Source organism: Pinus tabuliformis, chromosome 3_1, assembly GCF_031772625.1.
Source record: "Pinus tabuliformis cultivar Carrire ecotype Pingquan chromosome 3_1, CPIR1, whole genome shotgun sequence".
NCBI classification, from domain to species: Eukaryota; Viridiplantae; Streptophyta; class Pinopsida; order Pinales; family Pinaceae; genus Pinus; species Pinus tabuliformis.
The window spans coordinates 423416702-423488790 of NC_142301.1; positions in this window are offsets into that span (position 1 = coordinate 423416702).

Consider the following 72089-nt stretch of genomic DNA (forward strand, 5'->3'; position numbering starts at 1 on the left):
AGGTTGCGATTTTTGTGGATTGATATTACATGACTCGTTGATGGATGGCTGCGACCATACCTGAGTCTTTTAGGATGGCTGCGACCATACCTTATTATCATCATGGTCTCTTCAGCTGGGTGGTTGCGTCCATACCGCAGACCTTTCTTTATATGTCTTTTGGATGGCTGCGCCCATGCCTAGACTACATGTAATCAAGCTATCAGTTGTGCATACGTGCAGGTCCTTCCTGGTGGTGTTCCAGTTCGGCAGTTTTGTAAAGCATTTCACCCCTCCCACTCTCTCGGGCTTCATGCTTTAGGGGGCATCTGTTACACAGCAATTTGTCACTGTCATCCAGTCAGTATCCCTACTGTGTCATGAAATCAAATTTATCATGCTCATGCTCTCTAAACTGGCCAAATAACCCACTTTGCCAAAGTTTTTGCTATCAGCGCGACTTTTGTCCAAATAACCGCGCTGATGGGCGCTCCATAACAGACCAAATGCGCTGCCAGCGCGGAAGTACACTTGTTTTCCGCGCTGATCGAATTTCATGAGCCAGCGCGTCTTGCCTTGTATTGAGTCGCGCTGACATGGCCTTCTCAGTTATTGAGGTGCGACGTCAGCGCGACAGTTCCTTTATAATCCGCGCTGATCCTGTTTGGGCGAATTTGTTCTAACAACCAACCTTCCAGATGACTCCAGACCTGGTTGTTGGCCTTGTGAGTGTCGCCCTCCTTTCTATGGCATGTCTGTTCGTCTTATGGGCCACCTTTCTTGGAGATGAGCTTATCCTTCCACCCTCCATGGAGACTCCTTCTCCTATATATTCTTCCACCATTACTATCAGCAGCTAGTTCTCACTTTGGGGGAATAGACTTTGACACTAAGGAATTCATAGTTTTGTGTGCTGCTAGTAGATAGTATGGTGTGCTAGAGTGTGGATTGCTAGAGAGCTAGAGAAAGGTTATGAAGTCTTAGAGCTTTGTGTGAGAGAGAGTTACTTGATTTGGGAGATCCACTTCTTGGGTGAATGCTTATGAGACTTGCTGGCTGGACCCTCTCGAGAAGGACTCAGCATCAGAACAATGGTTGTATCTTTCTCTGATTATTGATTAATAATAGATGACTACTGTTATAGTTCCATTCTCATTTGTCTATGCAATGGTTAAATGTGAATTACATCCTTTCTGACTGATGTATGGTTGCTTTTATTAGATTTCACGCTTGTGTTTGTCTTCTCTTTGTATGTGCAGGTGTCCAACCACGAGGATAGTGGAGGATCGTGACCGGCCAGAGCAAAGGAGCGAGTGTGGCATCTCTTCGTCAAACAAGAGCGTTGGAATCCAAGTAGGTGTCTTTTACCTACTTTGTTTAATTGCAATTAGGAGCTTGCAGAGTAGCATTGATTGATTGTTGCTAGACCCCTGCAGGGCTAGTAGGGATCGCCTCTATCCGTAGAGGGGATTTACCTCTCCAACAAGCATTGATGGGTCCATTTCCAGCTCCAGTTTGTCTTTACTTCCTGAAGTGGAGGCATCTGTGAAGCTCCTCTTAGCTTCCATGAGGGTGTCCTTAGTGTGCTCCAAATCAAATTCTGGTTCCTTTGTTAGAGCCTTGCGAACCCAGCTACTTTCTTCAGGCTTCTTTCCTTTGTCATCCCCTGTCGTAATACCACTCCTGAGCATGATATTTACATTAGGGTCTTCCTCGCGCGTCTCAGACCTCATCATTTATAGGTTCTGAGTTGGAGGAGGTTGGAGTGCTCCTTTATTGCACAACCTCGCTATCAATGTGGGACAATCCTCTGTCTCGTGATCAAATAGTGTACAATACAAACATGATGGCCACGTTGGATTTGTGCAATCGCAGCCATAATGTCCTGACCCTCCACAATTGTAACATATTAGCTGTCCGCAACCTCTTCCTAGTCCCCCTCCACCTTGGCCTCATCCACATCCTTGAAATCTAGTGTGTGCCATTCCTGTGCTTTGATCGAGGGCCCATGTTTCAGCTTGAACTCTGTAGGTAGGAGTTTGATCCATCATCAGTTCATAACTTTGACAGGTTCGCTCATCATGTCCTACCGACCTATAGAAATTACAGAACAACTGTTGTGAATTCTGCGTATACTTTTGTAATAGATGGTAGTTATCTATAGCATGCTTTCCTCCTATCTGAAAAATTCTACACCATAGTGTAGACGTCGGGCTTGGTCCTAATTGTGCCTTCGTTCTAAGTGGCATTGGCCCTCCCCCTAGGTAATTAGTGAATACCGAGCAATGATCCTTATCTTTCCCCTGGCCCTTGCATTTTACGTAGCATACTTCATTGCGCATCTCTGGGTGGGTTGTCCTGTCTTGTTTCAAACTCTACATCTCTAGGCGTAAGTTTTCAGCTACGCGTGAATCTGCTAAACTCCCAGGTTATGATCTTGTATCAGAGTCTCGTGCAATCTCATCATGACCTCCAATGCCTCCGCTTGCATGGTTAGCCTTTGTTGCGACAACGTGTTTCGTAGATGTGGTGTTAATGATGCTACAAACCATTCGCGGTGTTGCTCATCTGTTAATGTCATGTTCACTTCGTGGATTGTGCACTTCAGTCTTTGATCCAACTCCCATGAGGTTTTGCTTGATAGCATTATGATTTCCTTGAATCTAATGATTGACTATGCCTCTGACTTTGGCCTGCTAAATTCTTTGTTTAGTGCAGCTTGGATATCTGCGATCCCCACATTCGGATTGTCATTGGAATGCTTAATGTACTAGGTCAGTGTGTGATCCTGCAGAGCACTGACCAACTTTGCCTTCTTTATATTATCATCCGTGACACCTTGTGCTTCCCATACAACTTTTATCATGAGCCAAAATTGGTCCGGATCTTCATTCCCTACTCCCTTGAACACTGGTAGCTTTATCGTGCTTGCCATATTGACTTGTGGTGGTGGCGGAGGTGGTATTGTTGTGGGGAAAAGTATCCGACTCGGAATGACCCTATCCCGACTCTAAGGGTGATAGTTCCTTAGCAACAACTGAAAGTAAAGCTTTGATAGTTTTCCTTTATGAAAGTACAGAGAAGGAAGAAAAGATTGACCAACCGATGTCTTTCGCTTTTGTCGATCCTATCTTCTCTCTTTGCCTCTTGTTCCCAGCTCCTTGCTCCCTTTGCCGGCCCAGCTACACAAAGATCCTGCAAAAACAAGAGAGGGAAACTACAAGAAACATGTACTCATAACTGATGCATGGATTAGGATGAATCAAATATACAAATGAAAACAATACATCATTGCAATACAAGTATATAGGAGAACATCAAAGCTTTATTGATAGAAGAAAAAGGTTCTGAGAAGGTTACAACCATAAATGGCTCCAATCCAGCAGCACCTCCCCAGCAGCAAGAAATCTCCTCTTCCCCTCTATAAAAGCAATCACCCAATAGCTCTAACTATAAACCAACAGCACTTCCTTGCTTTGCACAAAATTCCAGCCTCCTTAGACCTCATAGAAGAGCTCTATATATAGGAGATTTGGAGAAAGGATGAGTCAGCTTGAGACTGACCTAAAGCTGCCTTGTGTCCTCTCCCTCTTCAGTTAAACTTCAGTTCTTGAGTCCACTTGGAGATCCTTGCTTCCACATGGAGATCAAGTACCTCTTACTCATCATAGGGCGAATTCCTTGAACCAAGTGTCAGTTTGGAAGCTTCCTGGGCAGTTGACACCTTGCAGAATAACTGTGCCACTTGGCCAATCTCGCCCAGCGCAGGTACAAGGAGGAGCAGTTGACATTTAGCGCAGTTGCTCAGTGGAGCAGCTGACATGATCCAAAAATAGCCTGTTTTTGAGTGTTTTCAGGTGGAGAACTGATGGGAAGTGCTGTGGTTTGCTGACCTTGTTCTTCTAGGGGTAAGAACAACATGTTTAGGGACTGAGGATCCCTGTAATTATTGACATTTCATGCTCCATGCTGCGAGGCACAAAAATGTCTATAACAGTTGCCCCCTAAAGTATGAGGCCGTTTATCGGGTGAAATGCTTTATCTAGAGGGTCCGAAGTTCATTCCAATGCTGAGGAGGCGCCCTGTAATACAATACAATACAATACATTATCTTTCATTTTGTTTTTCATGATCTAGCTGAGGCGGGCATTCCCATGCTCAGCTTTATAAATACATTTTGGTACATAGAACAGACGATCGTCTAATGGTAGACTGATAATTCTCTGCTGAAATTATCATCCTTTGAGTAGGATGATCATCTGCTGCAATGATGTACATGACAAATGCTTTTATATTTCCTGAATATAGATCGCAGCCCGGATGGATGAAACTAGATCCGGGGTCTTCAAACTCGTTCGATCTTCACTCTAAGTACAAGTCGATCCATGTGAGAATTGCGCTGAAGTCGAACATGGAAAGACATCGCTTGATTACCGGTCAATGATGAAAACCGTTAACAAGCGCGAGAGGAATCACCGATAATGATAATGACCCTCAAGGTACTGCAGTACAATTCACGTGGCGTGAATAAAGGACTTGGCGTCGAACGCCACGCAAAATCTTCTGGTCGAAGGTCATTGATGTATACCTGTCGCCGGAAGTGAGAAACTTGCCATTGAGGCATGCAAGCTTCAAAGTACTGATGGGGTTGTTCCTAGATCAACTTCTTGGATAATGAGCTGAAGTCGACAAGAAGCGATCCGTCAAAGGAGGGCCTTAATGAATCCCACATCAATGACACGGAACGGAGCTAATGATTTTAGTGGAGGTGAAAACAAACTGTGACATATGATTCAGGGTGGCGATCATGAATGGATGAAGGATAATGTATGGTAGTGGATGGGACACGGTTGACACTTTCAGAATGACCTCTCTTGAACATGTAACGACACTGATGCGATGGATCGGTAGCATTACCCCAAAATGTGGATGGTTTGGCGAAGACCATGGTGATGAGACCGGTGAATGAAACAACCCAACCCGATGTGGTATGGAAAAAGTGTCATGTTCAAGAGCGACTTGCTACCATTAAGCTTTGATGTTCTCCCAATTTTTCCCCAGTCATTTCTGACCAGTACCTCTTTATTTTTGTCAAGCTTGAGGAGGATAACATATGCTTGTTCTATAACCTGCCCTTCGGGCAAGCCCATCGCTATGATTTAACGAGCTTAGCGATAGGGAAACTCGTTCTCGTCTAAAGACAAGTTTGTCGCTATTTAATCATTTTAACGAGTCTAACGACAAGGAAAACTCGGTCCTTTTCATTTTTAGAGAGTCTGAAAAGGTACATAAAGTCAACTCCAAAATTCCTTTTTCGTCATCTAATCCCTTAAGTCCGAAAAAGTATAAAACAATACAGAAGGGATGAATTTTCAATTGCTTTTAACGAGCCGAACAAAACAAGCGCTCGATCTTTTTGTGCAATAATCCCTCAGGTCCAAAAAGATTAAAATCTAGAGGAGGGATAGCTCTTCCGGTCGCTTTAACGAGCTGGAAGGCCAGAACTCGGCAAACTTTTCATATTTTACGAGTCAGTGAAAAGAGCTCAAAGAAGACTCGTCTTTTGAGGAACGAGTGATTAACAGGGCAGCAGCAGATTCCAGGTACAAGTTGGAATATTCCAATCACGGCAGTGTCACAAGGATGGCTAAGTGAAATCACTCTTCGCAGATGTTCCTCAAAATGGGTAAACACACAAATGGAAGTGAACGATCGGCCAAATGACGGTGGAGGTGACGGTGCACAAACACGACCAAGGCTTTTATGGCTGATGAATTTACGATCTCAGAAGGGTATTTACCGGTTCATTTTTTCTGAATGAGCTTGAACTCTAAAGGAAAGCCTGCTCATAAACTTATGTTTATTTTTTAACGAGCATGAACTATGCGCTAAAACTGCTCGGATCTTGCGTTTATTTTTTAACGAGCATGAACTATGTGCTAAAACTGCTCGATATACCAGTCATAGAATAAGAACGCCTCCTGTGAGATAGCTATTTTTTAAGGAGCTTTATCTCACGAAGCTATGCTCCAAATTTGGCAAGTTTTTACCTTTGCCCCACAGACTTTCTTCATGCAAGGTCGAAAACGGCTAATCCTACGAGTTTAAAGGGTTAGACCTACAGGTTTAAAGGGAGGACCTAAAAATTTAAAAAATAAATAGTCGTCCCTCGCTCACATTCCAAAAGTTTGCATGCCCCCAGACATAGGATAGAATTTCGAGGCTGCCCCTCCTCTCCCCTACCTCTACTTTTCTTTGGGTGTTCACAGCTACTTGTCATCTTGCCAATCTAATGTTAACGATACTAGTCTTCTCGTTATTTTAAGGGGTCTTACGCGGTACTCAGACTTCCCGTAGGCCCGACTTTTAACGAACAGCTATTTGTGACAAGAGAAGAACACTACTCAAAGACAAAACATTGGTATTATTTGAGGGAGGCTTGCCTCTTTCTTATTATCCGAAGAGGGTTCTATTTGCTGCCGCAAATCAATCTCTTTCTTCGGCGATGTCTATCATCAGGTCACTAAAGATGGCGACCATCTGTTGCAGCAATAGAATCTCTTTCTTTGGAGGCTGCCCCTACTTATCCTTCAAAACATATGTTTTAATGGGTGAGGCTTGTCTTCAAAGATGGTTACTACTTGCTACCGCAAATGGTCCCCTTCCTTGGTATCCTGATTATCTAGACAAGGGGAGCGAGAAGCTGATTATCTCACTCACATAACTTTGACAAAAGAATACTATTCTAGAACAACCCTCTCTTCCTTCTACGGACGGGGTACGGACTAGTCGTATTCTTCTGCGGAAATTCTACCTTATACCCAGGGTTTCTTCTGCCCGAAGCAGACCAGGGTGCATGCCCCCTGGGTTCCAGTCTTTCTTTCCGAATCACTCGCACTCATCGGGAAGGAGGACTGGGGGTGGAGGCATATCTTGAGTGAACAGACCATTTAGGATTGGTATTTGACTATTTGCGATGCGAGATCCCGGAAATGAAAGTTGGTCTACGAGCTTGACCATCCTTCCTTCGTGTGGAAAACACATTACTCTAAAGAGTGAGGAGACTATCGCTCCCATGCAATAAATATAGTCACGTCCAAGGAGTAGGTTATAATCCAAGGGTCCCTGGACGACCATCACGTTCAAATTGACGGTCTTCCCTTTCAATGTAACAGGCACATTGGGGAGGATTCCTAATGGTCGACTGGTTCCTTTATCAAAACCTGAGAGATTTCTTAACTCAGGTAAAAGCGCCGGGGAACCTAGTGCTTTCCAAGCAACAAAGGAAAGGATACTCACAGACGCCCCTTCATCAATGATAGTACCAGCCATAATCATTCTATAGATCTGGACAATGATTCTGAACGGTATACTGGCTGGTAACCGGGGTCTGCCTAGTTGATTCCAATCAAAGGATACAACCAGGTTGCTTGGTGGTGGGACCGAATATACGGCCGGGTATGACTCTGATGATGTTCCTTCCTGCGATAAAGGAATGGGTCCATTGCCCTGACACTCATCAGAGTCGGTGCTGATGAAAAGAACCTGCATGGTGTCATCCTTATTCTCTTCGGTGAGGGTGTCGCATGAAGATGACTCTTCGGCGACGGTGTCATTTGAAGATGGGTCTTCAATGACAGAGTCATTGGACGATGAAACCTCTGAAGGAAGAACCGGGTCAACTGTCGTTTCGACCTTTAGACTCTCGTCTGGTCTGGATTCAGTAGGTTCATTCTCAATGACCGACACTTCAGCTGACCACTTGGGCGGGTCAGCTGGATTTTCAACTATCAAGGGATTAGGCGCGAGTTTTTGGTATCCAGGAGGAAGTCGTAACGGTGAAACCGGACGATCTTCCAAAACTCTCTTTGCCTCATCTAAGAATGGACATTTGTGGATGGCATGCTTGCCTTCACACAATACATAGGGTGATCTTGGTCTCCCTCTTCGTCCTTCACTCTCGCTAGTTGACGGACTGCAATCAACATGACTATCAGAGGTTGATGCTACCGGATTGTGCAACCTTGGGGACCAGTCCCTTAGTATCCGGGGAATACAAGGACAATCACGATGGAAATGGGTCCCTTTGCAAATGACACATGGCGATTTAGGCCCGGTCGGTGCAGTGTGTGAGTTTTTGTCAGCTGTCTTCTGCTTGCCCCCAGTCGCCTTCGCCATAGGCTCCTTCTGCTTCTTTTCTTTCTTCTTCTTTTCCTTCTTCTCCTTGGGAGGTTGACTTTTGCCAGCTCTACCTTGCGAAGATGAAGGATCAGAGGAAGTATTGTAAGAAGTGGAAGGCTGGTGGGTAGTTCTAGACTGTTCTGACTGTTGATTCGACTGCTCAGGATTAGTGGCGATCTGGACTACATTAGTTGAAAAGAGCCATACAGGTAGGCCAATTGTCAATCCTGGAAGTGACAATGTCGCCATATGAGGCGCACCAACATCTCCCCAAGAGGAGAAGGGATTTGGACTTCCGCCAAGGTTGCCTCCTTGGTTGGTGGGCTCCATACTTTTCAACTGAAAGATCAACGTGGGAATAACAGGTGATTTTGTTCCGCTTAAAATAAATTTTATTAACGACGCTTTTAGACACAAACTTGCTTTTTCATGTTTTAAGAGTCGAGAAAAAGCTAAAGATGACTCTAGTCGCCTTCGATGTATTAACGAGCCCGAAGTGACAAATGCTCGGTTGGACTTTTTCAGTTATAGAGTTTGAAAAAGGCCAAAAGAAATTGCTCTGGAGTTCTAGGCAGAGGGTGTGCCAAACTTTTCGCGAAACCACAGAATACGTTTTACGGTACGGGTGGTCGATCTTCGTGAATGCTGTGTTCACTGCATCGCGATCAGTAGGGCGGTCGACACGGCTTCCTATGGATAAAGGATGATTGCCTATAGGGGTCTCCCAATATATACGCGACGGTACGTGGGAGCACAAGTCCGTATTAGTGCCACCGACTCTCAGGAGGAATCACCCACCTTCGTAGAGATCGACAGTCACTATGTTTAACGACGCCGGAACACGTCTCTACCTAGACCTCTAGATGTTTGCGTTATGTTACAAAGCGTTGTTATGTAAATTGGATTTATTTTAATGTTGATCTTGCTTAGCAGTTTGCCTTTAAGGATCACCACGAGATGTATATATACAACTTCCTAAATGCAATCTAAGATGAGAAGCAAAACTTTTCAATCTTTCAACTTTGAAAACCTTAATCTACTGAGGGAAAAGAAAGACATCAACTTTTCTCACAGATCACAGAACACACACTAAATGCACTCTTTCCTAAATCTCATGCAAACTGTCAATAATGCACATGCACAATGCAGATATTTCTTTTCTTTTTCCTTAATGTTGATGTAAGACAAAAAGGAAACTGTTGTATAACTTTGAATCTAATTTCAAGCGAAAGTAAACAAGCTTGTCCAAAATCAAAAGACACCTTAAGATCGTCTTGTTTAAACACTGGAAATGTATAGATTCAAACCACAAAATGAAAAACAAACAAACTCAAGTAGCCATGAACAGTAATAAAACTAGCTCTTAAGATCACAAAGACACTTTTACAGTTCAGGATCTAAGAGGACACAGCTATACTGGTTTGCTTTTCACAATGGGAAACTGTAACTGAAACAAGAAATACTGAAAGAACAATCGCAGTTTCATCATACAACTGAGGCGGAATAATGTCAAGGAAAGTTGGTTTACAGCAAGTACAAATGACAAGCAATCAGCAGCAAAATAACAGTGAAAACAGGGCCAAGACTCAGTGGGAAACCTCAGGAAGACATAGCCTAACTGGTTCAGCGCAGGCTCTGGTCTGTCAAACTGACTCTCAGCGCAGTTCCCGAAGGGAGTACCTGCACTGAAATGCACACTGCCTTTGGACAGCCTGCACTGAGACACGAGAGTTGCGTTTACAAGGGTTTCCGGGTCATAAAAAGCTAAAAAATTCACTGTTTTTGTTGAAATAAAAAGCTATAGGTCAAGTACAAGCTAAGGGATGATCAAGAGGATGAAAAGCTATCACAAAGAGCACAAGAGTCTTTTGTAGATCAGCTCTTCAAATCATGAATCTGCTCAGAAAATGAGCAAGAGTAGCAGCCCCTCTACTTCACTTTTGATATAGTCAAAAGCTTTTCGATTCGGTACTCTTTGGTTCAGGAAATGAATAGCAAAGATACTACAAACACCAACAAGATACTAGGTTCCCCAGCGGAGTCGCCAGTTTGTTGTGGGGAAAAGTATCCGACTCAAAATGACCCTATCCCGACTCTAAGGGTGATAGTTCCTTAGCAACAACTGAAAGTAAAGCTTTGATAGTTTTCCTTTATGAAAGTACAGAGAAGGAAGAAAAGATTGACCAACCGATGTCTTTCGCTTTTGTCGATCCTATCTTCTCTCTTTGCCTCTTGTTCCCAGCTCCTTGCTCCCTTTGCCGGCCCAGCTACACAAAGATCCTGCAAAAACAAGAGAGGGAAACTACAAGAAACATGTACTCATAACTGATGCATGGATTAGGATGAATCAAATATACAAATGAAAACAATACATCATTGCAATACAAGTATATAGGAGAACATCAAAGCTTTATTGATAGAAGAAAAAGGTTCTGAGAAGGTTACAACCATAAATGGCTCCAATCCAGCAGCAACTCCCCAGCAGCAAGAAATCTCCTCTTCCCCTCTATAAAAGCAATCACCCAATAGCTCTAACTGTAAACCAACAACACTTCCTTGCTTTGCACAAAATTCCAGCCTCCTTAGACCTCATAGAAGAGCTCTATATATAGGAGATTTGGAGAAAGGATGAGTCAGCTTGAGACTGACCTAAAGCTGCCTTGTGTCCTCTCCCTCTTCAGTTAAACTTCAGTTCTTGAGTCCACTTGGAGATCCTTGCTTCCACATGGAGATCAAGTACCTCTTACTCATCATAGGGCGAATTCCTTGAACCAAGTGTCAGTTTGGAAGCTTCCTGGGCAGTTGACACCTTGCAGAATGACTGTGCCACTTGGCCAATCTCGCCCAGCGCAGGTAGCCTTCATTGGAGTTGACTTTCAGCGCAGGTACAAGGAGGAGCAGTTGACATTCAGCGCAGTTGCTCAGTGGAGCAGCTGACATGATCCAAAAATAGCCTGTTTTTGAGTGTTTTCAGGTGGAGAACTGATGGGAAGTGTTGTGGTTTGCTGACCTTGTTCTTCTAGGGGTAAGAACAACATGTTTAGGGACTGAGGATCCCTGTAATTATTGACATTTCATGCTCCATGCTGCGAGGCACAAAAATGTCTATAACAGGTATGGATGAAGATGTGGGTGAATATGGTGAAACTAGCAGTGGTGTGGGTGGGGGTGGTATGCGCAGAATCCTCTGCCTTATCAAATTGATCGCACTTCTTGGTGAGACCATCATGAGCTCCTCCTTGCCCCCTCGCAGAGGTGAAATCAAGGGGCTAGTTTCTAGTTCTGTACTACCTTCGTTTTTGTATATTCTCCCACTCCATGTAGCTCCAAACATGAATTTATTCACATAACCCGTTTCTCACACAATAGCATTTTAATCCAAGTGTTCAAAGATTTAATGTACTTACCTCGCGGCCCTTTGAGGAAGCGTCCTTCTACCTCGCTATAGCTGACTGAAGTATCTACTATGAACTCGGTGATGAATCCTCCTATGATTCGATCGAGCCAGTGATCAACAATGCACACGATCTTATCCTCGGATGCTTCCAATCCATCCACCAATTCTGGAGTCTACACAGTAGGTCTGTTGAGCTCACACCTTCCTCGGCTATCTGCTAGCTTTGCAATCCACTCATATAACTTAGTATGGAAATATGCGAAGAAAATTTCATGGATCTCTGTGTATAAGTAGCAGTCTAACCACTCTTCTTTTGATAGTTGCAGGTTCTTGAATTCCTGTGTCACAAACTCGTGAATCTTTCTGTCCAACCAATCTTCAATTTCTTTCTTTATCAGATTCCAGTGATACGACATCAGACATCTCTATGCAGATCCTAGTTCCGGCAATGGAACCATTTGTTGGCTTGTTGGGGCTTGACCCAGGTTCAGAGTTAATTAGCCAAACAAATCCTTATACTACTGGCCCTTTCAACAATAGTTTGCGGAGCACAGACTGCGGTCTCACCCAAAGTAGTATGGGAGGGTGCTACAACCAAGTTTTTGCACCCTTGAGATGTCTGAAAGGTACGACTAGTCCTCTATTTGTTCCTGCGCATAGTTCACTTCGCGCACTTTCCATTCCTCACAGCCTAATACACTACCTTCGTGCAACCCTAACCAGGGGCTGTGCCGTGCTTTGCGCTATTACCCGAGATCTCACTTATATTCTAGTACTAATTAATTACCTTCACCTACTTGAATGTCTTAAGTTATAATTAGCAATACAAAACATTCATACAGGTTCACACAGTAAATAAAAAGTATACTTGCAAATTATATCCAATCATGCATTAAAATAGGAAAAGATACACAAAATTATAGCAACACTGCTCTTTATTTATTCTCCCAATGGTTACAGACTCGACCTACCCTGCACCCTTAGTTGTAGGGGTCAGCGCACTCAGCTGTGGACTACTAGGCCTCTACACACTTAGTTGCAGAGCCTTCTCCTACTCTACAACCCACAGATGCACTTTACACTTTGACTCAATCACTTAGACTTCTCATGCTTCCCTTCTCTTCATTTCCTTCTACACTTAGAGCCTCACTCTATTTATACAATCCCATGGTCCACGAACCATGGGTAGGTCTATCCAGCTGACATTACATTACAAAAACTAGGGTGGACAACCCTATGACTCTATTATACTTTCGTGCCCCGCGCCCACAATTCACAAAGCTTTTACAAAAATATTCGGTGAAAACTTGGGCTTTAAGCCCCAAAACATGCCATGGGGGGATTCCATGCCCAACACCTTCTCAATGAACAACTGAGTATCTGTATATAATGGTAGATCAATTGATATCTCCTCAACTCCTTCCCCAATACTACTCTTGGAAGTTTCCTTTGATGAATCTCTCTTGGATATCATGTTAACTGTAACTGCTAGAGAGACTCTTAACAACTATTGTACCTTTGGAACAAGGAGGACACTCATGGTAAGCAAATGTGAGCTAAAATAAAAATAACTTCAAGACAAGAACAAGCAGCAAGCTGAGGTCATGATGGGAAGGATTGTGATATTTTTTCTGACAAAGGTGGTTGGATGACTGTGGGAATTTCACAATACGCAATTCCAATAGTCAGTGTCAGAGCTTGATGACTGAAATTACACAATGTGTAGTTCAGTCTAGGCCAGGTCCTGGGAGAGACTACGAGGTCCTGGGAGAGACTGCACATTGTGTAGTCTCAGTGGCCAAGTTGGGAGATTGGCTCCTGGAACTGCACAGTGCACAGTTGGAGCTAGCCCAGGCTAGGTTGTGTGCAATTCCATAAGCTAAGCCAGAGGCTTGAGTCTCCAAGTTGTGCAGAGATAGTTGTGCATAGTTAGATACAAGTAAGGGGACCTAGATATGCCCAAGGGGATTGTGAGAAATAAGCATATCTGAAAGATGGTGTGATGCTCAGTGTGGATATGATTAAGTGTTGATGCATTCATATGAAACAAGTGTAGAAATTGACTAAACTTAAGGAAAGTGAAGCATGCGAGGAGACTTGCTGCAACGACGATGGTTGGTGCAAAAAGGGAGAACTCATACGACACTTGGGAAAGATGATATATAACTTGAAACAACACTTTTACAAGAAAAACAAAATTAAAACACCAGCAGTCGTGTAAAGAAACAAGTGAAACAACACTCACACAAGATAAACAACAAAAAATGACAAAAAAAGCAACAAAAGACGAGAAAAGAAAAACTTAGCCAAAAAAGAAATGATGATCACACTGAAGGCTCCTTGATCTCCTTAGGAATTCTAAATCTCGAATATCAAGTGTGTAAATGATCTCTATTAGCGTCGATTAAATATATTTGGCCAAGTTAGTGTTTATTATGCGCATGCCTAAAATGAAGGAAACATCGACACTTGGTGACAATTTTTAAAAATAACGCAAGTGCCTCCTTTGGGTTACTAAAAATAAATCCCTATTTTTTAGGGATTCTTTTTCCTTTTTTAGAAAACTAACATGCATTTCCTGGAAAGATTGTGTAGTCTTGGGAAGGAATATACAACTCTCTTGCTAATGCACTACGCAATTTCTGAGCAGAGTGAAGTATGCATAGTTTTTGGGCTCCATGTTGGGTTGTCCCTCTATGACTACACATTTCTAGAGCTTAAGGCTCACTGGCAGTCAGGACTGTGCAATTCCCAACAATAAGGCCAATTTCCCTCAAGAATTGTGTAGTTTTATGAGGAAAGCCCAGAGCTGATGTGGGACCACCACTACAAGAAAAAAGGACATTCTTGAGGGTAAACAAATGTCACCATAAGCTCATTGGTGATGATCAAAAGATATTTTTCACCAAAGACTGAACATCACAAAAGGTGGCGTCACCAAAAGCATAGGTGTTGTGGTGAAATTCACAGTGACCTTAGCCTCCATCACCAAATAATTGAACGTCACCAAAGGTTGAGTAGCCAAAAGTATAGTTGTTGTGGTGAATTTCAAAGTCCATCATGAATAATGATTATAATGACGGATAATGAGTGTCACCATTTCATATGAACAATGATTTATTGTGATGTATCTTTCATGGTTGTTACTATTGATGCATATATATGGTGACATTCGTTGACCATCACCATTTCATATTTTGGTGAGTGTCGAAAAATGTCACCATAACCTCATTGATGATGGTCAAAAGAGCCTCTGTCACCAAAAGTACAGGTGTTGTGGTGACATTCAAAGTCCATCATGAATAGTAATTATAATGACAGATAGTGACTTCCACCATTTCATATGAACAAAAGTGATTTATGGTGATCGACCTTTCTTGGTTGTCACTATCGATGCATATATATGGTGGTGTTCATTGGCTATCACCATTTCATATTTTGGTGAGGGTTGAAGAATGTCACCACAAGCTCGTTGGTGATGGTCAAAAGAGCCTCCGTCACCAAAAATTGATCGTCTCCATTCCATGTGAATATCAGGGCATGATGGAATCGAAACACCAACCTCCTTCTTGTAAAGAATGTATCTTTCATTGATCTATCACCCTTTAAAGAATTAGACTTTAAAAAAGTAGACCTTGAAAGTTTATAGATTGTAAATTCCACCACTTTCAATAAATTAGAAAACTTTGTAAAGTCTTGGCAAATCTTTTACTAAGAAAGAAAAATAACATTGAAGCTGCATGTTCCTACCTAATGGTTATGGAAGTTATGAAAAATGGGTGGAGGGAAAAATAGCTATGTATAAGATATTCAATGTTCAGTTGAATACCCAATTAGAAATGAAACTTTGCAGACATTTATAGACGATAAATGAGCTATAATGATCAAACCTAAAATCTACAATTACACCAAAGATAGATTTCTCACCTTGTGAATCATGTAAATCTATTGTGCATATAGTTTTTAGTTTATTTAGTTGAAAATATATTTATTAAAATGAAAATATTTGAAATAAAAGGGCATATTAGCCCTCTACCAAGGATTCCTCAAAACCATGAACTCTATTCTCTCAGAAGCACATTTCCTGGATATATATATACTTAAAGAAAAGGTCATTTTTCTTTGGATTCAAGGTGTTTTCGACCTATTGAATGCATCTGGATCACCAATAGTATGTATTCCCCTTTATTTTAAGGCTTAGTATCCCTCTAGCAAGGATTCCTCACAACCTTGGAACTTTTCTCTCATAAGCATATTTGTTGGATATATACACTCCAAACAAAGACCATCATTCTTTGGATTCAAAATGTTTGCCTCCGTTTGAATGTCCATAGTTGAATGCCTATGGATCCTTACTAGTGATGTATTCATCTTAAGGTTGTTACAACTCCATGTCACTACAGGGATTTGTGGAGGAATTTCCTCGATGTTGCCTCTCAATTATTACGACAACGAACTATAACATGGCTCATACATTTGTGTATATATCAAATGTTTTTCCACATATTGGGAAACTCTCAAAATTCTGGTCACATGAGATCCTAGGTGCTACAGTTCTCGGTCTTAAATTTACTGCATTATAAATATGCATATATACTTGTCATGTTGGAATTGTCCTTCAAAATATTCCCCATTGATATATGGGGAACTGTGACCAATACATATCTAACCTGGTGTTGGAGTTTGTATGCTTCTAAATAAAAATGAATTCCTTATGATTATTTTTTATATAATGTATCAGAGTGAGAGTTATTACTGCATTTGCACAGGACATCCCTATGGGGCTTCATTCTAAATTAATAATGTACTATATTCTCAATAAATCTCTCCTATTCCAATGATAGCCATGCCCATTTAAGTTATATCAAATATTTTATATTAACAGAACCATTTTATAACCCTTAAAGAGCAGAAACAACATATTTAAGTCAAGTTTTGTTAAACATAACTGTGGAAAATTGATTAACACAATATGACCATGTTTAAGTAATTTGTACACCATAGTATAAGTTTGAAGGTCCAATCAATGAGTTCGATTGGTGCTTTGGAAAATCATGAATATATTTTCCAAGAACCAATGTATTATCAACCTTTTCAAGTCTTCATTTATAAATTGCAAGAACCAATCCTTGTTGAATGTTCTTGTAGATCAAAGGTTAATGAGGTTCCACATACACCTGTATCTTACCGATCAGTTAAGGTGATAAAACTGGGATTTTCCATCCCCATTCCCCTAAAGAACACAATAAAGAACCACATGACCAGAGCACCTCATAGTAAATGCCTTCATAGTGGGAAGGAAAGGGAAAGAAGATTTCGCCAGTCTAGCATGGAGGATGTCCTCCTAGAATTTTAGGTAGCTGAAATAGGACCGATATGCATTCACATGTCAACTTTTGATCATTAGGAAAAATAAATGATTGGTCGCAATACACTAAAGTATCATTTGCCACTGAAGTAATTCACACCTCATCCTTGTTGTAAGTTCACAGATGGAAGATGGGGGAAAAACTTGAAGATCATCTCCATGTTGTCACTCCCAACTTTATATGTATATGAGATGAAACATACATTTTTAGTATGCACCACTTCCTTGTCTAACATTCCATGATAAACTTGTTACAAATGGTAATGAAAAAGGTTCCCTATTAGATAGCTTGTAGAAGGACCAATAATGCATAGGATCAAAACCCACATAAATTTTTGTTGATAAAGGGTAATTATATCATATTTAAATGCGAGGATTAATGTAGCCTTAATTAATCATATTGAGCAAGAAAATTTTGTATTTAGGAATTATTAGGCCTAATGAAATCCAACACAGTACTCAGTATTTAGGTACATAACAATTGGGTTCAACCTTATTCCTATCATGTTCACCCTATTCTAGGTGAAATAAAGTTAATCAATATAATAAAAAGAATCAGTATGTTAATGAGAACTGGCCTATAATCAGTTCTACCTTTTTTGTATGGAGTATAATCACATTTTACTATAGGAAAACAATGATACAACCACTTTCTCTGATAGAACATGAACAATTTTCTATTTATCAAGCATATTCAAGAAACAAACCACCAATTTCTTTGATAGAGCAAGAAATGTTTTCTATTTATCAAGCATACTCTAGCGACTAACCAACCATGCAAAAAGAGTAACAACCTTCAATTACTGTGAAGCATTATCTCAAAACATTTGAAATGTGACATAAAACTATAAACGCAAGTGATATATACAAATTATTTGTAATATTGAAGACTTGATTAGGATATATATTTAGAAGAAATTCTATATTTAAAATTATCACCACCATGCATGAGACTCTTGACAAGGAACTCTTATTTGAAAAACACAAATGAACCATACCATCAATAGCCCATCAGGCCACTAAAATAGTAAAACATAGAATCCTGGAACAAGATCATACATTTTGATATACACCTTGAGTTTCTGAAGTTTAATAATGCATATATGGAGTTCATACAAATGGGAATATATTGAACCTTAAAAATTGGAAGTAGAGATACACATCCTCAAGCCTTAAGACATTTAGGTTGTATCAAACCCTGACTTAGTTAGAAGTGTCTGCTAGTATATTATTGAATACAATCCCTACTAGCATATTCTTGAATATAATCCATAGAAGCAAAGATATTGTAGAAATACAAATGGATATGAAGATCATTTCAATGCTTAAGAGAATTAGAAGTACCTTACAAGGGTGTTTTGGATCAAGAAAAACTACTTGAAGTATTGTTTCTAGTGTTAGGGTCCCACCCTAACCCCCTTATTTATGTAATGGGATCACGTCATAGTCAAGAGTCAATAAAGCCCATATTAATAATTGTAAGTGGTTAATCCGCAATTAATGACGAAACCACAGTTAGTTGCAAATGGGCCGTAGTATTAGATAGATGGTATTAATAAAACCCATGGTATTGGCCCATGGTATTGCATGTATGAGTCATATATAAAGGATAGAGACTCCCTGCGAGGAGCATCGTGTCTTATTTTGTAATCGAGCTCTGCTCTATTGGAGGTTGCCCCCTCGAAGAGGCAACTGAACATTACTCTCTGAATAATAAAATCATTGCTATTCTGTGTTTTGGGTATCTTTTCTTCGCATATTCTATGTTTGGGTATCATTTTGCAGGTTAAGAGCATAACAAGTGGTATCAGAGCACTTTCCAGGGCCGGTGGGATCTCCAATTCTTAGCAAAAAAAAATTTCGGCTAGAGACGTGTTCTGGCGTCTTTAAACCACGAGATCTGTCGTTGAGCGCATAAACCTGCGGATTTGGGGAGGCATGCACACAGGAAATACAAGAGGTGGTCACGTCTGTTGGAATCCCTTGTAATCCCTGTAGGTACCCCTTCGAGTAGTAGCGCATTAGACAGAACCGCGCACGGACTACCCTCCATGTACCCTCTGGGTATATCGGAAGCCCCCTAGGCTCCCTTGAAACCTCGCCATAGATAAACCGTCGGCCGTCTTGTGGCTACAGTACACCAAGAACAGCACTCGGAGAGATTACTCGCCCGTACGATAGGGTAGTCGGGTTGTACGGCTAAGGGTATGGTCGATCCTCCTTAGTTAGAGCCCTGAAACATTGGGCCAAGTACTACTGCCAGACCCTTAAGTACATTGCGATCTGTAGCACCGACACTCCTCAAGACCATAGTTCCCTTTTCTATCGGGGGATCGCACATCATCTATTCCAGATTCGCTGGTGCAAAGGGGTGCAGCAGCAGCAGACATCAGTCCCGCAGTCTCGAGTTCGCAGATCAGTCATTCCGATCTATTAGATCCAGCCGATCCGCAGCAACAGTCTGTTTCGCTGCCCAGAGCTATCCGATCCGCCATTCAGATCTCTCAGATCCACAGATCGGAGTTGTTGTGAACGGTTCCTATACCAAGGTATAATTTTCGCAGGACTTTTGGCCGCATTGACATTTTGAGGATTCTGAGATCTTCCGGGGTGCTTATTGGTGATCTAGCCCATCAGAATCAGGACGACGAGCTGAGCACGGTGGTACCATTCAATTTATTAGTGAAAATTTTTTAGGCGGTCCCAATTTTTCATCCGGTTGGTGTATGGTAGAAACTAGAGCTCAAGCGATGGCCAATGAAAGGATGGACAAACTTGAAGACTCCATGCAATCCCTCCACACTCAGCTTAATGGACTATCTCTCCAGGTAGAGAAATTAATCCCGAAGGGTAAGGAGCAAGCCCACGAGGAGGCATATAATGGCAATGAATACAATGAGGGTGAGTCTAGCCACTCTCCTCACGTCTGGCACACCCACCCACCACCCAGTCAGCGACCTCCCAAGTTGGATATGCATAAATTTGACGGTTCTCACCCGTCCGCATGGATAGCACAAATGGAGTAGTATTTCAAACTGAATCGTATCTTAGATGATGCGACTAAGCTTATGTTGGGGAGCATGTACTTGGACAATGAACGGTGGCAATGGTGGGAATGGCATCAACATTGCAATGGACCTTTTAGGACTTGGACCCAATTTACCAAAGCTCTTCGAGACCGCTTTGAACAAGAGGACTCTTTTTTGGGTCATCTTACTAAGCTCCGACAGACTGGCACAGTGGATGAATATATTACAGCTTTTGAAGCCTTAGCCTTCCGCACTTGGGGTCTCACAGATGCGTTCTACACGGAATGTTTTATTAGTGGTCTTAAAGAAGCCATCAAAGCTCAAGTCCTACTGCACCACCCTCCCACATGGATGGAGGCTTGCAAGGTAGCTCGTAACGTGGAACGTGCATTAGCAGCCCAATACAGTTGCCCAAATTTCCCCACTAAAGGTCGTCCCCCACAGGCTCACAACACGACTCAAACACTTAAGGTCCAAAAGGTGTCACCTGCGGAAATGGCCGAAAGAAGGAAGCAAGGACTATGTTACTACTGTGATGAAAAATACTCCCCAGGTCATAAATGCAAGGAGCCCAAATTTTTTCAAATAGATGCCACTGACTACAGCTCAACAGAGGAAGATCCACCACTTGAGGAACATGAGGCGCTAGAAGAAGACAACCAAAAGGAGAATGTCTCTGACGAACCAGTTATTTCGCTGCATGCGTTGGCAGGGATTTCTTCCCCTCAAACTCTCAAAATCAGGGGTTTTCTTAAACATCGCCCAGTAGTAGTCTTGACTGATAGTGGAGGTACCCATAATTTCATCCATCAAAAAGTCGCAGAAGCAGTGCATTGTTTTGTACGAGCAGTTTCTAACTTCCAATTCCAAATTGCGGATGGGGGCACAATTAAATGTGAAGGCCGCTGTGAAAATGTCAAACTTCAAATGGGGGATTATCAGTTGAAAACCCACATGTTTGCCATACACATGGGGGGTTGCGACATTGTCCTCAGCGCTGAATGGCTCCGCACTCTTGGGCCAATCACAATGGATTTCTAGGAGTTATATATGAGTTTTAAGCAGAACAACTACACACATACCCTCCGTGGACTCCAGGCGGGAGCCCCCTCTATCATCAGCTCGCATCGGATGGAAAAATTGTTAAAAAAGGGCAATCATGGAGTGGTAGCTCAATTTAATGCCATCCAGGTCGTCGAAACCAAGTCTCTGCCAATTCATCCTGAGATGCAACAGATTTTAAATAACCATCTGCCGGTCTTTGACAAGCCTCATGAGCTTCCACCCTCGCGAGGGGAACATGATCATAGCATCACCTTGGTTCCAGGGGCCCAAACCCCAAATGTGCGGCCATACAGATATCCGTTCACCCAAAAGAATGAAATAGAAAAAATAATCAAGGAACTTTTGGAAGCAGGTGTCATTCGTCCCAGCATTAGTCCTTATTCTTCCCCAGTGGTCATGGTGCTCAAGAAAGATGGGGAGTGGCGGATGTGTCCAGACTTCAGGGCCCTCAATAAGTTGACAGTCAAAGATAAATTTCCCATCCCGGTGGTTGACGATTTGCTGGACAAACTCAATGGGGCTCAATTCTTCACTAAGTTGGATCTTCGCTCAGGCTACCACCAAATTCGCATGAAGGAAGTCGACATTCCCAAGACTGCTTTCAGAACTCATGAAGGCCATTATGAGTTCCTGGTCATGCCATTTGGTCTTTGTAATGCCCCCTCTACTTTTCAGAGCCTTATGAATCACATTCTCAAACCATATCTCAGGAAATTTGTCCTTGTCTTCTTCGATGACATCCTCATCTATAGTGGCACGTGGGCTGCACATCTTCAGCATGTAGATCTACTCTTGCAACTGCTCCGCAAGCATAAATTATTTGTCAAGATGTCCAAGTGTTCGTTTGGCATGGAAGAAGTTGAGTATTTGGGCCACATTGTGGGGCGTGAAGGTGTCAAGGTGGACCCCAAAAAGATCCAGGCAATGCAAGAATGGCCTCAACCTAAGACCTTGAAGAGCTTGGGAGGATTTTTGGGTCTCACAGGCTATTATCGTAAATTTGTCCGTAACTATGGCCGCATAGCGAAGCCCCTCACTCAACTCCTAAAGAAAAATTCCTTCTTCTGGAATGAGGAAGCACAATAGGCATTTACCGCTCTAAAAATGCCATGTGTTCCACTCCAGTCTTATCACTACCTGACTTCACCAAATCCTTTGTCATTGAATGTGATGCTTCGGGGACAGGTATTGGGGCGGTCTTCATGTAGGAAGGGTGACCTTTGGCCTTCACAAGCCAACAACTAAGTGGGAGGAATCTGGGCCAATCTACCTATGAAAAAGAAATGATGGCCATCTTACATGCAGTTGAGACCTGGCGACGTTACTTATTGGGGCGACGTTTCCAAATCCGCACAGATCATCACAGTCTTAAATATTTTTTGGAGCAACGCCTATCTTCCCCACAACAAAATAAATGGCTCGCAAAAATGCTGGGATATGATTATGAGATCATTTACAAGAACGGGAAAGACAATAGTGTAGCAGATGCATTATCTCACCAATTTGAGGAGGAAAGTACTCTGCTAGCAATTTCCCTCCCCATTCCAGAATGTATTGAAGAGGCTCGCAGGGAATGGTTTTCACACCCTGGGCTCTCCCAACTCATTTCTCAATTGCAGGTAGATCCAAATTCCACCAAGGGCTACTCGTGGCAGGATGATATTCTTCGTTATAAGGACAGAGTCGTAATATCACCAACATCCACCCTCAAAAGTCGCATTTTGGCAGAATTGCACTCATCTCCCATTGCAGGACATTCGGGCTTTTAGAAGACGTATGCTTGCACTAGAAGATCATTTTTTTGGACAGGAATGAAAAAGGACATCCTTACTTTCGTAGTAGAATGCGATGTCTGTCAACGCCACAAAGGGGAAACCGTCAACACACCAGGCACATTACAACCATTGCCCATTCCAGTATCAATTTGGACGGAGGTTTCTATGGATTTCATTACAGGTCTTCCAAAGTTAGGGAACAAGTCAGTCATCATGGTGGTTGTGGACCGACTGTCGAAGTATGCTCATTTCTGTGCCCTACCCCACCCATTTACACCAACCTTGGTTGCTCAATCTTTCATGGATCAGGTCTTCAAATTGCATGGCATGCCCACTTCTATTGTGTCCGACCGCGACCCGATCTTCACCAGTAATTTTTGGCAGGAACTCTTCAGAATATAAGGCACTCAACTAAAACGCAGTACTTCCTATCATCCGCAAATAGATGGTCAAACCGAAGCCTTCAAGAAATGTCTAGAAACCTACCTTAGGTGTTTCACTTCAGAAAAGCAACACCTTTGGGTACAATGGCTACCTCTGGCTGAATGGTGGTATAACACCAACTATCATGCCACCACCAAAATGACTCCCTATGAAGCAGTATATGGTCAACTTCCGCCTTCACCTACTTCGTATCTCAAGGGATGCTCAAAAGTACAAGCCGTGGATCAACTCCTACAACACCGCGCAACCATGCTCGCCCATCTTCGAGAGAATCTTCATCAAGCTCAGAACCACATGAAGCAATAGGTAGACCAGCATCGCTCAGAGCGCCAATTTCAAGAAGGGGATCAGGTCTTTTTACGGCTCCAACCTTATAAGCAAACATCACTCAAAGACAAGGGGTGTCAGAAACTCTCTCCCAAATTCTACGGACCATATCAAGTACTTCAGCGCATTGGAGAAGTGGCCTACAAGTTGGCCTTGCCACCTACTGCAAAAATCCATCCAGTTTTCCATGTCTCATGCCTCAAGAAAGTGATTGGGAACAATTGCAGAATTCAGACCAGTCTGCCTGAATTGGACGAAGAAGGATCCATCTGGCTTCAACCCGAACAGGTCCTAGACACACGAGACAAGAAACTGTGTGGCCGCATGATTAAGTAAGTCCTCGTCAAATCGAAAGACACCTCTCCGGAAGATGCAACTTGGGAACCAGCCACTATTCTTCAACAGCTTCCGCAGCTTCAGCCTTGATGACAAGGCTAGTCTTAAGGGGGAGGGCATGTTAGGGTCCCACCCTAACCCCCTTATTTATGTAATGGGATCACGTCATAGTCAAGAGTCAATAAAGCCCATATTAATAATTGTAAGTGGTTAATCTGCAATTAATGACGGAACCACAGTTAGTTACAAATGGGCCGTAGTATTAGATAGATGGTATTAATAAAACCCATGGTATTGGCCTGTGGTATTTCATGTATGAGTCATATATAAAGGATAGAGACTCCCTACAAGGAGCATCGTGTCTTATTTTGTAATCAAGCTCTGCTCTATTGGAGGTTGCCCCCTCAAAGAGGCAAGTGAACATTAGTCTTTGAATAATAAAATCATTGCTATTCAGTGTTCTGGGTATCTTTTCTTCGCATATTCTGTGTTTGTGTATCATTTTGCAGGTTAAGAGCATAACATCCAGGGCCACAAATTCCTTATGTTCATCGAAATAAAACACCATGCAAGGAGAGATTCTCAAATTAATTTCCAAAACAAATCCTCATCTGGAATTTTTGAAGCTTATTCTACACTATTCTATAAATTTGAATACCAAATAAAATATGAAATCCATCAAAAAGAGAGAAAATAAAGCATAAAAAGAAAAAAATATTTACCGGTTCAAGGATATATTCTATGCCCCATTTCAATTTCATGCTAACAATCTTAAGCTTATCCTTGGTGCTTTTCTTTTCCACTGGATGTTCACGTAGCTGAATGAATATTGCAACTGCAACCCCATTTCCCCATAAGATGTTCTAGAGTATGAACATTAAAAAATTACATATTAATTATCAGGACATGTCTAAAGGACCTATTGTACTATGTAAAGGTATCTATTGTACTATTCTATAAATCATGAAAATAATAAGCCTTATCCCTTCTCAACAATGATTTCTTCAAAATTATAATTATAGAAGTAAAGAAAAGATAGTGAAATTAGTATTCAGCCCTTAGTTCCAATGGTAGGCTACCCTATGTTAGGATAGGTCTCAAGTCCTGGTTGACATTCCAAACAATATTTTCAGAGTACACCTGTGTAATAGGAAAGAACAAAAAAAATGAATAACACACCCAATCCAAGCTATCCTCCTTTTCTAATAGCATATGGAGTTATTAAGATTCCAAGACCACATATCATATTGATTCCTGCAAATTGAACCACTATTTCTGTAAGAATTTTTGCAAACATGGCTATTTTTTTGCTAAGAATCAAATCTACTTTAATCTTTGGGGTTTACACTAAAAAAATTGTGTTATTAATTTTTTTAATCTTTCTATTGAGATTGAAATTGGGCCTTTCCATCAAGTTAGTTAGCCATAACTTAGTTGATTGTAAAAAGTGATTAGGCCCAGATTTGATGCAAAAGAATTTTTCAAATAAAAATCAGCAAATTTGATGCATAGTAACAAAAATGAAGCAAGTTCTATGGACCTTTCAATAGTGATTGTCCAAAGTTGTATTCTTGGGGAATTGGCAATTCATGAACACTTTTTAATGTTAGCTTGTCATGTATGGCATTTTTTGGAACCAACTTTCTTGGGTGGTGTTGAAGCCTCGGAATTCTATTGCAACAACATGTGGATAAACACTTGGTCTGGACGTTGGAAGCATCTCCTTTTCCGTTTGGTATGGTGGCTCCGACTGGGGATAATGGGACCAGTTTCCCAACAAGAATTGATAGGATGATGATGTTGGTTTGATATAAGGTATAATGGGAAATGACTTAACTAAAAATGAAATAATTTAAACAACAAACACATGAAGCTATCTATTCTAACAATTATCTTAATATATACCCAGGAAATAACTTAAATCATGCGATCTACAAAGATATCTTAGAGAAATAGGTAGTAAGATCATACAATTGCTATAAGAGATGAAATCATTAATGATAATTATTTTGACTAAATAGTTAGGCAAAATAATTATGAAAATTATATCGCATATATCAATTTCTCATGTACTTAACAAGGAATTACATCTAAAACTTTTTACAAACGTGCAATAATGTCAAAATGTAGCTCAAATTTCATACATAATACAGTATAAGAAATCTTATTGCTAATTCATAAACAAAACTCAAACATAAAGATAGAAGTACTAGATATGAGAGGTTATACTCATGAAGTAAACAATATTGATCTGCTTCCTTTAAACTAAATATACTCTAAGAGTATAAAAGTGAAAATTAAGTAGAGTATGCTTCAATCTCTAAGAAAAATCAAGATCTTGTTCCAATTATTTCATCAAGATAGTCACACAAGTACAGAAGTGAAAGCCTTTGCAAAGCGTTTCTTGATAAAATTTTGGACCTCTCTCTAAATGCATGAGAGAGGTTTAAATAATACAAAATTATGTATCAAAAATAGATTATTACATAAAAAGATGAGGAGGTTTCAAACAAACTTCCTCAAAATAAGTAAAATAAAAACTAAAATAGAAAATAAAATGATGGCGAGATTTTCGACTTGAATGGTTCTAATCAACCATTCGGTCCTTGAGTTCACAGATATCTATCATTGGCTTCAACTGGGGTGGCTGACTGATTCTAGATCTTAATTGTCCCATAAATACAACATCGGAGAGTGGTGGCACCATATTTTGAGTGGAGTTTGTTAGACAGCACAGATTCATCCATTGACTATGTGGTTTCACCAGAAACTGCCAGTAAGTTTCCTAGCCAAGCTTAAACATTTGTTTGATTGCCTTAACTTGCATTTTGGTGGTCTCTTTCCACTGTTTCTCTCATTGTTTGATGTCTGGGAGAACTTCCAGCCTGCATTATTTGATGAGATTTACACTATGAAGGTTTTTGTTCACAACTTCAATTATATTGTTTGATATACTAGCTTCTCTTGCTTCTGCCCTTTTTGCTTACTTCAACTACATGCCCCAATTTGTGAATAGAATATCCTTGTGGGACTCCTCGAGATCGATTTTTCTACCTTCTTCAGGTTCCTTCCAAGAAATAGACTCTTAAATTCTCTTATTGACCTCTTCATATTCTAATCTCTGATCAACCACTTGATAGGTTAATGCATCACTTGTTTCACAATATGGATTGATCTATGAGATTTTCTGGAAGAGTAATTCTTGTTGCTGTGACAACGAAGAGTTTAGCTCAAGTGCTTCTTTAATGAATTCCTCTGTTTGAGGGTTGTATTTGAGTTTATCCATTATAGTTTGCATCTGATGAATCTGTGAATCCTTTTCTGCGATGTCTGTTTGATGCCGTAATCTCATTTGTTTAAAATATTTTTGAAGCTGTGCCATCTACATCTTTGCTTGTCTATTGGTGCTCTGTCTCTCTAGTTCAAGTCATTGTTCCTACAGCTGAACTCTTTCTTCTTTTTATTTGAGTAAAAGACGAAATTCGGATGCCTTATCAATTGTTGTAGTTGCATAGGCATCCGGAAATTGTGATAGATTAGTCAGGTTTTCAGTTGGATCGATTGGGGTGTCTTTCCATACTACCTCCATCGATTCATTTTCAAGAGTTGCTACTACTGATGCATCCAATTTCCTTTTCTTTCTTTGCCTCTTCACTACATCCTTCTATGTTGGGCTGTAGAATATATCTAGTGGGGGTATTTCCTCAATATTTAAACAATCCCTAAAGCTGGGTAGGTCGAGATGATTTCAATATCTTGAGTATCTGTAACTCCTTGTATTGTTGTTTATGGGTTTATAACTTGCTAAGTCTATTTAGGAGTTTGGAATCCAGATGTTCCTTCAATATTCTTCTCTATTTTCTGTACTTGGAGCTTTCTATTAAATTTCCCCCATTCCTAATCCATATCAATGATTTTGGTCTTTTTTGTTTGAACTTGCATGGAGTCAGTCTCCATGTGTTCCTCAGCCGAGGATTTTTTAGCCGTTTCTTCAACACTTTTCTCAGTGTCCTTTTCAGAGTCTTTCTTTGGGTTTTCTTCCTTATCCTGAGATTGGTGTTCAGAATGTTCTGAACCTTGAACTAACTTCTCTTGAGATTCCCCATCAGAATTATGCTCGAAACATTCCTCCAAGCTTACGCTGGGTGTAGGTTCTCTTATTTCTTGAATTCTGTAATAGGTCCAAAGGGACCTTTGTTAGCCTTTTGTTTCTATATATATGGAATGGGTTGAGGTTTTTTGGGCTCAGTTTTATTGATGCCAAATGTAAGACTTGTGAAAATGTTTCAGCTAACTTGAAGAGATCATCAAACTCATCGTCCTCATGAGTAAATTATCTGATTTTGACCATAGCAGTGAAGTTCTAGGTGACCCTGTGAGGGTCATACTATCTCCCAAGCACAGTAACCAGATTTAGGGATGTGATTTGTATTTCTTTTGCTGTGTGTCCAAAATCATGTAATGCAAAAGCACCACATTGCATCAGGAAAGTCAACCAGATGGATTTCTTCATTTCTTTGAGGGTTTTGGTAATACCTACCCTACTATTTGATAGGCAATCTCTCTTGCTAATAACCTGTCAGGAACATAAAATGGAAGAACATGAGGAGTTGTAATACTCCTAAAAACTCTGACATAAGTGAATAATTCCTGGCTAAACCATCTTGCCACCGGTAAGATGTCCATTTTAGCTTCCTCTAATATCCTTGGGGCTTTCTTATCAAAAACGGTTTGGTAAATTTGCAACATAACGCCACGACAAATCTTATAAAAGTGGGAGTCAACCTGTGATTCCCACAAAATTTTTTGATAAACATGGAGGGGTGTACAGTCTTGTAGAGTCAATTTCCATCCCATGTTTGGAAAATTTTAACAAAAACATATTGCATCCATCACATATGCTCTCATATAAAAAGGAGGGATAACCTGAGAGGAGTTAATTATATTGTGTTTGTATTCTCTAATGGACATAGCCAAATTGTCTGACAAAATATTTCTCTAGTTCATAATTATAGCATTAATAACCGCGTTAATTACTGGAACCCATTCAATAGAAAACTTGGTACTGTCAGCCTTTCCAAATAGCCTACACATCATTGTGGCTTCGAAATTATGCGAGGCTGACAAAGGTGCAATTGGGTACATACTGGTTTTCTCTTGCTTGAACTTGCTGAAGACAGACCTCCAGTTCTGCATGATGTCCATCAGGTCTTCATTTTATTTTGCGAAGTGCTCAATGAAGGATTTATCATAGAGCTTCTTTGATTTTGGTAGATGATACATTCATCATAAATTTTCTGGAGTAAATGACCCTATGACTTCATGCCTGGAATTCCTGAATGTTCTGTCTAAAATAGGGAAAATTTTAAGAACCCCTCTAAATTTATATGTATAATAAATGGGCGAATCTCCATGGTATATAGGAAAAATGCAAGGCGATTTTATCAATAATATAATATGTATATATAATTTTTTGGCGAATCTCTCACTAGACATGGCAAATATTTTACTCAATTATAAAATCTTGTAAGATCTTGGTATTACCATGGGTCAATACCATGGGTTATCATAAACCTGGAGCTTAAAAATTACTATTAGTAATTTATAAAAATTAATAAAAATAATAGTTGATTTTTATTTTATTTTTTATTTTAAAAAAGCTAAAATGTTTAACATACATTAAATTACAACATCCATCTTTACTCTTGATCACCAAGCCCTAAGAGGGATCAAATATTTTTTCACTCTATGCTAGTTTGCATATCACGATATTTGATACCTCTCGGGGGTTAGTAGATCCAGACTAAAGATGGATCTATGCTGGTTTAATTCCCCCATTTAAATAGGCTACATTCCAGGTGAATACCATGGGTCAACACCATGTGCCATTTTGGTGAATACCATGGGTCAATACCATGTGCCATTTTTCTTTTTATTAATCCTAATATTAGGTTAATAATGTTTTTTTGCATGGTATTAATAACAATCTAGTCCATGGTATTTGTCCCATAGTATTTTACCCATAGGTTTAACCTAAATATAAGGTATTTTTTGAGTGTTCGTAAATATAAGGTGACTTATGGAGTAAATATAAAAAAATGTTTTATTTGTTTACCATACCTCTCGTTTATTTATATTTTTATTAATTTACCATACCTCTTTTACAAATATGGTATTTGGCCCATAGGATTCACTTAAATAAAACATCTTTTTTGAGCCTTTATAAATAGAACGAGGGCTATGGACTAAATATAAAAAGAGGTTTTATTTATTTACCATATGTCTAGTTTATTTATATTTTTATTTATTTACCATACATTTTGAGTAAATATAAAAAGACGTTTTATTTATTTACCATACCTCCACTTTACTTATATTTTTATATGTTTACACCCTTGCATGTATATAAGGTGACTTATGAAGTAAATATAAAAAATGTTTTATTTATTTACCATACCTTTAATTTATTTATATTTTTATTAATTTACCATACCTCTTTTATAAATATGGTATTTGGCCCATAGGATTCACTTAAATAAAACCTATTCTTGAAAATGGGTGAATGGATTCACTTAAATAAAACCTATTCTTGAAAACCGCCGAATGGAAGGTTGTAACTCCTAATTTCAAGGGCTAAATTTACCTTTTTTACCCTCTTCCTTAAAATAAGGTGGGCTATTTAAGGTGATTTGTAAAAATGTACTATGATACAAAATATTCGCCCACTAAAAATTTAAAACCCCTTAATTTCGCCAAAGGGCGAATATTCGCCCCTAAAATTTTCTATGGTCTAAAATGTCCACATTTTTAATGATCCATCTTACCATATCAGTGTATGGTAATATTTTAGGCCTCACAGCTATTTTGTGTAGGAAAGAACATGCTGCTTCAAAATAAGAAGCCTTGGATGAGTCCTTAGCATCTGTTGTTGCTTTGGTTTCCATGACCCTTGGGTTTTCTTCCTCCATTAGATTGTACATTTCTTCCCATAATGTAGTGTTGGGATGGGGTCCCCTAGGTCAATTTTCACACAAAAGCCCAAAGTTTTATGTAAAGGAATTTAAAGTCTCTGCAAATTGTGGTCGTGGAGCATGTAGATAGTTAAAGAGTCAAAAAGGGTTTTACCCTCTTTTATGTAAGTTAAGTCGATTTTAGAAGAACTACCCATGGTCCACGAACCATGGGATTGTATAAATAAATGTGTCTTAGAGAGTATAAAAAAAAGGAGAGAGAGGATTAAGACAAATGTAATGGGTCTATAGAAGGAAGATCATGGTAGTCTCAGAGGAGGAAAAGGCTTTGCATCTATGTGCGCAGAGGCCTAGAGTAGAGTCTGTAGCTGAGTGCGCAGGGAAGTCTTGAGTTTGTAAGCTGAAATGAATATTAATAAAGAAGATTATTACAAAAATTCTTATGTTTTACCTATCTACTTTTGTTATGTATGGATGCTCTTTATGCTGTGATAAATGATGGGTTTATAAAATAATGATGTATAAATGAGCGACTTTACTCGATCTATACTGTTATATGAACGCAATTGATGTTAAGGGTTTACGAGAAGATTATATCATTATATGTTAGAGTTATTGACACTTAAACATATCTGAGTAAATATTGGGCTAAGAGTAATCCTTGATGCGTGTAAGTAGTTGATTTATCTATTCAAAGACTGTGAAAGCTAGTCGCAGACCTTTGCGGAGGTCTAGAGGTTGATTAAAGGAAGTTACATCAATAAGCCATAAAGGCTTATCAATCTGCGTGAAGGAAGATCTAGGGCACAAAACAACATCACGTTGATATCTGTGTATAGAAACTTGGTTCTAGCAAGCATCCCCCCATACTGCTTTGGGTTAGAGTTCAGTCTACACTCCGTGAATTGATTCTGAAAGGGCTAGTAGTGTAGGGATTTGTTTGGCACAACTAACTCTGAACTTGGGTCTGGACCCACTAAGCCAACAAATGGTTTTGTTGCCGGGATTGGGATCTACATAAAGAGATGTGTGGTGTCGCATCAATAGAATCCAACAAAGAAATAAATTGAGAAGTGGTTGAATAGAAAGATCCATGAATTCGTGGTGCAAGAGAACATAAATCTGTGCCTAACAAAAGAACAGTGGTTGGACAGGTATCTATACACAAAAATACATGAAATTTTCTTCTGCACCTTCCCGATTGAGCTGTACGATTGGATCACTAAATTGGGAGACAACCAAGGAAGGTGGAGGCTTGACGGTCCAATAGTGTGGACTCCATAGCTAGTGCGAAGGTTGGAAACTTCTAAAGATAAGATCGCATGCACTATCGATCACTGGCATGATCAATTCATAGGAGGCTTCGCAACAAAATTCGTGGTCGATACCTTAGTTAGCTACAATGAAGTAGAGCGACGTTTTTTCAAGGGACTGCAAGGTAAGTATTTGAGATCTTTGAATACTTGGATTAAAATGCTCTTGTGTGAAAAGTGGGTTATGCCACTGCCTTGATGTTTGGATCTATGCGAAGTAGACGATTCTTTAGAAATCAGGAGAGAGCAGGTCCTGAATACAACCCATTGATAGAACCTCCTTTTAGTGATGACGAGGAAGCGGTATAGGCCTCACCATGAAGTGCTGTATAGTTGGTAAAGCAAGGTTTTACATGAATACCTCATCCACCCACACCACCTCCACCTTCACCTCCACAACATACACCTCCACCGACACTACCACCACCTCTGCCACCGTTCAATATGTAGAATACCATGAAGTTGTCTGTTTTCAAGGGCTGGGGAAGTGAGGACCCAGATCAGTTTTGATTTGTTGCGAAGGCTGTATGGACGACATAGAATATTACAGATGATCATATAAAGAAGGTGTAGTTGGTTACTTCTCTGCAAGATTGTTCGTTGACATGGTACATTAAGTACTACACTGATAACCCATTAGAATCATTAGTAGACACTCAGATTCCTTTAAATAAGGAATTTGGTAGGCCCAAGTCTGAATCACAATCAGTCATTGGATTCAAGGAAATCATGATAAGGCCCAGTGAAACACCCTGGGAATTAGATCAAAGATTGAAGTGCCAGATCTGTGAAGCTAACATGAATCTCATGGATAGTCAGCACCACGAATGGTTTGTAGCCTCGCTCCTGCCCCACCTAAGGGTTGCTTTATCGTAGCAAAAGATAGGGACCCAGGCGGAAGCCCTGGAAATTGTGATGAGATTGCATGAAATGCCTATTCAGGACGCTGCTTTGGGAGTTCAACAGATTCACGTGGAATTGCAAAATCTTTGCTTGGAATTACAGAGCTTGAAAAAGGAAAAAGCGGCTCGGTCGGAGGTGCGCGAAGAAGTTTGGTGCCTCAAATGTAAAAGCCAAGGGCATGATAAATATCACTACCCTATCTTTGCGAATTATATTACAGAAGGAGGGCTAATGCCTCTGAGGCAAGAGGCTTCTGCAGGACCAAATACAAGGCACACGTTGTGGTGCGCTATCTGTCAAGTAGCTAGAAAACATGTAACGGACAATTGTCACTTGCTGCAAAAATTTGTTTAGATGCCACAACAATTATTCTGTAATTTTCGTAAATCGGTGGGCCACAATGAGCATAACTGCAATAGCTATGAATTGATGATGGGAATAATGCTCGCGTATCGAATGCAAATAGAAACTCGGCCTCCAGATCAAGGCGTTGGCGGAGGGTATGGAGGATATCAGGGTGCAGACAAGGCCTAGGAGGAGGAGGACTTGATAGAGGTCGGGGACAAGTTATTTGCTATAATTGCGGAGTTCCAGGACACTACGCACGGGAGTGTATGAACCAGACACGCCCTTCATGCCAGTATTGTACTCAGTTTGACCACGTGATAGAAGAATGCACTATATTGATATCTAAGATGTAGGAGAAGAAGGCATAACCTCAACAACCTACCCAACATCTATAGATAATGAGGGCTGAGCCTCGCGAGGAGGATCCCAATGAGAATATTGAGCTGCGAAGCGGAATGATGACTGGTGATGTTAAAGGGAAATGAAAGTGAATGGGTCTGCAAGGCTCTAGAAAAAGAAATTGGGTTTGACTTGGAGTGAATGAAGGAAACGTTCATGGAAGCAAATAAAAGCTTCACTAAGGCCCCTACCTCAGGAAGTCAGGACAAGCTATCTGAAGAGGTTGACCCCTCCATTCTTATTACTTCCTTGGAGACTTGTATGAAGCTGCTACGTGATAGCAAGGCCATGAGAAGGCTACAAGAACTGATAAATGAGTGTTTTGGTAAGGAAGGTGTTCTTGAAGGACACTGCGTAGTCAGAAAATAGGCAAATAGAAGATGAGAACAGGGCACGAGATGAGACTCACCGCACAAATAAGAGACTATGAGATGGACCAAGTTATTTTTGATTTGGGGTCAGATGTGAATGTTTTGCCTAAATAGACATGGGAAAGAATGGGGAGACCCACGCTATAGTGGTCTCCAATTCATATGAGGATGGCAAACCAATAGAAGAATATACCTATTGGGTGATTGCATGGAGTGACTATAGATATAGAAGGTTCAAGCATGCTGGCTGATTTTGAAGTGATAGAAATTGTTGATGACAACAATCCATACCCCATGCTCCAAGGAATAGATTAGGCTATTGACATGAATGGGGTAATGAATTTTAATAAGCGGGAAATGTCATTTGAAAGAAAATCACTCCACGTTGTAGTACCGTTGGACCCTACAGAAGGACCATGCTATACTGAACTGGTCTGCAATTATGAGGAAAGAAATGATGATTTGGACCAAATATATAAAATAACAGGCGAGATCACGACTGGGTTAATCCGATAGCCGATGGACAAATTACATGGGACCGTGAAAGTTCCTGTACATCAGACTTAGAAGAGGAATTGAAGCATTGGCAGAATAGGTTGCACGATGTATCTACGTTGGAATGCAATATGATGACTAAGTCGCTATGTTGTGTATCATTGAAGGTAATAAATTTATCTTATTATGATGGTCTAACTGATGTATTTAAGCTTTTGGATGCATTTGAGAGAGAATTACTTGAGAAATATCGCTTCCAAGCACTAGATTTGGCATCGCGCTCTACGCCCGCATGGTGATGGGGTATGCATAAGGAAAATTTTGAAGAATGGTGTCAGTACTAAAGAATGATGAGATTGTGGTTCAGTGACCCAAAAGTTTGGATAATTGAGAAATATGATTGGAGAAATGATCTGCGTGATCACTTAGCAAAGTGGAATAAGGTTTATGGAACGGAGCCACAGCTAGAATGGGTGCATTTATTCTATCACACTCTGGATATAATCCCTATGGACTGGTATCTACAGACAGAGCTCTGCCACGACACCGTGGAATGGGATATCTTAAGAGAAGGATTTGTGAGGACCTTCAGCTTTGAAGATGGGTTCGAAAGCATTTATGAGGCGTTGTAAGAGGTTAAGGCAACAATATTTCGAATACCACATGATCCTTTGGAATTGATTTAACCAGATTGGAGCACCCAGCTGCACCATGCGCTAGAATGCTATAATGTGATTGCTTAAGGAGACAATGAGGATCCAAGGAATATTAACATTCCAAAAATAGAAGGACACTGCGAGGTAGAGGGACCGTAGGTAGAGAATCTAGACATCACTGTGCCATTGAAAAACATTGGCACTGAGGCAGAGTCGAAGTTTGAAAAGATTGGGGATTATTGGGATGATGCCACAGTAGATAAGATTGCTGAGTTGCTCCGTGAATATCTGGATTTGTTCCCTACAAAATTTTCTGACTTGAAAGGCATCATAGGCAATTTAGGAGTGATTAAAATAACTCTGAAACTAGATGCGAAGCCTATGAAGTAGAGACCATATCGCCTTATTCCCAAATACAAGGAAAAGGTCTGCTTAGAGTTGGATAAGATGCTTGAGGCAAGTATTATTGAACCTATGTTGAAATCTAATTGGGTGAGCCCAATGGTAGTCCAGGAAAAGAAGCATAAAGAAGAAATAAGGATCTCTAGAGATCTTAGGAAACTTAACGATGCCTCTGTTCATGATCCTTTTCCAACACCTTTCATAGAAGAAGTACTAGATAATGTTGGAGGGCAGGAGGCCTACTCATTCACTGATGGGTTCTTTGGATACCATCAGATTAAAATTGCGCCTAAAGATGGGAGTAAGACCACCTTCCTGACAGAGTGGGGATGTCTCTAGTATACAGTGATGCCTTTTGGATTTAAGAATGCACCGGCGGTCTTCTTGCGCACAGTCATCGCGACATTCAAATAATTTATTCACAAGTTCTTGGAGGTATATTTTTCTTATTGGATAGTTTTTGGGCCAGTAAACCACCATGTATCCAGTTCGCGCTTGGTGTTGGATACATGCCAAAGGTATCAGATTGTGCTAAACTTGAAGAAATAATTGTTTTGCGTTCCTTTTGGAATTTTGTTGGGTCATGTGCTGTGCAAGCAACGATTAATGGTGGACCCTACTAAGATCACTATCATAATTAATTTGGAGGCATCAAGAAGTGTCAAATAGTTGCGCACAACATTAGGTCATACTGGATACTATCAGAAGTTCATCAAGAGTTATGCTCATAGTACTGCGCCTATGGAAAAGTAACTAAAGAAGGACGCTTCATTCTGTTGGAATGAAGAATGTCATCAAAGTATAGATGTCTTGAAGGATAAAATGGTCACCGCACCGATCCTGGTATTCCCTGTTTGGAAGAAGGAATTCCACGTGCATATGGATACCTCATGTATTGCACTAGGAGCAGTGCTAATGTAGGCTGGTGAAGGGGATATGGATAATCCTATAGCGTTTGCAAGCAGGAAGCTGTCAAAAGCTAAAAATAATTATTCAATGACAGAGCACGAAGGGTTGGCTATGGTGTATGCACTCCAGAAATTTAGACATTACCTACTAGGCAGACATTTCAAGATGTACACAAACCATTCTACATTGAAGTATCTAGTCATAAGCCCTCTTTTGGGGGGGGGAAGATATAGATGGTTGTTGTTGTTTCAAGAATATGATTTTGAATTAATTGTGAAACCAGGAAGATTGAACATGGGACTAGGCCATCTGTCGCACATTGAAACAGGAGAGGAGCCTACCAATTTGGAGGAATGGCTACCTGATGCATAGCTCTTCATGGTGCATGTAGCAGATAATCACTTTGTGGATATTATCCACTTCCTGACTACATGAATGACTCTAGAGGGCCATACCCATCAATAGGAGAAAGAATTGGTGGTGTGCACAACAGACTTTTCAATCATTGTGGGCCATTTGTATAAGATGGGATCGAACGAAATACTTCAATATTATGTGCTTGATTTTGAGCGAAATAGTATCCTTGTTGAAGCTCATTGAGGAGCTGTGGGAGGGAATTATTGAGGAAAAGCAACAACGCAAAAGATTTTACGTGCTGAATTTTGGTGGTCGACGCTGCATAAAGACTCTAAAGCATATTGTCAGGCATTCAATGCATGTCAGAGAATACGCAAGCCATCATGGAGGGATGAGCTACCTCTGAATCCACTTGTGTCATTGCAACCATTTGAGAAATGGGCAATTGACTTTGTAGGAGAAATTCAACCCCCAGGCAAGAAGATGGGTGTGTGTTATATCATCACCGTAACAGAGTATTTGACGAGATGGGCAGAGGCACAGCCTGTGAAATACTATATAGGGGCAAAAATAGAAATTTTTTTGTTTGAATATGTGTTGACCAGGTTTGGTTTCCCAAAGGTTTTGATGAGTGATCGTGGTATGCATTTTCTTGATGAAACGATCATTGCACTGACAGAAGAGTTCGAGGTTTACCATCAGAAGGGTATGCCTTATCATCAGGCCAATAGAATGGTTGAGGCTTTTAATAAGATATTGGAGAATGCGTTCACAAAGGTTTAGAATGTGCAGTGGAATGATTGGGACATGAACATACTAGAAGTATTATGGGCTTAGAAAACTACTTGTAAAAAGCTTACTGGTTAGACACCTTTTAGGTTGGTTTATGGCATAGAAGCTGTGATGTCTATGGAATACATTGTGCCTAGTCTATGCATAGCAGCTTTCACAAGAATGGCAGACCATGGAGCCTTAGAAGAGCAACTCACGCAGCTAATGGAGCTTGAGGAAGATAGATTTATGGTTGGATTCCATCAGCAGGTTTAGAAGGAACATGAAAGAGCTTGGCAAGATTGACAAATCAAACTGTGCACCTTCAAGGTAAATGATTTGGTTTTACTATATGACAGTAAGTTTGATAAGTTTCTAGAAAAGTTTCAGATGCACTGGCTGGGACCATACGTCATCAAACAAATTACAGATGGTGGAGTAGTTCAGCTCGTGAAGTTGAATGGAGATTCATTTTCAGGAAGCGTAAATGGAAGTCGATTAAAGCCATACACGGGGGATACGACCCAATGACTACATGACGGTAGCACAGTCTCAGTGCTCCAGGCAGTTGCAAGGGAGCACAGGACTATAAACTACACTTCTTAGATTCTAGAGCTACGTGGCAGGGGGGCTGCATGAGAAAGGGTGACGAGATAGTACCAGAAGAAGCACAAAGGGAGCTATGCTATAGAAAGAGGTACTGTGCAACACAACTAGAAAATGACCATTACAGTCACTGTTCATGATTTGGTTGCTAGAAGATGGTTAAGAGGAGTTGGGGGGAGGCATTAAAGGAAATCAAGGTAGAAATATTTGGAGATATGACACCAAATCAACATTTATGAATAGATTTGGGGGGAATGGTTGAATTTGAATTCAAATTCACCTTTAAATTACACATGGCCATCTAGTAGAAAACACTTTGCATCCTTAGAGTTTTTATCGAGCTATGCTATCGATTGCGTATGAATGACTCGTATTGGGCGGATTTAGTCACGATCCCTACATTTGCCAAGTTATCAGAGGTAAATCAGGCATTCATCTTGGAAAATATGCTAGAACCAAGCCCCGCAGAAACTATGAGTATTGGTGGAGATTTCGCTTTTGAGTGAGTGGTTCCAAAAGTTGTGAGCGTGGAGGCTCTAGCTGTTGTGCCTACAATGCCGAGATCACCTAGGAAGAAACCTACACTAGTACAGGAAGTCCCCAAGCCCAAGAAACACAAGCAGAAGAAGCCCATGCTGGTGCGTGAGTCACCGAGGAAGCATGCTACTACCCAGGCCCAGAAGAAGGAAAAAAAATGGCAAAGGACAAGGGGAAAGTGGTAGATTTGGAGGCTAAAGAAGGCATGGAGGATAGCGATGCTAAGGGGCTAGAGCCTATCTCCATACTCCCAGATTATATCCCTCCACGTAAGGGAAAAGTGAAGGTCCCTGAGGACCCAGATGTAGGAAAATTCCTCCTAACACGCCATTGCTACCAGAGTGCATCACTTTTGAAGGTCCGCACTTGGTGCATATTCCCCACTTAAAGCTGGAAGATTGGGATTTGGCGGAACATGAGAGGTTCCCTCACCTTGCAACAAAAAATTATATGAAAAGGGTCTATTATAAAGAATCAGGTGTCACTGCATTGGAGCCTATGGAATGGATTTGTAGAGTGAATCAGTCGGGGTTGCTGAACCTGCTGTGGGTGCCCCACTACCACCGCTCCAACATCAACCTCATTGTTATAAAGCCATTGCTGACCTTGGTGCATGATGGATGTTTGTGGCTAGGCGCACCAATCCTAATCACTGATATGCTGATCCATCGGATCATGCGATTGCCACACTCAGGGTTTAATCCGACCAAGGAGTTTAGCGGAAAGATGAGTGAGCGCGACCATCACATCTATCACCGACCCCACGGTACAAGTTTCTACACAAATCCTAGCTGGGAAATTCATGAGAAATTGTCGGGAAAACGAGGTTCCGACGCGAATAATTTCATTGGTTGCATAGTGTGCGGAGGGTGTGCAGTTCAATTTGTCACACTACCTCTGTAGCGAGTTCCTCATAAATTGTTGTGAGGAGCAGGATGAGAGAAAAACCTTGCATTACACGTGGTTGTTTCTCTCCATTGTGCTCATAGCATGGGACCTACTAGAGGATAGTCAGTTTCCTCCTGTGGACAGGGGATTCCTGGAGGTTGCACAATTTGCATCCCTCTCAACAATAAAGGACACTGCGCATGTCACAAAGACCAAAGTCTTTTGGGTGCTGATGGAGGTGAGCATTCACATGGCCATCAACTAGAAGCCATGGTTTCCACCAACCATGTTTGAGAAGCTCACAAAGTATGTAGAGTTTAAGGCATATTTCCACTGCATCTACATCAGGGTGAGGAAGGATCCGCAACAAAAATGGTTTGATCTGCTTTAATTGGCCACAAAGGACGCCATCTAGGAAACCATCAAGCATTGGCTGACAGATTGGCATACTCCATCTGATCTGGCTATGGACTCCAACAAATCCATAGAGAAGAAAAAGGAGGCAACAAAGAAGAAGGTCCAGGAGTTGGCCGAGAAGTGCAAAAAAGAGGCAGAGGAAAAGGACTGGTTGGAAAAAGAGCGCGCAATGAAGCAGTAGGTTGAACAAGGAGAGCATGACACCGAGTAGAGTGGTAAGTCCCCTTCGCCCCAAACAGAGGAAGAGGAACAGTCAAAACATGGCGGTGGTGGTTAGGAGGAGCATAACACTCCCTTCCGAGTGAAGCGGTACAAAGAACAAGAAAAGGAAGGGCCCCAGAAGAAATCAAAAGAAACAAAGTCGTCACTGGATCCAATCACTTTAATAGAAGGCAACCTTGATGAAATTGGAGATAAGGTGCGCGATACTACAATGGAACTCCTCCAACAGTTCGAACAATAGCAACAACAGGCACTAAGTACCATTTAGAAGGATCTGCGCGAGCTGCAGATTCAGATGAGTAGGATCGAGGTGGGCACAAGGTAGGTAAGCACTGCACAGACAAGCTTGGCACCCAGGATGAACCAGGCAATAGAGATGGTCAGATCATTGGATCTATGGGTAGTCGCATTACAAGAAGGATCCTTGAGCATGGAGGCGATCGATGACAAGGTTGTCATAAGTTCTCTACGGAACATCGGCCTTAACCTGGCTATGCTCCCCAATGAATACCTTCACACACTGTAGTCAGGTCTAACAACAGAGATAATAGCACGAGAGTAGTGCATGCTCAGCCTCATAAGCGAGTATTGGGTGAACAACAAGCATATGTTCACCAAAAAGATAGACGTCTTAAAAGAAAAAGACACAATCAAGGCACAAAGCACTCATTTAGTGGCCGCAGTGGCAGAAGCATGCATGATGGTGCAAGAATTGCATATCCATGAGGAGGCACCGCTAGAGGCAAAGATCATAAAGCTTGTTGTGGGTGTGCGAGATGCCAAGGCAGAGGTGGCCAGAGTTCAGTTTGAGCTGAACATGAAGATAACAAAACTGGAGCTGAAGTCACAACTTCCAACCTCGCCAAAGGTAAGAGAACAACGCGAAGCCACTGTTAGGGATGGGGTTTCTATGGTGGATGCCATGGTGGTGGACTGCACCACACTGCTTGAGCAGGGTATGGAAGTAGTGACGAGCCTACAGGAAGATCCCACCCTGCAAGTATTGGATACAGAAGTCCACGAGCTACAACAACAATATGATGAAGTAAGGGTGGCGACGCGCACCATTGCTACCCCACAATGCCTCGCCAAGCTGCATTAGGCTAAGTAGCTACTTACACAGGTGGAAGCAGCGTAGAAGAAACAGGAAGTTCTTAAGGACAGATTGGGGCTTTGATTGGATGAGGCCTACATAGTCTCTGCCAATATTCAGGGAAAATTAGTGAACTTGCAGAGTACACAATAGAAGATCAAGCAGGACAATGCAGGACTAGCCACAAAGTAGCTGGTAGAACACATCAAGAAGGCAGCCACGCAGAGCGCTGCTGAAGTAGTAGGTGCACAAGTGGAGATGGGGGATCTTCGCAGCAAGATCTCTGCACCAGCTAAGTGACTCATCAGGATCTTTGTGTTGGGGGCCTGTTGGAATGGGGTCCCCTAGGTCAATTTTGGGGCAAAAGCCCAAAGTTTAATGTAAAGGAATGTAAAGTTTCCACAAATTGTGGTCGCAGAGTGCGTAGATTTTTACAGAGTCAAAAAGGGTTTTACCCTCTTTTATGTAAGTTAAGTCGACTTTTAGAAGAACTACCCATGGTCCACAGAACATGGGATTGTATAAATAGGTGGGTCTTAGAGAGTCTAAAAAAAAGGAGAGAGTGGATGTAGTCGAATGTAATGGGTCAATAGAAGGAAGATCGTGGTAGTTTTGGAGGAGGAAAAGGATCTGCAGGTATGTGTGTAGAGGCCTAGAGTACAGTCCACAGCTGAGTGCGCAGACCCCTATAGCTAAGTGCGCAGGGAAGTCTTGAGTCTGTAAGCTGAACTGAATATTAATAAAGAAGATTATTACATAAATTCCTATGTTTTACCTATCTACTTCTGTTATGTATGAACGCGCTTTATGCTATGATAAATGATGGGTTTATAAAATAATGATGTAATAATGCATGACTTTACTCGATCTATATTGTTATATGAATGCAATTGATGTTAAGGGTTTACACAAAGATTATATAATTGTATGTTAGAGTTATCAACAGTTAAAAAATTTAAATAAATACTGGGCTAAGAGTAATCCTTGATGCACATAAGTAGCTGATTTACCTATTCAGGATTCGCAAAAGCCAGTCGTAGACATTTTTGGAGGTCTAGAGGCTGATTAAAGGAAGTTACATTGATAAGCCATAAAGGCTTATCAATCTGTGTGAAGGTAGATCTAGGGCACAAAATGACATCACGCTGATCTCTGGGTGCAAAAACTTGGTTCCAGCATCCCCCCATATTGCTTCAGGTGAGACTTCAGTCCGCGCTCCATGGATTGATGCCAAAAAGGCCAGTAGTGTAGGGATTTGTTTGGCACAACTAACTCTGAACTTGGGTCGGGACCCACTAATCCAACATGTAGTCTCACCATCCTTGTTGCATGTAGTATCATAGAAGAGTAGAAGCATGTATGAATCTTCAAATGCAGTAGCCTCTGCAGTCTTCTTTCTTTTCATAACCATTTTCTCGAGTGTTGTTATCTTTGAAATTTCCTGAAATTTGGGCAATGGAAAAAACAAGATGAAACGAAGAGCAAAAATGAAAGTAGAAACATAATAACACAATAAATTCTAAAAGAACACAAGGATGAATATTTTATTTCAAATACAGGTAAAAAATATGTGAATCTTCTTGACCTGTGAAAAGAGTAAGTGCAGTTAAACCTTATTAACTACTCATTAAGGCTTTCGTGTGATTTCCTTTATGACTCATCAAATATCGCATCGCAAATTCTAAATGATATTTCAAATTGGCATGTGTCAAGTGTGATACTGATCAAGCGATTGTGATAAATCACAATATCGCAATATCTCAAATCAGTGATGTTGGGTTATCGGGAATAGGCCAATTCAAAGTTGCTTTGGTATTTTGCGATTTGCGATGAGCGGCATACTTTTTTCTTTTTTGAGTGCTTTTCCCTACATGGATGGTTATTCCATTGAAACAATTATTCATGATAGGTCATACTTGATTCTAGTTATAACAATTTTTATTATTTTGTCGGGTCTGGACCACATCGCAGTTTGCATTTTTTTATGGTTTTCATGTTTGCGCATTTGTGAAAGCCACGATGCGATGAGCACTTTATATTATATAATATTCTAAGCCTTTAGTGTTTATAAAGAGTTTAACACTACTTTTGGTCTTCTAAGGGGTTTCTTTTATCCCATTTCATAGACTCTGACTCATGACTAACCTTTGTTACTTTGGATCATGTGATTCGTGATAAAGCGAGAATGCTTAGTCATAAAGTGACTTGGATTTATATCTTAAGTCTATCTAAGGTTTTATTCTGAATTATTTTAAAAGGAAAGATCTTATTTGGTAAGTTTTTTATTTTATTTTTAAGGGTCCCTATTTATTAATACAATAATAACTATTATATAATAAATGGGGGTTTGTTGAATAGTACAACAATTGGCGTTTCACTAGAAGAACCAGTGATCTTTGATAATTTTGAAATTTCTTAAAACTTTCAAAATAAAGATAGTTCAGGAAATAGGAATTGCATGAAATTTATGGTAAGTAACATTTCTCTGAATAAAAACAAACTCACCTAATTACAATTCATTTGATATCCTCTTAAAAATAAAAATTCCTTTGTCTGTATCAGTCTTTACTTAGTTTAAATATAAAGTAGGGGGCTTTTGCAGATTAGCTTTTAAATGTCACAGGTAGAGCCTCTACTGCCAGCAGGTGTCCATAGCCTCGACCAGGTTAACTTTTAACCAACAATGATTTAGTGTCCCATCTAGATAAGAGTACATTTTTTAGAGATAAATCCAAAATTATATACTTATTCTCCTTTTTTCTTTTTTAAACATTTTTTTTTTTGCAAAATTTTTCTTTTTATTACTTAAAATTCATTGTCTTGGTTTTGTGGCAAAATAGTGACAACGCCATTCACCAATTGTAATTCAATTGAATAAGCTGGTTTGTGATGATACCCCTTGTCTTTTGATTAAAATAATCTCAAGCCATTACCCTGTTTTGGTATGTAGTATTGGTAATTTCAGTCTATTATTTCCCTATGAACATGGTAAGTAGGCTCTTTATGAGACCTCTTATCTTTTAATTTTAGTATATTTTAGAATTACACTCTAAAAAGAGAAAAGTTTACTGGATGGGGAGAATAATTGATTCCTTAAGAGTTATGGATGCCAATTATAGAGTTGAAGATGCTTACATGCAAAGAGTCTTTACTTTGTTAAAGATACTTTTCTTCACTGATAGTAGAACGAAAGTTTTTTATAAAGTTGGAGGTTTCTCAATGAATAAATAATTTTGATGGAAACAAGAAAATTTCAGAGAGATAGAACCTAGTTAATTTTCAAATGTTATAATTATTTTCTTAACAATCTCCACTTATAAAAGCAAAAATATCAAAATATTTCAAGATATTTTTTGTAAGACCAATAGTTATGCTATTTAACTTTTATTTTCCTAGGAAAAGTAAAGGCGATGATGTACAGGGGATAGAAGAGGTAGTCTCCTATGAAAAATATTTTTTCAAAATATGCCCATTCACATGCAGAGAATCTCTCTTGCCTAATAAATCTTGCAATAGAAATGTTGATGGGCCAATTTGTTCTATAATCTGAAATGGTCCAAGCCACATTCTTTGGAATTTGGTATGCTTACCTTTTTCCTCGTGTGCTTGATCCCACTTCAAGACAAGGTCTCCAAGTTGAAATGATTTTGAGCTAACAAAATTTGCATCAAATGAATATTTAACTAACTGTTGATGATGGTTATGTATGATTTTGGCTTTCTCTCTTTCTTCTTCGAGTTTGAGGATTTGTGATTGCCTTAATTGCAAAGAAGAAGAAGGAGTTTCTTCAATAAATTGAACTAGGTCTAGAGGGGGAATAACTATATTTGTATGAAGAATAACTTCTTTCCCATAGACTAGATTAAATGAAGAATTTCCTATTGAGGCCTTTTGTGTTATCCGATCTGCCCATAGAGAAAATGTTAAAGATTTATTCCAGTTTCTTTGAATATGATCAGTAGTTTGTTCAATGATCCTAATGAGGTTTTTATTGGTTGATTCTGATCAACCATTTTCTTTAGGATAATAGTTAGCAAAATACTTGAGTTTGAAACCTCTTTTGAGAGTGAATTCTGTCATAGTGTTGCCTGTGAAATAAGATGCATCATCAAACATCAGGGCAGTTGGTAGGCCAAATGTGGTAATGATAAATTGATCAATAAATTTGATAATGTTATGAGAATTGGTTACCTTTAGTGGAGTTTCTTCCACCCATTTAGTAAATTAATCAGCTGTTGTAAGGATATATCCATGTTCCTTTGAAGAGTGAGGAACGATCTCACCTATTATGTCCAGTCCCCATTGCTCAAATGGTTGTTCAATGTTGACTGGCTGTAATGGAAATGGACAATTCCTTTGTCTTCCAACAACAATTTGACAGGTTTTGGACTTCATTACATATTCGTGTGTGTCCTTGAACAAGGTTGGCCAATAATAGCCAGCGTGCAGAATTTTATGTGCTATTGTGTCGCCTCCAAAAATTCCACTAGCTAGTCCATCTTGGAGTTCCTTCAAAACCTTTTTTGCCTCATATTTTTCAAGGCACCTTAGAAAAGTAGAGATAATATTTTCTAAATAAAACATCATTGATGATTTGGTATTGCTTTGCTTTCAATCTCAAAGCCCTTTTTCTTTTGTAACTGAGATGTATAGGGGCATATCCATTTTTTAAATAAAAGATGAGATCAACATATTGAGATTCAGTATCGTTGAGGCTTACCTGCGTTATTTGTATATCATCACCTAAATCTTCTTCTACTAGTAAGTTGGATGCTCCAGCTAACATTCTACAAAAAACATGACCTATAACAATTTTAGTAGATCTAATTTTGACATCATATTCTTGCAGTGTAGTTACCTAGTGTGCCCTTTTTTCTCCTACTTCCCTTTGCACCAGTAATTGTCTTACTGCTAAGAATGGAACTATGATTTTCCTGTGAGTTTTAAGGAGAAATGGTCTGAAATGATTTATTTTCTTAAAGACAAAAAGACCTGCTTTTCCACAGTAGAATAATTTAATTCGGCACCTTGTAAATTTGAACTGAAAAGCGGTATTGGTGCTTCAATTTGTTGATCATTGAGCTGTGTCAAAAAGGAAGCATATGATGTTTCTGACGCAAATGTGTATAAAACAAAGTGATTGGAAAAATTGGGAGTTGTCAGGGAGGGAGAATTGATAATACCTTGTTTGATTAGATCAAATGATTCCCTTTCATTGTGACCCCACTTGAAAACTGATTTTTTCTTAATCATAGACTGTAAAGGTAAAACTATTTGTGAAAAGTTAGGGAAAAATATTTTTACAAAATTTATTAGACCAAGGAAATACTGCATTGATTTCTTATTATGGGGTAAGGGGATTTTCTCAATTTTCTTAATCCTTTCGGGATCAATATAAATATCCTTTTTGGATACGAAAAATCTCAAAAGCTTACCTTCACCTAAGGTAAAATAAGACTTTTTGGATTGAGCGAGATCCCATATTTTTTGCATCGTTCAAAGATCTGCTTAAATTCATTTAAATGGATGATTTTATTTTTGGAATAAAGAGTGATATCATCCAGATAAATAACAACTGATTTGTTAATTAGTCCTTTAAATGCTATATCAATAGCTCTTTGAAATGTGGCACCTGCATTAATCAAACCAAAAGGAATTTTTTGATAAGCATATGTTCCCAATTTAGTTCTGAACGTGGTTTTCAATCTATCATTTTCATGGACCATGATTTGGTTATATATAGAAAATCCAACAAGAAAAGACATGATCTCAAAACCGGCTACTGATTGCAGCACTTGTTCCATGGTTGGCAGTGGAAAGTTGTCTTTTCGACATTCTTTATTTAAATTTCTAAAATATATACATATATGAATGTCACAATTCTTTTTCCTAACAGACACTAAATTGGATACCCATTTAGAATGCCTAAAATGAAATATGATTTTTTCTGGAAGGAGTTTATTCAGCTCTGATTTGATTTGACTTTCAAGGTTTAGGTGAATTTTCCTTAGTTTTTGTTGCACTGGTTTATCATTAGAGATCATAGGTATGGTGTACTATATGATAGAGGTATCATATGTTTTGAGATCAGGATAATCCAAGGAAAAGATACATTTGTATGTATTTAACAATTGAATGAATGATGATCTTTCATCAGAGGATATACTGAGACCTAGATTAATGTTCTGAGGCTTGTCATCAATTCCAAGGTTCACTAATTCAAATCTCAGGATTGAGCTATGGGTTTTGGCACTAGTTACCTTCTTAAATGTGTCTTTGAGATTAGGAAGATCTTCTAATTTGACTACATATTTGGGTATTGGATTTTCATCAGTGTTCTGCTTTATCTAAAAGTCATTCCATTTTCATCTATGATTTGGTCATCGTATGACCCCTTTGATGTTAGAAAATTTACAATATCACAATCATCGTTGAATACTCACCAATTAGTGACATTGTCAAGAATGGATGGTCTAAAAAGTAATTCAATGGAAAATCTATCAGGACTATAATCCTCAGATGGTATGATTTTTGATGCAACATTAGCTAACAAATCGACACTGGAATTTTGTAGTCTAGGTACAAGAGAAATATTAAATGCCAAAAAATGTGATGTAAGATCCTGGACTAATGATTGATAAAGCTTAAGAAGTCTAGAAAGGAAGTGAATAATATTTATTACCTATTTAATGAAAATTTTTGAGTCTCCAAAAACCTACAGATATTTGATGTTGAGGCCAATTGCTTTGTATAATCCTTGAACCAATGCCTTATATTCTGCGGTATTATTTGTACATTCAAATTCTAATCTGCAAGCTAACATGGTTTTTTCTCCTTCTGGGCTGATTAAAATGCAACCAGCTCTTGCACCATCATTAGATTTGGAACCATCAAAGTATAAAGACCAAAATAAAGTGTTAACAATGGGTTTATTTAAAAAAATTTACATTTGGAAGCATCTATCTACAAGAAATTTCAATATGTGAGATGACAACATTATCCAGAAAGGGAGACTCTCATGCTTTAAAGTTCCCTAAAAATGATTCAGCCGAATAATTCCCAATAATGTTATTATTGAATGCTACCACCTCATTATCACCTTCAAAATTAGTGGATGTATGTTTCAGGTCTTTCTCTCGATCAACTTGAATTTGATTTAGATTTGCATTGTAGGGCAGCCACATGTGAGACCATTCTGTAGAAAATTATCCATGGAGTTTCTCGGACCAGTCTCTACATAGAATTAGACTGTCGAATTCAGGAATATCAATGACCAATATATCAATTATTTGACAGACTTTGGGATTAGAGGAAAGTCGAATGTTAACTGGATTTAATTCCCCTAAGACCTCTACTTTGGTTTTGTCAGGTTGTAGTATGTGAACAACAGACTTTCGAGGAGTGTTTTTTAACTTAGCACAGATTGTTTTCGGCATTATCTTAGAAGAGGCTCCTGAGTCAATCAAACAATTATCAAGGTTCCTATTGATAATTTCATAGGTTAAGAGGAAAGGAGGTGTGTGTGAATTAGATCTATCACCAATTAGGATGACATTTGTAGGATTGATTTCTTTTTTTGAAGTGGGGGGTTTACCCATGCCTTTAGTAGCTTGAGATACAACAACAGAAGGTAGGGGAGAAGTAGGAACTGCATTTAGTTCTCTAAGTAGTATTTTCTTTTGTTGCTTAAGTTTGCTAAGTTCATGTAGCAAAATATTGGTCCTAGTTTTCTTCATGTCTTCCACAATGTTATACTCCATGGTATGAGTAACTACGAGGGTCTTTGATGTACATGGAAGATTTGATGATGTATTTGGCTATGAAGCCTTAGGAGAAGAATTTTTGCTGATTGCTTTTTACTTAGTAGCAAGAGTTGGAGTTTTCTACTTTTGATTTGACTGAGTCTTATCAGTAGGCCCTTTGGTTCTGGTGCTAGCAGGCAAAGCTTCTTGTTCTTCTTCATTTGAAAGGATAAAGTCCCACATCCCATTTAGTTCGAATAATTCTTCTTCATCAGTTTCTTCATCGGTCATTGTGTTTTCTTCTTCCTCTTCTTCTACATTGAACTCAACATTAGATATGGTATTTGGTGGCTGAGAGCTAGAAGACTGATTTCTCCTAAAGGATCTGAAAGGTTTTTCGGCAGAAGAGGATTCAACAACTTGTTTCTTCATTTCAACCATTTCGTTAGACATGGTTTTCAGTACTTTCTGGAGGCCTTCAAGATCAATAGGATATTTTGGGGCTTTATTTTTAGAGTCATATTCGAAAGAAACTTATATTTTCTGTCTTCTTGAGAGGTCTTATTTTTAATAGAAATTATGCATTTCTCTATAGATAGGGCTTCCTTCATTTTCTTAGCTAATGTGACCAAATTAACTCTATCTACAAAAATGGCTATATTGGAAGGAAGAGAAGATATGTACCACTCAATTTGAACATCAACACTAGGGGCTGACATAGTTGGTATTTTATTGAGTAGTTTGTTGAATATGGAGTTGAAATATTTTGACCTTTTCTTCCGTCTTAGCCTTTAGATTAGACAATTCATTGATGAGCGATGTAGTGGTTCTATCATCTCCAAATTTAGCTAGGAATTGTTCTTCAAACATATCACAGCTAGTTATGGAGCGAGGGGGCAACGAAAAGTACCAAGATCTTGCCGATCCTGTAAGAGTATATGGGAATAATCTGACTATGCAGTCTTCTTCATCGACTTCATTTAAATTGATGGCCAACATATAGTTATGGCGATGTTCCTCGACTGGTAGTTGATAACCAAGATTAAATATGAGCAACCATCTTTCAGGATGCTTAGGAAGAGGGTGAAGAGGAAATTCCATTGCTACAACATCGATATTATTCCATGGTTATACTCATGGTGGTGGTTGTTGTCATGCCATTTGAATTTGAGTGGATGAGATGATAGAAGCGGTTTGAGTGGATGAGGATATGGGTGGAGTTTGATTTGAAGAAGAGCGAGATTGGGTGGTTGGATTAGAAGAACTAGCACCAGTAGTTGGAATTGAAGTTGTTGGAATGAGTGGAGGGAATGAAGGGGTTCGACGTGGAGAATTGGATAAAACCTCACTAGTGGATGTCCGCGATTTAGATTTCTTGATTTTATTTTGGAAAGAAGGAATGGGAAATTCAAAAGGAGGAATTCCAGTCTTCTCACTTTGAGAATGACTCAAGATTTGTCTTGGTTGTAGAACACAGGAAACATTTCCTTCAGATGAGTGAGATGTTGCAGGCTTTTTAGCTAAAATAGAAATTTTCTCTAACTTTTCTATCAAAGTATAAACTTCTTGGGATTCAAGGTTGTAGTCTGAAGAGGGTATTCTCTGAGATTCACTAGGAAATTTTGGAGAGGTTTGCTCAACTTCTAATCTTAAGAATGTAGTTCTAGATGGGGATCTAGAAGTTTGAGGAGACCTAGAGGGGGAACGACTCTTAGGATGGATTTTTTATTTATGATCAATCCTCTTTTCCATTCACAGTCATGGCCCTCCTTCTAGCACAAAAATGTTGAAGCCTCGTAATTCTATTGCAACAACATGGGGGATAACCACCCGATCCAGACCTTGGAAGAAACTCCTTTTCTGTTTGGTATGGTGGCTCTGATTGGGGATAATGGGACCAGTTTCCAAGCAAGAATTGATAGGATGATGATGTTGGTTTGATATAAGGTATAATGGGAGATGACTTAACTAAAAATGATATAATTTAAACAACAAACACATGCAGCTACCTATTCTAACATTTATCTTAATATATACCTGGGAAATAACTTAAATCATGCGATCTACAAAGATATCTTAGAGAAATAGGTAATAAATATCATTCAATTGCTATAAGAGATGAAATGATTAATGATAATTATTTTGACTAAATAATTAGGAAAAATAATTGTGAAAACTATATCACGTATATCAATTGCTCATGTACTTAATAAGGAATTTGTTATGAAACTAGCTCAAGAAAAGATAGAAAAGATAGATCAACGCCTTAGAATTCAGCCTCTTCGAGGGGGAAACCTCCTTTACATTACATAAATGAACAATTCTTGGATGATTCAAATGACAAAACCTCCTTTCTATATATAGGAGTCTAAGGAGTCACAATATAACCCAGCCGACCTAACAATAATAATATAAAGCCACAAAAATAACAATAGAGGGATTCTATGGGGCACAGTAATAGCAATATGGGGATAATAGGGGCACAAAAATATTAATAAGGGATGCAACTACAATATTAATGGGGTAATCACTAGTATTATAGGGACCCAACATGCCCCTCTCCTTCAAAAAAGTGTTGTCCTCAATGCTTGAGTAGTTTTGGATAATTCTGTATAAAATTCTCATCCTCCCATGTGGAATCTTCAGCGGATAAGTTCTTCCACTTGATAAGATACTCCAAAATTGATCGATTTCGTAGTTGTCGAGTTCTTGTTTCTGTGACTGCTTCTGGTTCCAATATAATTTTTCCTTCCTCGTCAAGTTCTGGCAATATTGTTTGAACTGGGAGCTTGTCGCCTATAACCTTCTTTAAACATGAAACATGGAAAACTGGGTGCAATCGAGAAGCTGCAGGAAGCTCCAATTTGTATGCCATAGTACCAATCTTTTGCAACACCTTGTATGGACCATAATACTTTGGTGATAATTTATTATCCTTCTTAGCTTGCTTGAGGGACATTTGCTTATATGGTTGTAGCTGTAGGAATACCCAATCACCTACATCAAAACTTCTTTCACTGCGATGTTGATCTACCTATTGTTTCATTCTATTCTATGCCAACACGAGGTTATCCTTTAAGAGTTGGAGGACTTGTTGTTGATGTTCGATGTGATGTTCCACTGCTTGAACCTTAGAATTTTCTCTTAAATATGATGTGATGGATGGTGGCTGATTTCCATAAAGTGCCATAAATGGGGTCATTTTTGTTGTTGTATGGAAGGAAGTGTTATACCACCATTCAGCCAGAGGCAACCATTTGACCCATTATGTCTGTTTATCAGATACAAAACAATGAAGATATCCTTCCAAACATTTTTTTACTATCTCAGTTTGCCCATCAGATTGAGGATGATAAGATGAGCTATGAGCTAACTGAGTACCAAGACAAGAAAATAATTCTGTCCAAAAATTTCCAGTGAAAATGGGATCTCTCTCACTTACAATAATCTTTGGGTTTCCATGTAGCTTTTGAATTGTTTCCATAAATGCAGTAGAACTGTACTGGCTTTAAATGGATGTGATCATGCACACAAGTGTGCATACTTGGTAAGTCTATCAACTACCACCATGATGACACTCTTTCCCTCAGACTTGGGTAAACCTGTGATAAAATCCATTGAAACCTCCTCCCAACGTTGGCTTGGAATGGATAAAGGTTGTAATAGCACGGGGTCTTAATTGTTTCAACTTTATTTTGTTGGCAAACCAACATTCTGCCACAAACTTTTGAATATCCATTTTAAGGCCATCCCAAAAAAATTCCTTCTTAACCCTGTGGTAAGTTTTTAAAAATCCTGAGTTCCCTCCTAAGGGAGAAGTGTGCAATCCCATTAGAATCTTTTGTTTTGGTTGGGAATTCTTACAGAGGTATAAGCGATCTTTGTACCATAAAGAATCATTTTGCCAGCTAAATGTATCAGAAGTACTGGAATCTTGTTGTAACTTTCGAATAAGTGCCCACACTTCTTTGTCATTCTTCCATTCCTCCCTTGCTCCATTTATCCAATCTGGTTGGATAATAGAAATGGCACACAACAATGCTTCCACGTCCTCATCCTTTCTTGAGAGTGCATCTGCCACCAAATTTTTCTTCCCTTTTTTGTAGATGATTTCAAAGTCATAACCCAACATCTTTGTGACCCACTTTTGTTGCTCTTCAGAGGATAATCTTTGTTCTAAAAAGTATTTAAGGCTATCATGATCTGTTTTTACCTTGAAGTGTCTTCCCATTAGGTAGGGTCACCATTTCTTAAGTGCATGGAGTATTGCCTACAATTCCTTCTTATAAATAGCTTTGTGTAAAAACTTTCCCTTGATTGGACGACTTTCAAAAGCAATGGGTCTTTCATCTTGCATTAAAAAAACACCAATTCCCTTTCCTGAAGCATCACATTCCACAATAAAGGTTTTTGTGAAGTCTGGTGTAGCTAAGACCGGTGCTTGGCACATTGCCTCTTTAAGATGTTCGAAGGCCTTTGTTGCTTCTGGAGTCCATGAAAATGCATCTTTCTTCAATAATGTTGTTAGAGGTGCTGCTATTCTCCCATAATTCTTAACAAACTTGTGATAATACCCCGTCAACCCGAGAAATCCTCGCAGATGCTTTATGGATGTGGGGATTTTCCATTCCTTAATGGCTTTAATTTTGCTAGGGTCTACCTTAACTCCTTCACGAGATACAATATGACCCAGATATTCCACCTCTTGTACTCCAAAGAAACATTTGGATCTTTTTGCACATAATTGTTTCTCCTCCAATAGTTGTAGCACCCTGTCAACATGTTCAACATGAACCTTCCAAGACTTGCTGTAGATTAGTATATCATAAAAAAATACTAACACAAATTTTCTAAGGAATGGTTTGAAAATGGAATTCATCAAACCTTGAAATGTTGAAGGTGCATTGGTAAGGCCAAAAGGCATGACCAAAAATTCATAATGACCCTCATGAGTTCTAAATGTTGTTTTCGGAATGTCTTCAGTCTTCATTCTGATTTGGTGATATCCTGAATGAAGATCCAACTTGGTGAAGTAAATTGATCCATGCAATTGATCCAGTAATTCATCAATGACAGGAATCGGAAACTTATCTTTAATAGTGAGCTTGTTGAGCTCCCTATAATTCGGACACATGCGCCATGATCCATCCTTCTTGTGCACTAATACTACTGGAGCAGAGAAAGAACTTTGACTCGGTTGACTTATACCAACCTCTAGCATTTCTGCAACCATACGTTCAATTTCACTCTTTTAGGCATAGGGATATCTGTACAGCCTGATGTTTGGAGGAACACTTCCTGGAATCAGATGAATAACATGATCATGATCACAAATAGGTGGAAGACCTTTGGGAGTCTCAAATACCTTGGAATGATTGTTCAAGACTTTTTGGAGATCTGGAGAAAGAAATAGATGATTCCAATGTGCAAACATCTAGCGAACATAATTGTGCAATCACAACCCTTTGTTCCCTTCTTAGAAGCTTTGTCATACCGTTAGAGCTGATTATCTTTCCTGGTTTCCCTGCAATACCCCTTAATTCAACTTCCTTTCCTTCCACAGAAAATTTCATGAAAAGTTCTTGAAAATTAAAAGCTATTGTACCCAAGGATTGTAGCCATTGGACTCCTAGTACAACATCAGCACCTCCCATTGGAATGGAAAGCATTGGGCTAGTCAATACATATCCTCCCATCGATAGCTTGATATTATGGCACTTTCCAGAGAAATTTATTGTTCCTCCATTTGCAACCATCACTTGACACTCTGGTGCTGGATATAAGAAGCAATTCAATTCTTTTGCTACCTTACAATCAATAAAATTGTGGGTACTTCCTGAATCAATCAACACTATTACCTTTTCCTTCTTGATTTGTCCTTCTATATTGATGGTTTGAGGAGTGGTAATTCCAGCCAATGTATTACAAGATATGGTCAGATTCATTTCTTCTTTATATAGGCTTTGTTCCTGGAGTATATCCTCTTCTTTTGACCTTTCTTGCTCTTTTTCTTCTTCCTCTTCACAATCTATGTAGAATAATTTCTTCTCAGCACACTTATGACCTTTAGTGTATTTGCTATCACAACTATAACAAAGCCCTTTTGCTCTTTTTTCTTCCAATTGTTGTGGTGTCAACCTTATAGGTTGTGGAAGACTAGGGGCAACAACACTTCCATCTTTATAGTTGTGAGTGCTATTCTTCCTGGTTGCCATGATTTTGCTTTTTATTTTTCTTGCTAACCTGAATGCCTTCTCTAATGAATCAGGTTCCCAAAGGTGAACATCATGTTGGATATTATCCTTTAAAGACCCTATGAAAACATCAATCCTATGCTCCTATGGAATATTTTTTACCCTTATGTTCAATTTTTGGAACTCCTCAATGTGCTCCATTATTGAACCCTTTTGTTTGAGACTTATCAATTGGCTAAAAAAAGTGTTGCTTTTTGTATCCTCATAATGTGCTGTCAATTCTTCTGTAAAAATTGCCCAAGTGATAATTTGTTTACGAGAGCAAAGCCATTGATACCATACAAACTGATTTGGTTCCAAATATAAAGTTGCAATACGTACCTTTTGTGTGTTTTGCACATTATTGAGATCGAAAAATTGCTCCATCTGTAATATCGATGTTGCGGGATCCTTGCCATCAAACTTCCTCATATCTATTTTTGGAATATGGTGGGTCTTCGATCCCACATTGGAGTCTATGAAATCATGATGAACATTTCTTTTGTTCGCATCATGAGTTTCCTTTAGAACCTTTTCACCATTAGTAAGTATTTCTTGTAGAAAATTTATCAAATCTGTCTTCAAATCTGCCATGTCTGTCTTCAAATTTGTCTTCAAATCTATCTTCAAATCATCCATCTTAGCTTCCATGCCCTTTATCTTAGATTCCACACCATTTATCTTAGCTTCTGTTAGCTTTTGTGAGCGTGACATTTGTTGCACTTGTTCTTGTAATTTTGATATATCATGTAGCATTTCTTCCTCTTCTTCATGAGTCATGCTAGGGCTTTCAGGTTGCTTACTAGGTGTTTGCCTTTTCTGTCCTCGGGGCATCCGTTATTGATAATAATGCTCTACTATGCCCTTTGAATTCCTTCAAAATAAATTTTCAAACCAATCTTAAGCAAAAATTTAAAAGAATCTAAACACCTTTTTTCACTTTGTAGGAGCTCGATATTGCCTCTGATGTATCTCTGTACTTTTAGATCATCCAGTTCTGAAATTGCGACTTTCAGTAGTCCTCTATGTCCTCTTTCCAATGCCACCAATCTGATCCAAATTGGATTCTCCAAGGAAGAGTTATGCAAAATATCCCACAGTGACCTGATTATAGACTAGTTCAGTAGAGAAAACTTGTATGACATGCCACGAGTCACTGTTTCGACCTTTGGCTCTAAAAACTGTCTACAAGAAACTACAGTCCATCCTCTTTCTATAACTTCTTACGAAATTTCAATCAGATGCTCAGAGATAAAGTTATGACGATTTTCCCTAGATCACCTGTTTGGAATGAAATTCAGGAGTCTGCAAGAAGACCAACTTCCTCAGATCATATCTCCGCAAATATAGCACGAACAACTCTGAAATTCAGACTCGAGATTCAGCACGATTTCTTCTCAAATGGTTTTTTTTTAGCTTCTGAAACATCATAGAAAAAAAGTTATAGCGAAAATGCCACGATGACTTGTTTGGAGCAACGAAACCCTAGAATCCAAAGCTCTGATACCAAATGTTATGAAACCAGCTCAAGAAAAGATAGAAAAGATAGATCAACGCCTTAGAATTCAGCCTCTTCAAGGGGGCAACCTCCTTTACATTACATAAATGAACAATTCTTGGATTATTCAAATGACAAAACCTCCTTTCTATATATAGGAGTCTAAGGAGTCACAATATAACCCAGCTGACCTAACAATAATAATATAAAGCCACAAAATAACAATAGAGGGATTCTATGGGGCACAGTAATAACAATATGGGGATAACATGGGCACAAAAATATTAATAAGGGATGCAACTACAATAATAATGGGGTAATCACTAGTATTATAGGGACCCAACAGAATTACAACTAAAACATTTTACAAAAGTACAATAATGTCAAACTGTAACTCAGATTTTATACATAACAAAATATAAGAAAGATTACTACTAATTCATAAACAAAACTCAACCATAAAGATAGAAGTACCAGAGATGAGAGGTTCTACTCATGAAGTCACCAATATTGATCTGCTTCCTTTCAACTAAATATACTCTAAGAGTACAAAAGTGCAAATTCAGTAGAGTATGGTTCAATCTCTAAGAAAAATCAAGATCTTGTTGCAATTATTTCATCAAGACAGTCACGAAAATGCAGAAGTGCAAGCCTTTGCAAAGAGTTTCTTGATAAAATTATGGACCTCTCTCTAAATGCATGAGAGAGGTTTAAATAATACAAAATATGTATCAAAAATATATTATTACATAAAAAGTTGAGGAGGTTTCAAACAACCTTAATCAAAATAAGTAAAATAAAAACTAAAATGGAAAATAAAATGATGACGAGCTTTTCAACTTGAATGGTTCTAATTAGCCATTCAGTGCTTGAGTTTGCAGATATCTATCAGTGGCTTCCCTTGGGGTGTTTGGTCGATTCTATATCTTAATTGTCACATAAATACAACATCAGAGAGTGGTGGCACCATATTTTGAGTGGATTTTGATAGACAGTGTAGAGTCATCCATTGACTGTGTGGTTTCACCAAAAACTGCCAATAAGTTTCCCAGTCAAGCTTAGACATTTGTTTGATTGCCTTAACTTGCATTTTGGTGGTCTCTTTCCACTGTTTCTCTAACTGTTTGATGTTCTGGAGAACTTCTGGCCTGCATTCTTTGATGATATTGGCACTATGAAGTTTTTCATTCACAACTTGTTGGCTTGTTGGGGCTTGACCCAAGTTCAGAGTTAATTAGCCAAACAAATCCCGGTACTACTATCCTTTTCGGCAACAGTCCATGGAGCGCGGACTGAGGTGTCACCTGAAGTAGTATGGGAGGCTACTAGAACCAGGTTTCTACACCATGGAGAGGTCTGATGAGTTCAAGTGGTCCACAGTTTAACCCTGCAAGCAAGTCACTTCGCGCACTTTCCCATACCTCGCAACCTGAGATACTGCTTTCGCGCAGACCTACTCAAGGGCTGAATGATGCGCTTCTACATTATTACCCAAGACTTCACTTATATTCTACTATTAGTCGATTAACTTAGCCTACTTGCATGCTTTAAGTTATACTTAACAATATAAATCATTCATACAGGTGTGTGCAGTAAATAAACAATATATTTGAAATTTACATAAAACATGCATTAACCCCAGAACAAATACACAGAATTATGATAAAACTTCTCTTTATTAATCTCTTCTTCAGTGATAGACTCAAATTTTCCTTGCGCACTCAGCTGCAGGGGTCCGTGCACTTAGTTGCGGACTACTAGGCCTTTGTGCACTCAGCTGCAAAGCCTTCTCCTAGTCTATGACCCAAAGACACACTTAGTCATTTAGACTCTTTCTTCTCTCTACTGCTCCACTATCTCCATTATGTCCCTTTTTACACTTAGAGCCTTGCTCTATTTATACAATCCCATGGTCTATGGACCATGGGTAGGCCGACATTAGATTACAAAACTAGGGCAGAGAACCCTGTGACTCTATCATACATTTCGCGCTCCGCGCCTGCAATTTGCGGAGTCTTTACAATAAAATTTGGTCAAAACTTGGGATTTAATCCCGAAAACATGCCTTGGGGGGATTCCATGCCCAACAGGCTCCCAACACAAACATCGTCACGTTGTCAGCACGGTGATCTTTGCACAGAGTCCTGCCAGCTGTTCTTGAACTGCATAGAGGTCAGCAGCGAACTGAGCTGATGTTTCCTGGACCTACTACATATGCTCTTCTGAGACCTCTGAGTCAGGAGTGCTTCTCTGCCTCAATGTGTACATCCCCTGTATATGCATGAGATTCCTTCAATGGTTTCCGTGATAGTGAAAGCCTCATCGATCCAAGGCTGGACACGTGCTTTTAGAACTTCATTCCTATGTTGAGCCGCATCCACCTTCTCCTTTAGTGCCTTAGCTTACTCCATCCTTGCAAGCTGTCGAGTGAGAACCACTATTTTCGTAGTTCCTTGGACACTGTCATATTGTTGCTAGAGTTCTCGTGCCTTTGTTTCTAAGTGCTAGATATTAGGGTCCTCCTGTAGAGTTGCGAGGACCTCAAGTGATTCTTCCAACAGGCTGATGCAGTCTTGCATTGCACCTCCAATCTCCTCCAATCCTGTTGTGATAGTGCTAGCGCGCTGTTCTTTGACTTCCAGAGGAGTCGATGGCTATGCCTTTAACCGCAGCTCGGCAATCTAAAGATTCAACTCCAGCTGAACCTTGGTCGTTTCTTCCCTAGCCTTGTGGACTCTTGTTGCGAGCCTGTGGATCTGCACCTCCACTGGTAGATCTACTGGGATGGCCAGCTCTGGGACGCTTCAACAAGCGTTGCCTACCACCTACACCAACTATTGATTTTGTGACATTAATTCATCGTGCTACAAGCTGAGTTGTTCCATGTTTAACATTTGGTCACTGAGGACTTGGATCACACAACTCTCCCTAGTGCACAGCTTTGCTGTTATCCCCTCCTGTTATAGCTATAGTGTCTCACGCAGAAGGTCATCTAGATTAAGGCCAAGGCCTTTCATCATGCTAACTGAAAATCTATCGGCCTCATTCGCTGTCACTAGTGCCCCTTTTGGAAACATTATTGTGTTTTCCATCCATGTGCGCAACATCTGTGCTGCTGCCAAGGATCTTTTTGTGAGGTGGGTTGAAAGGGTACCCACCTATGGGGTACGCACCTGTAACTCCTGCAATTGCGCTCTGAGGGCCCCCAACATAGTCTGGTGCTCCTGCATAAAATCCTAAAGGGCCTCATTGGTAACATCGCGCACTGTCTCGCCAATGTCATGCAGATCACGCTCGGTTAGGGTGATCGGGTCAATGGTCAATTCAAGGCCTTGATCTTCTTCCTTGACCCTGCCTGTTCTACAATGTGTGGGTGCTTCAACTATGTGGCCGCAGTCCCTGGGTCCACACTCCCTTTTGTTGTTTCTGCTTCCTTTGCCTCCTACCCCTACGAGGCTGTTTCTTGGCACTCGTATGACTTCACAGTTGCTTCCTCTGCCTCCTGTGCTACTGCTGCTACTTCTGCGGACTTTTCTTCTTGGCGGCTTTCTGTGCCACTTCTCACGCTACTATCTCAGCTGCTACTATTTCCTTTTGCCTTTTCTCGTCCAATAGTGTGATGCACAGCTTGGCATCGTCCTTCTTCTTCTGCGCTACTGCCCTCTCAAGTTTTTCCAGATCTGGGGCGTGGCACTCCAGCAGCCATGCCTCTAGGACATTGAAAATGTCATCGTCAGTGGCTACAAAGGGTAACTTTGTCCACTGTTTCGTCGGGTCCTTTCGCTCCCTGAGATATATGTTGTGCATGTCTGCCTTAATTTCTGCGAAGCTCTGCAGACTATTGTAGACCATGGGTGACAACCACGGCTTCCGGTTGATCCACATCCAGATGTTCATCCCCATGAGTTCCCATAAGATCTTACTGTTGCATATCCTTTTTGCATCCTTCGTGGCCTAGAGAAAAGCGTACTTCGCGGCCTTCAGTAATTCTTTGTCAATTATGGGGAATTGAATATCCTCCAGCAATTGCCCCACTATAAGCACTGTGGATAGAAACAACCACACATAGTGGAAGGTTTTACCCTACTCCTGGGCTTTGCGGCAATTTTCCAAAAATTATGTGTAGAGGAATTCGGACCAGTTAAACTGGACCCCCTCCATGCACTGCTCAGCCAGTGCGACCACTGGCTCAGGTACCTCGTCTGCATGGCACTTCTGCATAACTTTGCCTGCCAGGATCTGGGTTGCCACGCATACCACTTTATCCTTAATACTGAAGATGGTGTAGCCCCTCTTCTTCTTTCTAGCTTGTACTTTGTCTTCATGGCCTCCATGAGGGCCAAATCACTACCCTTTCCTTCCAATATGGTCGCGGGGTCCTTTCCTTTTTAGGGGAGTTGGGAAACGTGGTGAATTAGGTCTGCCATGATGGTGATAGGCTCCTCCACCCATAGATACCCATCATGCACCAGGCATAGCAACTACCTGATGACGAAAATGGTTATTGGCGCACGGTGGAAATACAACACCCATAGTAAGTTTAGCAGCCCAGCCATTCCAACTCTATGTAGCCACTTCCGCAGCTCTAATGTTGTCACCATCCTCATGGTGTTCTGCTTCATGAGGTTCCCAGTTTCCAGGTGAGGGAACTTTTCGTTGTCAGCGAGGTCCCAATCTTAAAACTTCATGGTTGGCATGTGGCCCAGGTGCGTGTCTTCAAACACAATGTCGTATGGGAGGAGCGGGGTCTGGAGTGAACTCTTGGTTTCATCCATGTCCTTGGGCACTTTGGCCTTCCCTTTTCATGGGGGGACGTATGTGGGAAATTTTTTCGTAGAGTGTGTAGGTTGAATATCTTTCTCCATGCCTTCGTCTTCTTCCTATGCGATGATAAGGGCCTGCAAATCTTCTTCTTCCTCATCTGTTTCTATCGTGATGACTTTCCCCTTTTCTTCCATTGATAGTTTGTTGTGCAGCGGGTTCCTCGGGGACACGTGTACGGGAGCCATTGCTTGCTTATCCATATTGGGTCTTGGCATACGTGGTGATTTGGGGATCTCTGCCATAACCCTAGCACCTTTTGGAACATCCTCCATAGTTAGGGCCTATGCAGCATTACTGGCGGTTAACTCTTCTATTCCCAAACCATCCTTAGTTGCAGTCATTGCATCTGGGCTGTAATCTAGTACTCGCGAATCTAGGGGCTTAATCAACGCTCGGCTCACAATGCTCAGGGCTCTGCTCATTCGCTCAATTCTCAAATGACCAAGTGTTGTTTGTTGGGTAGCCCTTTGTGTTTTATAGTGCCTTTTGAATTCGAATTCAACCATTCCCCCCAATTCCAATCCATTAATGCTTTCTTCGCAGTGGATTTTCCCAAATCTTGCCCATAAATCACGTCTTAAATGCCTGCTGCCTACTCCATTTGGCATCAAGCTGAGCATCCCATCATGAATAGTGACTTCAATGGTCACTTTCTAGCCAACTCACGCGGCAGCGCAACCCCCGTGCATGGTCGTGGACCTTGTGGCTCTCTTCTTCTATGCACATCCCTAATATCACGCAGCTCCTAGGCATAATAGTTTATAGTTCCGCGATGCCTTTCAACTACTTGGAGTGCTAAGATTGTCCTTCCTGTGGCTATTCAGGTGGTCGCACCACCCGTGTGGGGCTTCATCCTGTCTTCCATCATGGTTCTCGAATCCCCTCCTTTTATTGTTGTGGTCGGCATCACACACTTCACCACATGTAATGCACTACCCTGGTCACTAAGCTTAGAAATATGCGGTCCAAGCCAAGGCATCAGACTAACCAATTCACGGTGATAGCCCTCAAACTTGTCAGTATGATTGTATGCACCTTCCTGTACCATCCTAGGTTTTTCAATGAGAAATTATTCCTTTATCTCGTCCTCTAGCTTCTTGACCTCCACATCCATCAAAGCACTTTTCTTCCTTAATTGTACCCTTTCCTTTTCAAGTTCGCGGAGTCTAAATTTTCCCCGTCGAATTTCTTCCTCAAGTCCCATGTGCTCTGTTTCTTGCTGCTATGTGATTCCTTTTCTTTGGGCTTCGCGAACCATCATATCTACAGGTGTTGCTATGCGCAGACTGGGCTTTGCATGCTCCATAGGGATTATAGCCCCTGCTTCATACTTCAGCGTTGGAAGTTCCTGCACGGTCATGGTTTTGCACATGGTTCTATAAGCCCATAAAACCACTAGTACGCACAAGTCCTAGTCAGTGCGTCTCACATGGTGGACCACATTCACTACTTCGCACAACTTGTCAAAGGCTTCCATGCAGATAATCTTTGGCGCGCTTGGTCTTATCATACTTCGATGTTCATGCCCTCGTTTTGCCCGCTCCTGCTTGTTGGTCCTATTTCCCATCGCGAGGACGGTGTGTGTTCATGCAAGTCATGTACCATGCATCTGTACCCATCTAGAGAGGTGGGCACGCAAGCTGTTTTGTCCATCATATCATGTTTCCATCCACATCTGAGGCTTTACAAACCATATGAGAATCATCCTCTTGCATTCCTGCCAGTCCTCAAAATTCTACTGGTATGTACCCACCACCTTGCAAGCGTAGCGCGCAGTCCCCATTTTAGAGTGTCAAAACGCTGTTGTTCCAGTGCTTCTTGTTCAAATTTATTCAGAAAATCATCTACCTCGCTCAACCCATCATACATAGGCAGATTTATTGCTTCCGTTGCTACACGGTGTAGTGACCTTATCATCATGTTGCAGTTGAGCATGGTTACCTCGTGTAGCCAATTCTGCCATCTTTCTATTTCCTCGTTTGAATTTGAAGTGCAAGAGCTTTCGCGGTCCCACGAAATCCTGCCATCCGCTATTGGATTCACCTAGTCCTACTCCTACGTGGTTATCTTCCTGATACAATCTAGATTGTTGTCTCTGTCACAATTGCACACCGGCTCTGTGTAGTGCGATCCCTCCACAGGGTCTAGAGCTACCACTATGCGCAGTGAATTTTTCTCAAAAATCATCTTGCGCTTCTTTAGATTTATCACTCCATTCATATCAGTGGCCCAATCCATTCCTAACACTACAGGATATGGATTGCTATCATCAACAATCTCTATTACTTCGAAATCTGCAAGTACGCTTGCACCTTCGATATCTACCGTTATTCCCTGCAATCTTCCCATTGGTAGGATCTTTTGCTGGTTCTCCATTCACAATTGAATATGAGACTATTGCAATGTGGGTCTGCCCATGTGCTCCCATGTCTACTTTGGCAGGATGTTCATGTCTGATCCTAGATCCAAAATCACTAGATCCATTTCATATTTTCTGATTTGCGCAGTCAATCTCATCTCCCTACCTGTTCGCGTTGTGTGCTTCCTGAGCTTCCAGACTACGTGTGGTTCTCCTGGTCTAGCACATCTAGTGATGAGTTCTTGCAGCCCCTTCACCTCTTTGTTGTCGTGCATCAGCTTCATACATGTCTCCATAAAGGTAGTGAGCATTGATGGGTCCATCTATGATTCTAGTTTGTCTCGACTACCTGAAGTGGAGGCCTCTGTGAAGCTCTTCTTAGCTTCCATTAATGTCTCTTTCATGCGCTCAAAATCTAACTCTAGTTCCTTGGTTGGAGCCTTGTGAACCCAGGCACTCTCTTCAGGCTGCTCGCCTTTGTCATCTCCTGTCGTGATACTGCTTTAGAGCATGATGTTTACATTGGGGTCTTCCTCTCGTGGCTTAGACCTCATCATTTGCAGGGTCTGAGTCGGGGGAGGCTGGAGTGTTCCCTTATCACGCAACCTCGCTATCAGTTTGGGGCAGTCCTCTGTCTCATGATCAAACTTGGTACAATATAAAAATGATGCTCTCATCAGATTTGTACAATTGTGGGCATAATGCCCTGGCGGTTCGCAATTGTAACAGATTAGCTGTCTGCGACCCCTTCTTGGTCCCATTCCACCTCGACCTCATCTGCACCCCTGAAATCCAATGCGTGCCATCCCTACATTTTGATCGAGGGCTTGCATTTCTGTCTGAATTCTGTAGGTAGGAGTCTAATCCATCATAAGTTCATAACTTCTACAGGTGCACTCATCATGGCCTATTGATCTGCAAAAATTATAGAATAATTGTTGGGACATTTGCGTATACTTCTATAATAGATGGTAGTTATTTGGAGCATGCTTCCCTCCTATTTGACAAATCACGCACCATGATGAAGGCACCACGCTCGTTCCTGCTTATGCCTCTGCTCTCAATTTGATTGGCCCTCCTCCCGCTAGGTAGTTCGCGAAGACTGGACAATGGTCCTTGTCATGTCCCTGGCCTATGCACTTTATGCACCATACCTCCTCGCGTGCTTCTGTGTGAGCTGTTCTGTCTTATTTTAGGCTCTACATCTCAAGACACAAGTTCTTCAACTGCACATGGATCTATTGGACTCCCAAATTAGGGTCTTGTATCGAGGTCTTGTGCAGTCTCATTGCGATCTCCAAGGCCTCAGCCTGAGTTGACAGCTTTTGTTGTGACAGCGCATTCCTTAGATGCGGTGTTAGCGATGCTACAAACCATGCGTGATGTTGCCCATCCTTCAAGGTCATGTTGGCTTCACGAATCATACACTTCAGCCTCTGATCTAGCTCCCAAGGGGTTTCACCTGGAAGCATCACGATTTCCTTAAATCCGATAATCGACCGTGTCTTTGATTTTGGCCTACTAAATTCTCTGTTTAGCGTAGCTTGGATATCCGCGATTCCTGCATTTGGATTGTCATTGGAATGCTTAATGTACCACGTCAGTGCGTGATTTTGAAAAGCACTGACTAGTGTTGCCTTCTTTATATTATCATTTGTGATTCCCTGTGGTTCCCATACAGCCTTTACCATGAACCAAAATTGGTCTGAGTCTTCATTTCCCTACTCCTTTGAACATCGGCAACTTTATTGCACTCGCCATATTGAACTGTGGTGGTGGCGGAGGTGGTGTGGGTGAAGATGGAGGTGAGGATGGTGAAAATAGTGGTGGTGTAGGTGGGGGTGGTATGCAGGGAATTCCCTGTCTTATCAGACTGATTGCACTTCTTGGTGAAACTTTCGCAAGCTCTTCCTTGCTCTCTAGCGGAGGTGAAATCAAGAAACTAGTCTCTAATTCTTCGCTACCTTCGTTTTTGTAGATCCTCCCACTTCACGTAGCCCCAAACATTAATTTATTCGCATAACCCACTTTTCACACAATAGCATTTTAATCCAAGTGTTCAAAGATTTAATGTAGTTACCTCGCGATCCTTTGAGGAAGCATCATTCCACCTCGCTGTAGCTAACTGACGTGTCTACTGCGAACTTGGTGATAAACCCTCCTATAACTCGATCAAGCCAATGGTCCATAGCACACGTGATCTTATCTCCTGATGCTTTTAGTCTGTGCACCAACTCTGGAATCCACACAATAGGTTTTTTGAGCCTATACCTTCCCTGACTATCTGCTAGCTTCACGATCCACTCGTACAACTCAGAGGGGAAGGATGCAAAGAAAATTTCGTGAATTTCCATATATGAATGGTGCTCTAACCACTGTTCCTTTGATACTCATGGATTCCTATTTTCTTGTGCGTGAACTCGTGAATCTTACTGTCCAGCCACTCTTCAATTTCTTTCTTTGTTGGATTCCAATGACACGACATTAGACATCTCTTATGGAGATCTCGGCCCCAGCAATAGAAACATTTGTTGGCTTTTCGGGGCCTGACCCAGGTTCAGAGTTAATTGGCCAAACAAATCCTAGTACCACTGGCCCTTTCGGCAACAGTCCACGGAGCGCAGACAGAGGTCTCACCCAAAGTAGTATGGGAGGGTGCTAGAACCAGGTTTCGGCACCCTTGAGAGGTCTGATGAGTTCAAGTGGTCTGTGGTTTAACCTTGCACGCAAGTCACTTCGCGCACTTTACTATACCTCGCAACCTGAGATACTGCCTTCGCGCAACCCTAGGCAAGGGATGAACACTTCGCTTTTACATTATTACCCAAGACTTCACTGATACTCTACTGTTCGTTGATTAACATAGCCTACTTGCATGCTTTAAGTTATACTTAACAATATTAATCATTCATACAGGTGCCCGCGGTAAATAAATAGTATATTTGAAATTTACATAAAACATGCATTAACCACAGAACAAATACACAGAATTATGATAAAACTTCTCTTTATTAATCTCTTCTTCAGTTATAGACTCAACTTCGCCCTACGCACTTAGCTGTAGGGGTCCATGCACTGAGCTACGGACTACTAGGCCTCTGTGCTTTCAGTTGTAGAGCCTTCTTCTACTATATGACCCAAAGACACACTTAGTCACTTAGACTCTTTCTTCTCTCTACTGCTCCGCTATCTCCATTATGTCCCTTTTTACACTTAGAGACTTGCTCTATTTATACAATCCCATGGTCTGCGGACCATGGGCAAGCTGACATTACATTACAAAACTAGGGCAGACAACCCTGTAACTCTATCATACATTTCATGCTCCGCGCCCGCAATTCACGGAGTCTTTACAATAAAATTTGGTCAAAACTTGGGCTTTAAGCCCCAAAACATGCCTTTGGGGGATTCCATGCCCAACACAACTTCAATCATATTGTTTGCTGTACTAACTTCTCTTGTTTCTTCCCTTTTTGCTTGCTTCAACTGTATGTCCCAATCTGTGAATAGAATATCCTTGTGAGACTCCTCAATCTTTGGCAGATCGACTTTTCTACCTTCTTGAGATTCCTGCTAAGAAATAAACTCTGAAATTCTCTTATTGACCTCTTCATATTCTAATCTCTGATCAACCACTTGATTGGTTAATGCATCACTTGTTTCACAATATGGATTGATCAATGAGATTTTCTGGTAGAATACTTCTTGTTGCTGTGACAACAAAGAGTTTAGTTCAAGTGCTTCTTTAATGAATTCCTCTGCTTGAGGGTTGTCTATGAATTTATCCATTATAGTCTGCATCTGATGAATCTATGAATCCTTTTCTGTGATGTTTGTCTGATGCTATAATATCATCTGTTTAAAATCTTTCTGAAGTTGCACCATCTGCATCTCTGCTTGTCCATTGGTGCTCTGTCTCTCTAATTCAAGTTTCTGTTCCAACAACTGAACTCTTTCTTCTTTTTCTTTGAGTAAAAGCCAAACTTTGGCTTCCTTATCAATTGTTGCAGTTGCATAGGTGCCTACAAATTGTGATAGCTTAGTCATGTTTTCTGTTCGATCGATGGGGGTGTTTTTCCATACTACCTCCATCGATTCATTTTCAAAAGTTGATGTTGCTGATGCATCCAATTTCATTTTCTTCCTTTGCCTCTTCACTACAGCCTTATGTGTTGGGATGTAGAATATATCTAGTGGGGGTATTTCCTCAAAATTTAAAACAATCTCTAAATTTGGGTAGGCCAGGATGATTTTAATATCTTGAGTAGCTATAACTCCTTGTATTGTTGTTTCTGGTTTTATAACTTGTTGAGTTGTTTAGGAGTCTAGAATCTAGATGTTCCTTCAAGACTTGTCTATGTTTGCTGTACTTGGAGCTTTCTATTAAATTGCTCACATTCCTGATCCAGATCAATGATTTTGGTCTTTTTTGATTGAACTTGCGTGGAGTCAGTCTCCATGTGTTCCTCAACTAAGGATTTTTTGGCCGTTTCTTCAGCGCTTTTCTCAGTGTCCTTCTCAGAGTCTTTCTCGAGGCTTTCTTCCTTATCCTGAGATTGGTGTTAAGAATTTTCTAAACCATGAACTGAATTCTCTTGAAATTCCCCATCAGAATTATGCTCGGAAATTTCCTCCAGGCTTACGCTGGGAGTAGGTTCTTTTATTTCTTCAATCTGTAATAGGTCCAAAGGGACCTTTTTTAACATATTGTTTCTGTATATATGGAATTGGTTGAGGTCTGTTGGGCTCATTTTTATTGATTCCAGATGTAAGAATTGTGAAAATGTTTCAGATGACACGAAGAGATCATCAAACTCATCGTCCTCATGAGTAAATTGTCTGATTTTGGGCATAGCAGTGAAGTTCCAGGTGACCTTGTTGGGGTCATATTATCTCCCTAGCACAGTAGCCAGATTTAGGGATGTGATATTCTATATCTCTTTTTCCACATGTCCAAAATCATGTAATGCAAAAGCACCACATTGCACTGGGAAGGTCGGCCAGATGAATTTCTTCATTTCATTGAGGGTTTTGGCAATACCATCCCCTACTATTTGATAGGAAATATCTCTTGCCAATAACTTGTCAGGAACATAAAATGGAAGAATATTAGGAGTTGAAATACTCCCAAAAACCTTGACATAAGTGAATAATTCCTTGCCAAACCATCTTTCCACTGACAAGATGTATGTTTTAGGTTCCTCCGATAGCCTGGGGGCTTTCTTATAAAAAATGGTTTGGTAAATTGGAAACATAATGCCATGATAGATTTTATAAAAGTGGGAGTTAAACTATGGTTCCCACAAAACTTTATGATAAACATGGATGGAAGTAGAGTCCTATAGAGTCCATTTTCAGCCCATGTTTGGAAAATTTGAACAAAAACATATTGCATCCATCACATATGCACTCATATAAAAAGGAGGGATAACCCGAGAAGAGATAATTCTATTGTGTCTGTATTCTCTAATGGACATAGGCAAATTGTCTCACAAAATATTGCTCTAGTTCATAATTATAGCATTAAAAACCACATCAATCAATGGAACCCATTCAATAGAAAACTTGGTACTGTCAGCCTTTCCAAATAGCCTACACATCATTGCGGCCGCGAAATTATGCGGGGCTGACAGAGGCGCAAATGGGTACATACGAGTTTTCTCCCACTTGAATTTGTTGGAGTGAGACCTCCATTTCTGTATGATGTCCATCGGGTCTTCATTTTGTTTTTCGAAGTGCTCAATGAAGGATTTATCATAGAGATTTTGTTATTCTGGCAGATGATACATTTGGTGTAAATTGTTTGGAGTAAATGACTACATGACATCATGCCTAGAATTCCTAATTTTTCTGTCTGAAATGTCCACATTTTCAATGATCCATCTTACCATATTAGTGTATGGCAAGATTTTAGGCCTCGCAACTATTTTTTGCAGGAAAGAACATGATGCTTCAAAATAAGAAGCCTTGGATGAGTCCTCGACATCTGTTATTGCTTTGGTTTCCAAGACCCTTGGGTTTTATTCCTCTATTAGATTATACATTTCTTCCCATGATGTAGTCCCTCCATCCTTGTTTCATGTAGTATCAGAGAAGAGTGGAAGCATGTCTGAATCTTCATATGCAGTAGCCTCTATAGTCTTCTTTCCTTTCTTAACCATTTTCCCGAGCATTGTTTTCTTTGGAAATTTCCTCAAATTTGGGAAATGGACAAAAAATAATGAAACGCGGAGTGGAAATGAAAGCGGAAACACAAAAACACAGTAAATTCTAAAAAAACGTAAGGATGAAGATTTTATTTCAAATACGGGTAAAAATGATATCTATTTTCTCGAGCGTGAAAAGAGTAAATATGGTTAAAACTTATTAACTACTCATTAAGTCCTTTGTGTAATTTCCTTTATGACTCATCAAATATTGCATCATAAATTCTAAATGATATTTCAAATTGGCGTGTGTCAAGTGTGATACCGATCAAGTGATTGTGATAAATAGCAATATCACAATATCGCAAATTGGTGATGTCAGGTTATTGGGAATAGGCCAATTCAAAGTTTCTTTGGTATTTTGCAATTTGCGACAAGCGGCATACCTTTTTATTTTTCGAGCGCTTTTCCCTACACAGATGTTTTTCCATAGAAACAATTATTCGCGATAGGTCGGACTTGATTCCAGTTATAACAATTTTTACTATTCCGTCGAGTCCGGACCACATCACAGTTCACAATTTTTTATGGTTTGCATGTTTACGCCTTTGTGAAAGCCATGATGTGATTAGAACTTTATATTATAGAATATTCTAAGCATTTAAGGTTTATAAAGAGTTTAATGCTACCTTTTGTCTTCTAAGGGGTTTATTTTATCGCGTTTCGCAGACTCCGACTCACGACTAACCTTTGTTACTTTGGATCATGTGATTTGCGATAAAGCGAGAATGCTTAGTCATAAAGTGACTTGGCTTGATATCTTAAGTCTATCTAAGCTTTTATTCCAAATGGTTTTAAAAGGCAAGCTTTTATTTGACAAGTTTTTTGAAATTTTTTTGAAGGGTCCATATTTGTCAATACAATACTAACTATTATGTAAAAAATGGGGGGGTTATTGAATAGTACAATAGGTGGTAATGGGGGAAGCTGAATTGTTGTAAATGTCCTTATATTGTCTGCAAACAAATGAAAAAAGTGGTAAGAATACACAGGCATACTTCAACTTGCTAATGTAAAAATATTTGAGGGCATTGATACAATCCTTCAAGTCCTTTTAATGAGTTGGTGCAATCGCTGATTATTATAATTATTATTTAATAATTCTATTGAACATACATCACACTAAAATTAAAGAATGGATTATGAGAAGTACTCATCAGTAGAGTTGTGAGTTCACAATAAAGAGACCACCACAAATGAAAACCATTTTTAGTACTAAATCAGAGATGTATAAATTCCTCTGATAACTATTCAAATTGTTCTACTAAAGAGTAGAAAGAACAATTATTCATAAGCTGTAGATAGTAAGGCTTAATAGCATCATTGGTGGATCCAATTTGATATGCAATTGCTGGCTTGAACCGCTATTATCTGTTGCTCCCACTGGGGTCTTGATGTGTTATTGGTTTTTTGTGACAAGGCCAATACTCAACAATGGAGTTGTCCACACTGGCTTTTGTTTCAAACAAAGGAAATAGACTCTGCTGTTTATAGCTTACCAATCCAACAATCTAACTTCTAAATTTGGAAAGAAAGATGAAGGTGAAAACATTTTATGTGCTGTGAATTGAAACATCCAATGATTATCAATACTCCAACAATAAATATTTGAACATTGAGTAACAAATTAAATATTGTTAATGAAGGGATGAACAATCCAATGGAACA